Source organism: Sinohyriopsis cumingii, chromosome 5, assembly GCF_028554795.1.
Source record: "Sinohyriopsis cumingii isolate HCF-2022 chromosome 5, ASM2855479v2, whole genome shotgun sequence".
NCBI classification, from domain to species: domain Eukaryota; kingdom Metazoa; phylum Mollusca; class Bivalvia; order Unionida; family Unionidae; genus Sinohyriopsis; species Sinohyriopsis cumingii.
The window spans coordinates 128,716,959-128,789,047 of NC_142965.1; the positions used below are offsets into that span (position 1 = coordinate 128,716,959).

The 72,089-nt window shown below is 37.9% G+C and overlaps 1 long non-coding RNA gene across 1 annotated transcript; it reads right to left on the reverse strand.

Annotated features, from left to right (window-relative positions):
* Positions 1-7,008: 7,008 nt before the first annotated feature.
* On the reverse strand, positions 7,009-26,993 carry LOC149800214 (uncharacterized). Its single transcript, XR_016420945.1, has 2 exons — positions 26,895-26,993; positions 7,009-8,343 (listed from the first exon to the last, which is right to left on the reverse strand). It is a non-coding gene; the product is annotated as an uncharacterized LOC149800214 (long non-coding RNA).
* Between the last annotated feature and the right edge of the window lie 45,096 nt (positions 26,994-72,089).

Here is a 72,089-nt window from a genome sequence, read left to right on the forward strand (position 1 = left end):
CATGTATTGATATGAGTGGGCAGATTACACATCCTACATTAAGATTTCTAAAAAAGGAATACCATTCGTGAACATTTAAATTAACAAGAAGAACAATGGATGGCCGAGGTTGTAAGAAAACTATTAGACATTTAGTTTTTGTTTCTTAAAATTAAGATTCTTTATCAAATTACTATTTTGCTCGTTATATTTACATATGTGTTATATACTATTTACTTCAGTCATCGTCAATACAAATTGCCCACTTTCTTAGTAATTCATTCATAGTATAATTTGCTATATAAATGTAGCTTATTGTAAAGATTCAACATTGAAAACCCCTGAAAATGATTGCCGTTAACATTTCATTGTTCTGCCCAGATCTTGAATTTCAGTAGAGAGAGAGAGAGAGAGAGATTTAGATTTTTAACGTAGCTTTAAAAATATTTCAGTCATAAAGTCTTATGTTACGTGTTTAGGCTCGATTAAACAGTAACAAAAGAAAGCGTGAAAACAACAAGCTTTGAAAAATTTAACAAATAATTTATTTCCCTGGAAAAACACTATCAAAAAAATGAAAAATAAGAACTTATGGTTTTACGAATCAAATCCAAAAATAATTCAAACGAATGCGCAATTTCGGAATCCCAGAATTGCGAAATGGAGGCTGTTTACATATAAAAGATCACGTACCCCCAGAATAACCTTGATTAAAACCAATCATCTTACTCCGAGAATAAAAATATAAAAGTTGTTTATTTCTCTCACTGATTTCTAAATCAAGGTCGGGAAGTATGTCAGCATTAGGTGTTTACAACTGACGAGTCAAGGTCAAACTATTTTCTGAAAAAATATAGAGTTCCTATTAAACAAAACTGCATTATTTTGACATGTATTGAAATTATTTTAAAAAAAACAACAGATTTTTAAAACTTACAAACAATTAAATTAAAATAAATATAAATTAAATTTAATATACATAACAAGAGCTTAATAATTTTTCAGTCATATCGCTATGATGTCTGCAGTGTTGCAGTTTATAGTGATGTTTAGCACCGGGGCATCATATCACAGACATGTGGCATGATTTCCCACCCAGTCACATTATCCTGACACCAGGCAGACCAGTCCTAACACCTACCCCTTAGTGAGCGCATAGGGAGACATATGTTGCTATCATTTTTTAAGTCTTTGGTATGACTCGGTCGGAATGCCATCAAAGAGAGGACCCACCATTCACAGTATACATCATGTGAAATTGATTGCTCATGTAGACTTTCATGAATGAAGATAGTAATAAATACAGATTTCTGAACTTTACATTTGTTTCCATGATATGTCATTTTCCTCCGTTTACAGTCGTTACATTTTTGCATATTCCGAATCAACAGATATAATTCAATCATAACGACCACCACGAACATACCTTAGACTCTTTCCGTCATTTTATATTTGTCAAAGAGCCATATGTTAAAGAGCTATATGTTAGAAGAAGGCTTCTTCAGATATAATTCAGAATGACTGCCATCGCTTAACAGGCTTGAGGAAGCTGCTCTGGACTTTGTGCCGTTTCTCATATCATATGTAATTCTTGATAGTGTTCATCTACATTGGTGGTTTCATCACGCATTGATTGTTCTGTTGTTGTGTGTTTCTTTATTTGCTAGGCTTCTTTGGGGTGGGTGGGGAAAAACTGTTAGATTTCTTAGTCCATTTCAACCACTCATACTACAAACGTCTTTCGCTTCAAACATAACGTCATCACGTTATACTTGCCAGTCCACCATTTATGGTACGATGGACCCACTTTAACTGCACTAAATAGCAAGTCCGTGGCGCTCGATACTACATTGTGCACTAAACGTATCAACCTGGGACTACATTCAACTTTACTTAAAAAGGGAACAGCAGTGAAAACAAGAAACGTTGTCAGGCGATAAGCCAAAGTGTGTGGATCTAACACCCTCCGGTTACTCCATGAAGCCGTTTCCACTCCAATCCTTGGGAGATGGGATTGCTGTCATCGCAAAGAACTCCATAATTCACCGTTTTCAAGACACTACAACTATCAATTTCGAACACACATAGTTTAAACTGGTTCAAACCTCATTCACAATGGAACAAAGTCACTCCATTGTTTTGCCTCGACTACCCTCCTCCTGGTAAAAAGAAAAAACATGACTGAATTTTTGTTTTTGGAGCAGTTTTCTACCTCCTGTAGTATGGAAGTTTGATAGTAGAAACATGATCATTCTTGGACATTTCAACTTTCATTTTGATTGTCCTGGAAATCCATACACGTCAAAATTCCTAGACTGCATACACATTTTCAACCTCAAACAGTCAGTTATGCAGCCTTTTTCATTACAATCGTTATTACCTGATTTGCCACACACTGTTGGCTACAGACAAGTAACACTCTTCGACAAATGAAAATACACTTTCGTAGGTATATAGAGGTTGTTAAACCAGAAAGAATGTCTCTGAGCTAGTCGTTAAATATTTTAAAATTTATCTGTTTTGAAAGTACACTCTTTGCAAAGTTCGTAAATGTAACAGACAAAGCATAACATATCGTTTATGGAATAATACAGAAATAGTCTGTTGAGAACTTTCTGCAAGAATAATTGACATGGGATTATGCTTTAAGGTCTGAAGTAACCTTCCTAAACTGGAGATTAAGTAACATCACCTGTTATAGTTTCAGCTTTTGTGTCTTTTTAGACTATCTATCTATCTATCCATCCATCCATCTATATATATATGTGTTAACAGAGATATTGTAATGAAGGTGGTTAGAGAACTGGATCCTATCGGAGCTAACCTTTGAAGATAATTGCCTTGGTCGTGTTGACTAATCTCTTGGCTCTCCGCATGTATAAAACATAGATGCGATCACGGCAAGTTTTTGGAAAGTCATGGGCAGAGCAAGTCATACCCTTTACCATTGTTTGGTATCATTGCAGGCTATCAGGTATTGCTTTCTGCCAATATTGCAAGAAGAACTGGACTCTTGCTGGAAAGATGGAAAAACCACAATATTTCACGCAGTAGACAAGCAGTCTGTCCCAGTGCCAGACCTATTGTTCTGCCCTTGCTTCCCGAAGAAACTGGTAATTGTTTTAGGCACACAATGATTAACAGTGTTTTGCTGTATTGTATACATGTTGTGTACAGTACAATCCCGACATACCTGTATATTGCGTTCCTGAGAAACCTCGTGTATGTCGAATTCGCACGACTCGATTTGAATTTTTTTCCTCATAGGAAATAATAGAAAAATGAAGGGTTGCGTTGCTTAGACTTACATATATGACACCAAAGGTACCAACAATAAAACCTTTTCAACAAATACTTTATTGCCTCAGTTTGCGCATCTCGTAAGACGTTCGCGTATATGACCAAATGACGTTTAAAATATTGCTTTTGGAATAATACAGAAATACAGAGGTGTATTTTCTGCTGGCGTGTTCACATTAATTCGCGTCAACGCGAAACATGGTTAAATCAACTACGTGTAAGTTGGGAGCTAACTGTATTACAGGTATTTTGGCTATAGTTTATAGGTATTGGCTAACCGTTGTTAGTTAAATGTGGCAAAGCTATTTCAATTCTCACCTTGTGCGTGGTTTGTTCTGAGGTTTATATTTTAAGTTGTCTCTAGAAATAATCCATGCAAGTCAAGGCAGTTAATACAAAATGAATTCATAGCTTGCAAGCGCCTTCGAAAAAAGGAATTTATTTTAGTGTCTCTGATGTGGATGTACATATACATGTCTTATGTGAGAAATATAACGTTATGCTATTTTTTCCCCTTGGTTTATCACATGATCTATGCATTATGATTGCATTGAAGTCCTTATGTAATTCCAGTTATTAATAAATATTGTGCTATAAAAGAAACCATGTAACATGATATTTGATACCATGTATCATTAAAAAGTAGTTGCGCCTTTCTCTAGAAACTCTGAGTATCCGACTTAGATTGAAGAAGTGAAAAGAATTAATAGTGAAAAGTGAAATTCCAAAGGCTCCAGAGGTTTAATAGGTGTCACTGCAAAATACCCGTATACATACACTAGGTTGAAGTTGCTTGCCGTGTTCGTTCATCGTCTTATACGTGCACATGTATGTTGAATGCCGATGTTGAATGTTATTTTTTTTCCCCACACATTGGTGATTATGTGATTATGTATTATGTGATATTTGTATTGGTCCTGCAAAAATGTCAGCGTTTCTTTGATTCATTTCATCGTATTCATTACCAACCTTACACGAAAATAGACATTGGTTTGTAATAAATAACAGATCATAGTGAAAAAGTCTAGGGTGTAAATGTCAGGTTGTTATTCCTATATTGACCACATTGAATGAAGTTCTCTGAAGACAAAAAAATCAGTGAAAGATACCATTTTCGTTTTTGCATGATAAGCTAATAAAATGAAAGCAGGCATACTTATTTAACCAGATATGTACTGACAAATTTATTTTTAACATATGCAGGTTTCACAGATTGCCAAGACGACATAGACTTCGCATTTTTTCAATGTCGAGAACCAAGCAGGAGCGGATCACCAAAATTGACTTGCGTGATCGTAGTGTGTTTCACAGAATTGGCTGGATTGATACGCAGTAATGGAAAGAGGCATTGCAACAGTACTTTAATATCCTGGAAATGAGTCTTTACCAACAATTTCAATGTGTACTTTGAAACGATGAAAACTACTTTCCATCCCTCAGTCCATGCTTTAGAGTATTCAACAGATCAAATGTATTGTCATATACAATCATCTGATTCAATGTTCTTGAAATACAAACAGTCTTAAGAATTACAGCCGCTGTTTTCTTCCTTTGAGATAAACAATGTACAGCTTGTTCAATTTGCTGGAATGGGCATTTCAATTTACATTGCTTGAATTTATGGTCGCAAAACAAGAAGCATGATAAAGATTGTTTTATATATTTTCTTTCTCTTAACGACCTAAGGTAACGTGCAAATCTTCTTGCTACTGTTGCTTGTGTGGTTCATTACTTTAACCATCTGGTCAAGAGGTTTGACACTTTGGTCTTCATTACATATTCTAAAAACTCTTGATTCAGTTTACCTCTTGTTTGGAATGTAGCGTCTCGAGGCATGTCCCCAGAAAGGAGTCATACGTTCAAGAGGTATTCTTTTCACTTTTTAACTAAAGTTCCCGACACTTTTTGACTAATAATGTATTTCACCAGTTGCATATTTGATAATGTTTAGCAAATGTATTCCATTACCGGAATATCACATGATCATATAATTTCCCTCAGTATCGTTCCGTTACTTCGGTTATTCCCATACATGGAGTAGCTGTGCCATGAATTAACCTCAATTGCAAGGTTCATTAAAGGTGCGTTTGTCAGTATGAATAAAGTGGTGCTGAAGTAACTATGACTGTATGATGCGTTCCATTGCTTGTATGGAGTCAACAAGCTAGCTAGGTCGGCAAGCAAGACCTTGTCAGTAGCCAAACGAAAAACTAACTATGAATCAAATCAGCTAAAATTGTAATGAGGTCTCATACAGGCAATATTTTACCGAAAAAAAGCTAATCGCCTGTTAACATTATCATAGTACAGTCGTATGCGTATGCACATTTCGTGAACTTTTAAAGATCCGTATAAAAGTACGAAACTTAAGTATAGAATCATTTGCATAACACACGTACTTGGTGGCAATAACAACGACACAATGCTTATAATATTCAATGATAAATGATAGCATGTTTAGGCTGCAAGCTTAATAAAAGGGTATTTCAACAGCAACGTGATAAGCGCAATTAAAGGTGACATTATTGCTATAAGAAGTCCTTGAAAGTATAAATTATTAGTATGGGTGATACTGGCCGACATATTACAAAAACAAAGTAACTAATTTGTACATGCACAAATTTTGCTAAATCGTGTTAATGCCAGTGTACATCTAAAATTTGAAAAACGTATGCACACATTTTGCTAAAATGCGTATATGACGGGTCTACACATTAAAAAAAATGCCGCGAGCTTTTTAATCACTATCGCATGCAATACAGTTTTTCTTGTTTGTGTTATATAAAAGGAATGAAGTTGCACGAAACCTTCACTTCTGCACTGCAATAACAGAGTTAAATATGGAGTATCAGGACCAGTCAGGGACGTAGATTTCGTCTGTATATTCTCTTGTCCAGATGGTCGAAATTACTCAAAATGGACTGGAAGTGTTTCAGTTGTTCTGTATAATGTTGGTGCCTCGATCGGTAAATAAGTTTCATTTATAGATATATGTATATTGTAATAAAAGCACATAAAAATCCACATATTAGGCATCCGTACAATCGACATTTCTCTCTTTCTCTCTGTGTTCACTGTAGAAGATGTAATGAATATATTCATGCTTTACTCTTTGTAGCTAGCGCTATCACTTTCTCTTCATATGTTCTCATCACGTAGGCACATTTTACTTTTTGACTTGCGTTATAAAAGTATATTGTACCTACATGAGGAACATTCTTCTCAAGCATAGAAAACTATAACATGTATTTCCTGTTTTCAGGATATATATATATATATATATATATATATACACACACACACACACAGACAGAGACAAAGTGGGAGACAGAGATAGTATAATATTGATTATAAAGATCCGGATTATTTGCACGTGAGGATGATAGATCGATGAGTTTGGAACATGTGAAATAATTTGTATTATTAAAAACGTATTAGCGATTGAATATTTAAATATAAATTCACAAATTATGCAATTACTTTCATCCAAAGGATACATATCTTTCCTGACCAGAACTCGTGGACCTGCTACCTATCACTGTTTACGTTATTTAGAAATATATTGTATCATATAATTGGTGTATACGAAACCGGACACGGCATTGCGACGACGAGACACAAACAAAACCCATCTCTCAGCTAACCGAACCGTAAACCTGAATCTCGAATCAGGTTTTAAAAATGAATGAAACGAGAAAAATAGTCGCAGCAAACGTCATGAAGATAAACTACGTGTTATACACATTTATTGCAAGCAGATGTAAGATTAGTCCGAAGAGTCAACCATACCAATCTGTGTTGATACTGATGGACGATGTTGTGGGTCTCATGTCGCCTGTTCATTAAAATGTGCAATTTTGCTGCATGCAAATGATTCCGGAACAAACCTGCGTACACTTTAGACACATTCCGGTAATTGGTAATAGCCATATCAAGCGCGAAATTCAAAATGGCCACAGGGCAGATGGTTGGGCTAGTCCAGGTGGATTTACAAGTCACCAAACATATGATTTTCTCAGGAAATATAATCTACATGACACCATAAGAACCCTTCAGCCGACGGTAGCTGCACAGCCACGAGAAATACCGGCAAGTGTATATGTACACCGATCTGTGCAGCTAAATTTGAATGCAGATAATTGCAGCTTTTAATGAATATGTGATATCAGCCCTTAACCCAGAAATCAATGTCATCACCGGTCAAGGGCTGATTTATCAGTCTAATGTAAGATTGAATACGAAAAACCAGCACGCATTTTTCTAATAAAGGTGCATTTATTTATCACGTCTTACGTTACATAAAACTTTTCAGCCTTTGATATTCTTGTGCAGTTGTCAACTATGCACAGATTACATTAAAATATCACCAGATATATTGGTTGAAATACCCCCACCCCCAGTCCCATTGTATCGCACAGGACCGGAAGCGATGCCAAAGATTCTAAGCTGGTGTATATACAATACACATTTTTGTCTTCGAGATCAATCCTAAGGATCATACTTTAAATGTATGCAGCTACTTCCATTCTGACCACCTCTGTTATATAGAAAACAATGATTGACCGAGAAGTTCCGACTGGAAGGAACTAATTAATTTATGCTACAGACAAACAGAGTGGTAGATGTTGTTGAAGTGGTCTGAATAGATTGTTGTTTATTTGTCTTCTTTGTGGTTGCTTTTTTTTTTGCCGAGAACTTTCCGGCGGAAAGAAATGTACGATTTTCTTCTGTAAATTATTGTGCCGCCATATATCCAAGGCATATTCTTGTATCACAGAAGTAACCGAAGACTCACCAATTGATACAAGACAGTGAGTGAACTATAACAAATATATCATCCTACTCTCATACTCAAGTCCAAAGAAGTAATTCAGAAATGCCATATCAAATAATTTGTAATCAACAATTTCAACAAGTAGTATTAGTTGATTAATCGTTGTGCTTGCGGATGGAAACATCTCTTCGGCAAATTGGATGGTTCGGTTCATGCTGAATTCAAGAAATGGGTTCTCTTTGTTGCGAATTTAAGAATTCTCTCTATTGTGACCTGTCCTCGTCTTCCAGCTGAAAAGACCGATATAGGAACGTAAATAATGATGTTCGCACATGACGTAATATTTGCATGCTTTTACTATGACCCAATATTTCAAATGTCATTATTAATGTCAAGACATATTTACTAATGCGTCGATCTTTCGTCGTAAATGTCAAATGAGCATAACAATGTTGTAAATTATTGACATAAACTTTTTGAGCATTTGTAGTTTCAATATTCTTAGCAGATTTCTTCATGGTGTGTGACTATTATCAGAGTCATATACTTCTGCTAATACGGGCTAATACGTATAGTGGTCTTGTTTTGACTTGAAATATTTGGCACTGTCGAGGTGCTATTAAAATTATAAACAATACATATTCAAATCAACTTGTGAGATTTATTATATACATTTAATTCATGTCATTTATACTGACATTAGTTTTTTTGTTCAGGATTTGTCTTTCAAATGAAGGAAGTTATAAATATAAAAAAGAATAAAGAAGGATTGTTAATTATAACAAAGAACATTTATTACTATTGTGTATATCATTATATGTTGAAATTAAAGTGAGACACCGGGATAATCACATTCGTGAATTGGGCTGCATGATAGGTTCGGTAATTGTCAGTCTGAGATTAATACTGCATTCAAAACATTATACAAATAGTTATCAAGAAGAAACGTCATGCTTGCCAATGTTCAAAAACGTTATCATATAACACTACAACAAAAAGACATTTCATAAGGGTCTGACGCTCTACTAGGCGAAAAGAATTTCCACCAATGACAGGTAAGATAACTCCTTCCTTTTAACGTGTGAGTCAAATTAGCTGCCGTGGTGCACGTATTGGAAATGAGAGTGGCACTGTTTTCATTTAGGATAAAGTACACATCATTAGAAGTGTTTTGGTGAAAACCACATGTCATAATGATTATACCTTTACAGGAAGTAGTGACAACAAGATTTTTTTAAAATAGTCGTCATGGCAGTCCTTTTGGATGTACGAGTGGACGATTCCCGTTTAGGTCCCACTCAGTATAATAATACGTATACTTCTGAAAACCCCTTGCAGATATAACCATTAATTTTGAAGAAGTAGAGATAACAATATTTGTAAGATATGACTTTGCATGAAGGAGTAGTAATAATAAGATTTTCAAGATGGCTACCTTGGCAGTCATATTGGACGCAAAATCAGAACCATTTTAATTTAGGACCCGTTAGACATCATATGAAATCATTTAGTGAAAACACTATGTTGATATAACGATCTATGTACGAGGGGTAGGAGTAAAACAAAATTGTGACTGCGGCAGTAATATTGGTGGTCAGATAGGTACCATTGTCCTTGAAGACCAACTAGACCTGATAAGAAGCCTTTTAGTGAAAACGCAATGCTGATATGACCATCCATTCCGGAGAAATAGCAGTGAGAATACTTTCAAGATGGCTACCATAGTAGCTATAATGCACGGCAGATCGGTACCATTTTAATATAGTCGCGACACCAGCGAAAATTTCATTTTTATGTTACCATCCATGAATGAGAATTAAGAAATAAGAAGACTTTCAACACGGATTTCAGATTGGCATCATTTTCATTTTGGAGCAAGTTAACATTATAAGACGTTTTAGCGAAAATCACGTGTCATAGACTATCCATTCAGGAGGAGTAGGGATAACAAGGTTTTCAAGATGGCTAGATACGGTTGTCTGCAGCAACATTTTCATTTCGATATAAATGTGTATGTAAAGTTTCATGACAATACTCCAGTTAGATTAGGAGTAGCGAATAAAAACTTGTTCAACCATTTATTCAGGAGGAGTAGCAGTATAAAGATTTTCAAGATGGATGTCGTCCATACTAGACGCCAGATTTACACTATTTTCTTATGACACCAACATAAGAAATAATTTTTGTGAAAACCCTTGACGATATCATCAACCATGTAGAAGAAATAACAAAAACAAGATTTTTTAAGACAGCAGCGGCTACATCCATATTAGACATCAGACTGACCACATTTTCATTTGGACCAATTAAACAGCATAGTAAGTTTTTTTTTTGTTTTTATAGCGAAAACCACGTGTTCAAATGACCATCCATTCAGGAATAGGAGTGATAACAATATTTTCAAATTGGCCATTGTAGTGGCCATATTGGGTGTGCACACAGCACGATTTTCATTTAGAGTCATATAAAGTTTCATGGCAATTCTCGCAGTAGTTCAGGAAGGGTAACAATAACAAACTTGTGCCAACGAACGGACGGACAAGGGAAGTCGGACGACGGACGACAGACGACTGACAATGGACAATAGACTATCCCATAAGCTCTTGTGATCTATGGCCAACACCATTTCATTTTGAACCAATTAGAAATCTTAAGAAGTCTTTTAGTGAAGACGCCATTTTCATTCAGGAGAAGTAGCGATAACAAGATCTTCAATATGACTGCCATTGCGGCCATATTATACATAATATCAAAACCACTTTTATTTATTTATTTATTTATTTATTTATGTATTTATTTTATTATGATACATAGACATTTTCACAAGAAGTGTTTCAGTTAAATCCATACGAGGATATGACCATCCATGCAGGAGTAGCAGCGATAAGATGTTCAAGATGGCTACCATGGCACCATCTTCATTTATGACCAGATAGAGGTCATAAACAGCCTTTTAGTAAAAACGCCATGTTGATATGACTATTCACTGAGTAGCGATAACAACAGTTTCAAGATAAATAAGGTGGTGGCCATATTGCATGGGTGACCAGCACCATTGTCATTTTGAACCATGTAGACCATGGGATGAATGTGTACGTAAAGTTTACTGACAATCATCTAAGTAGTGAAGGAGGAGCGGCGATAACAAACATGTGGTAACGGACTGAGGGACGACAGACGGCGGAAAGCAGACCAGTACAAAAGATTTTCTGCTCTATGGCCAGTCAAGTAAATAGAAAAATATTTTGAACCATCTAGCAGCAGGGAGGGCGAACAGACCAAGGTCGTTTTCCATATAAAAAGCTCTACAGAAAATATTGTTCGAAGAAGGGCTGATTTCCCAAAATAAACGCTTCTACGACGATTAAAGTCGTCAAAAAATGTGGAAACGCATATAGGACATGCCCTCCCTGCTGCTGTGGTAGTAATATTAAATTTATACTTAATCTTATTCAGTAATCGCAAATCCAAATATTTTGTAAATTCATGATAAAAAATGTATTATCATTATAAATTAAAATCATTAATATATTAATATTTATGGATATTGGAGAAGCATTTACTACTAGATTGGCACGAGAACGATTGGAAGCAATAAAGAAATATCTTCCAGTAAGAGAATCAGTAAAAAGAAAATTACGAGCGGTTGAAGATGCAAAACAAGGATTCGCTGAGTCAACTGAGTTATTATTTAAACCGATAACTAAAGCAAATACAAAAGCCGCAGAAACAACTGAAAAAAATCCTACTGGGAGATATTGAAGATCCTGATGTGAAAAAGCGGGGTATTCTTCCAATGTTAAAACAAATTGAAGAACAAACTCGACCTCAAGCTGCAGCTGAAGTTATACCTGAAGCTGCACCTGTAGCTGGAAAATCTAAGGATTATTATGGGAAAAAAAAATAGCAATTATGGAATGAATGCGTTATTAAGATTTCCATTTAATACTTCTGATGATTTTGAAAAATTTGGTGCTTTTGCTTATGAAACCTTTTCAGATAGACACAGATATTTAAACCCTAATGTTGTTATTGACAGTCGTGATAAATGGTTTGATTTATTATAAAAAGCAAGACAAGATATTATTCGAATAAGTAAAGATAGTAACAATTATAGATCTTTTATTGCAGGAACAGAACAACAAAGAGAGCAAGAAAAAAGAATTGAGAAAGAAGTAAAACAACAACAAAAAATTTTGCAGAACAAAAACAAAATTAAAGAACAACAAAAAAAAAATTATAAAAAAAACAACCTCCTCAACAATTACCACATGATATATTCACCGACGATGTTCATAACGATTTCAAGGACAGAAATAAATTAATTAATATTGCCATGCACGGTTACGAGAATAAAGAAAAATATTTAAAACCTGAACACGCTGAAAAAATTGAACAAGGTGATTGGATTCCCGCGTTATATTTTGCCTCTACAAGATCACCTATCAATAAAAAACATAAAGAATATCAAAAATTTCTCGTTGATTTCAAAAAAGCAAAAAAAAAAAAACATACAGAAACAAATTCCACAGGAACAAATTCCACAGGAATAAATTTTACAGGAACAAATTCCACAGGAACAAATTATGCAAAAGCAAATTTTACCGCAAGAACAATCAAAAATACAAGGAGAGGTACCTGCAGTGATGTTTAATAAAAAGGCGTTCGAACAACTTAAGAATGAAAAAGAATCAGCTAGTGTTGCTGCATTTGAATACAATGAAAATGGAAAATATCTAAAACCAAGATATTCTAATGATATAACCGAACATGATTTGATTCCCGCGGTATATTTTACTCAGAAAAATAGCAGGGTTGATCTTCATGATCCAGGATATATAAATTTTGAAATTCGTGTAAATCAAATGAGAAAAGAAGCTGGTGTCGAAGAATTACCAGGCGCTACCGGTAGTGGTTATAATTCTATTTGCCCCGATAACGTTGTCAATGATGTGTCGCGGCTAGAGGTTCTATTTGGATGACAACGACCCGGCAATAACTCATCGGAAATAATTAACTAAGCAACTGATATCTGCAGAAGATTATTTCACGGCGGCATCATAGATGTTAGCGTGTACCGAAGTCTCATCGATGAAATCGTTGACGATTACAGCGACTAGTTGTTGAATACAAAATAATTAAATAAAATGATAGTGCATAAAAATTATCACAAATATACCCCTGTCCGCGTGGTAAACTCGCGGTTACCCGTATACGCGATTACTTACGGAAATGGATTAGGTGATACCGTTAAAGGATTTATTACTCGAATAGCTCCTAAAGCGGGACCAATCGCGAAACAATTATCAATGAAGGCAATGGACTTTATTCGGGATAAAGCCACCGCTGCTATCGGTGACGTCGCCGGTAAAGCGTTTAGTGCTGTCAAAGACAGAACACTAAATTTAATACGCAGAAAAAACCTGCCGTAAAATTGCCAAGTACATCAGTGATGCCTAGCGACGTTAGCAAGGTAATAAATGACGCAGCAAATCAAAAATTAGCATCGCTGATAAATCAAGGAAGTGAAATAATAAATACTAGAATGATATCAGGAAGTGGTCTTCGTTTTAGAAGATAATCTTTATAATAAAATGTTCACGCGAATATCCAATGCCGCTTTCGACATGAATGAACAAATAAGTAAAGATGAGTCAGTGCGCGATTATCAATATTTTTCATATAACGCGGTAACACCAGATCAAAGTGGGCGAACTGAGCTTCAGGTTCATGACACTAGCAGATATTTTTTACCTTGTGAGGCGTTTATCGAGGTTGTAGGTGAACTTGTAACATCCGAAGTTGTTAATGGCGTTAATTCACCATATGCAGCCAATTTTAAAGTTGGTTTCGTCAACAATGGTATTATGGCGTTATTCAAGAGTGTCGCGTATATGATCGATGGAAAAGAAATTTAATCAATTAACGACGATGTTGATATTGCTACAACAATTATAGGCCTAGCGAGGTATTCAGATGATTTTTCTTGATCGGCTGGTTCGAGTATGATGTTTGCCAAAGATAATTCTGATCGCGCTGAAAATAATCCGTATATTATAAGACAACCAAAAAATCCTGCTGCTCCTCCTGTTGACGCTAATATTGAGGATGTAGTTGTAGGCGCAAACCCTAATTTTAGTCTAGGATTTGTTACACGTGAAAAAATATTAAAAGGTGCTCGGAAAAGATTTTCATGTGCGATTCCGTTATCGCATATATTTGGATTCTGCAGAGATTTTAGAAAAGTAATTTTTGGAACTAAACACACAATAGTTTTTTTATCGAAAAGGTGATAGCAACGATGCCATCTGGCGAGAAGGTAACGATGATGATCCTGCTAGCGTCGGTAAAGTAATATTATCTAAATTTACGCTATGGATGCCATCAATGACCTCATCACTTAATGAAGAACAAAAATTAATTTCTTTTATGGATCAAGGTGGTAAATCAGTAATGTAGTGGTTAACAACAACTACCGATACCATTAGCAGCAATATTAACGGTAATTTTATTTGGCATTTATCATCACAACAAGGCGTTTACGCACCTAGACATATCTTTGTTGCTCTTCAGCTGGCTACTCGATCAAATAATCAACGAAATAGTCATATGATGTTTGATAATATTGACGCCAGCGAAATATCATTGCGGATAAATGGACACCAAGAACCATCTGAGGAAACCTCGCTAGATTTTGATGGTAATTAAATAGCGCGTGGATATCATCGCCTGTTGAGTTTTATGAGGCGAGATCAAAATATTGATACCGGATTACAAATATCACAATTAGATTTTGGAAATTTATATCCAATCTATTTTTTTTTCACTGGAACATATTGATTTATTAGAATAATCTGTTGTTGATATACATTTTAAAGCCAGAATACTTAATGCAGCCAGTAATAGATTTAAGGCGGTTGCTGTTATGCTCAGCGATAGAAATATGATTTTAGAAGGTATTGGTGGCCGAATGAGAATTGTTGACGCTCCCGTGGAAAAAAATGTGATCGAAATTTAGATCAATCGCGTTATTATAACAATGCCATACGATCACGCTAGTGTAAATCTGACTCCGGGTCAGATGAAAAAACTTCAATTAAACACCTCAAAAGTCTGCGGGGTAAAATTAACATCAAAAAGTAATCAAATCCAAGGCGGTCCAAATAAACTGTCAACAACTAAAACCCAACATAAACTCTTTAGTAAGCTAAATCGGCAAATGTTGGTGTTCAAATTGATCTTTCTCCAAGTGCGGTCAAAGATATGACAAAATCAGGTGGTTTCTTGCCGCTGATAGCGGCGTTACCAGCGTTAATAGCTGCAGCTGCTCCTGCCGTAGCAAAAGCAGCCGCATTAGGTGCTGTTGGAACCGCATCATCAATGGCGGCAAATAAAAACATTAGGAGGAAAATATAGCGCAAAAAAGGACGCGGCCTAAGATTACCAGGAACATCAGCGTCGTGGTACGGAAAAGGCCTTGGACTGCCAGGAACACCAGTGTCGTGGTATCCAAACATTTAACAACAGAAAGTGTTTCGTCGATGTCAAATTTTGATCTTATTAAAGCCGCTGAAAAACTAAAAACTAAAATTCTTCCGTGGTGTATTTATGCGAGATCAACTACCGGCAAGTCCACATTGCAATGAAACAGCAATTATAAATCTCGATGACAGCATCGGTCCTGGCACGCACTGGGTTGCTTACGCTGTTAATCCACGCGAAATTATTTACTTTCACTCGTACGGGTTAGTGCCACCGCGTGCGTTTCTCAATTATGTAAAACAATTAAATACACCGACGTGGTATTCTAATTTACCGACGCAGACGCAAACCGATCCTCCTGGCAGTGAAACAATTAATGTTCTTGCAGCGATATCTAAATCGGCTAAACCGTATCATAAAACCGTCCACGAGTATACTTCTAATAAATTAAATCAATCATTGTTGTAATGGTTGACATTTATGGAAGATCCATTTCATCGCGGATGCTAAAAAAATCTCCCGTTGGTGTAGATTTATCTAAGTACGCAACAAAGGACGACGTTAATAATCTTTTAGCGATATCAGGAATAGATCCCGACGAGGTAGTTATTTTTCAAGATCAACATGGAAAACTAAAAACAAGTAATATTAAATTAGCCGATATAATTCGACGAACCGAATATAATATTCACGTGGATGATTTTAATGCTCTTCAAGAATCTATCAAAGTAACCAATGAAAATACCAGGCGAGTTAATGAAAACGCCGCTGAGGCTGTTAGAAACATCAATGAAGCTATCAAAATAATTAATGAATCAACCACAGAAGCCACCACAAGAACCGACGAAGCTATCAAAAAAATAGATTAAACCGCCACTGAAACAACTAAAAAAATTAATGAAATTAACAAAAAACTCGCCAACATCGAAGTTAGCATAGATACATTCAAGTGAACTGAGTTATTAATTCCTGAAGTTATCGCAAAAACTAGCTTTATTAAAATTCCTCCCACGATAAACCCATCACAGGTCAACAATATGATATCTATCACCGCAACGGGACCGTCAACGTGGACGCCAGAAAATAATACTATCAAATACACCGCTACAGTTACTGGCGTGTACCGATTATATATGTTTTCCAAAATAAGTTTTAGAATTTTAACTAAAGAATATGACTGGCGACATTCCAGCGATAGATTTCTTGGTTTTTTTAAATATTTTCATGAATAAAAACGTCGAAGAAACATTTACATTTGAACCTCCTGAAAAAATACCACCATCAACATTATATTGGTGGTGTATGGAATTTATCACTGAATCACCTCAATTATTTACTGTGTAAATTAATAATGGCATACAAATACAGATACAATCAAGCGCGGGCGTGGCAGTCGTCGCTGAGAAATATCATTGACGTGTACAACACAAAGATAAAAACGTATCAACGGCGATTAGTTATCATTCATCTTGTTGTTTATTCTGTATCAGCGGCCGTTGATGGTGCGGAAATATTTATTATCCGCGATGACAATGATGGCACCGATAACAGTAACTATCTGTGTTAGCTGCGATGCAACGATCGCGGGTGTCCTTAACATGATCGCGAAAAAAGTATCTTCGTGTACCAGTGAAAAATTATCCGATTACGTAACTAAATTAAACACAGCAACGACCGCGTATTCAAATTTATCTTTGTTGCTATCAGAAAGTCTTACCGATGGAAACATATCCGACGCTGAATTTGTATCAATAATGAAAATTTACGAAATGATTAAAGCAACAGATAATAATAATGACCGAATTACATCAGCAGATCGCGACAAACACAACGCTGCAAAAAACAATAATGATTTCGGCGAGCTCGACTAAGCCGGAATATAGCGTTAATTTTTCAACCGCTATTTCCGTTGACAAAATCGCACTAGCACAATTGCGAGTCTACTACAGCTGGCCCAATATTACATCTAAATCGTTTGGTGGATTATTATCAAATAATTCTTTTGTTTTTGCTAATAAAACTAAACCTGATGGTAGTCCAGATTGGATCGTTGTTGGAATACCAACAGGTAGTTATCAAATTGAAGAGATTAATGACGAGTTAACACGTAGAATAAAAAATATAACCGGAGAAGATCCTGGAATAAAAATATCCGCACACGAACATACGCTAACTTCGATCATCGAAGTAAGCTCAGATTACGTTGTTGATGTTTATGCGTGTTCAATAAGAACCGTCTTAGGGTGGCGCCAGCGCCGCCAGAACCTAAAAGATCCGACTATGTCACGTACGGATCATGTCATGAATTTAAATACGACTATGAAGAAAATATCTTTTTGATAAGACAAAGTTTTAGTGATAATTTCATCATCAGAGGAAAAGATGATATGATGTGGATCTTTTATGGTACTAACATTGAAATTGGAAAAAAGATCCTGATTTACATGCTGAACTAAGTGATGTCATTAGGTAGTTTAAAGAAACTAATCAAGATCATAAAAGACATATACAACTACTACGGCAATATTTTCAGGAGTGTATTTTTGATTTATCAAGTTCATGTGATAAAATTATAAAACACATAAATATATTAAATATGTTCGTATACGACATGGAGGGTTTACATCGAAAATTAATTGGGGCAATAATTAATGATAAATCACCCAATAAACAAAAATTTTTAACCGAGTACTCGCTGACAGAAGCAGCACTGATAGATTTTAAATTTCCCGAATATAACGCGAATGAATTAAAAAAATTTGTCAGCGATACCATCGATGAACTATTTCCTAAATTACACGCCGCGTGGAGAAAAACGTTACCGCTGCCAGCTATTTTAATGCGTGATAACGACATTTCCGGGCACGGCTGGCATATTTCACCGGAAGTTGTAAATATAACTAACGTTGTTGCAGTTAATCTTAGTTGCGACATCGTCGAAAACAGCTACAGCGCAGACGCGTCAGTGTCAGATCAAGCCCGGCAAGGATTTATTCTTTATTCGTTTTCACCGAAAGAACCACCAGGGTTTTTAATCGTACAAGAACCAATTAATCCAGTTTACCTGCGATGTCATAATCGCTTATTATCAAGAATGAATGTTTCACTGATAGATCAATCTGGAAATTTGCTTGATCTGCGCGGGAAAATATTAAGCGTTAATTTATTGGTGCGATCATATTTGTATATGAAAAAATAACAACAAAATAGATAAAAACCTGACAAAATATATTTTTTTTTAGTTTTATTAGAAATAATATTATTTTATTGTTTTTTGTTTGATTTTACCGGGTCATGGGTGAAGTGTCAGTAAATAATTTATTATAAGGAAAATGTACACTTCACCCATATCATTTTAAATATAATATGATGAAGAAACTATCAGTAATATTTTTATTATTAGGAAAAGTGATAGTTCCTTCATCATATTAAATTTAAAATGATGAAGGAAGTCGCAGTAATATTTATTATTATAGGAAAACTGCGACCTCCTTCATTATTTTAAATATAATATGAAATAAAATCAGCAGTTTGTTTTCTCGCGATGTTGCAATGAGGGAAGTCGCAGTAATATTTATAATATTAGGATTCCGGGGGTTTCCTCATATCATAATTATAGTTGTACACGTAAAAAAAGAAAATTTTAGATAAAAACCTGAAAAAATATCATTTTTTGTGTTTTATAAAAAATAATATTATTTTATTGTTTTTCCTCGTCGAGCATTTTTGTTAGTTGTTGCACACGAGTACTATTCATTTTTTTTAACCTCGTATTCGTCAGACAATTCCGATCTTTTTTTTTTCAACAGCATTGGCTAGCGCGGTAAAATCCTTTATCGCAGATTCATCATTGTCAGCCAGCTACTGATACATCGCTGATTGAATTTTCTTTACAAATTTATATTCCGCCGATAAAACTTATCTACCTTCGCGCTTATTTTGCGCCAGTAATTCAAAATCTTCAATGATATTTTCCGTTTTTAGCTCGGGTGATAATTTTATTTCTTTAATTTTTTTAACATCTCGATGGATATAATTATATTGTTAATGTTTTCTTCGTTCATGATATATTAATATATTATTTCTAAAAGCAAAAAATAATAATTACTGAAATATGATAATTCTTTTAAAATTATATTTTTAATCATCTAATACTGGAATATAATTAAATGAAATCCAGCTTCCAAATCTATAAAATAATCTTGATTTGTATATTCGCTCCGCAACTCTTCGTACTGAAGCCGGATTAACATCAAAATATTTACTAGCAGCGCTCATTGATAGAAATGTAATCTCCTCGTTGGTCTCTAAATTTACTGATTTAACTGATTTTTTTCCAACACTTTTAAACCTACCAGTATTTCCTGATTTACAGTTTTCGCTTTGCGTAACAGCCCTTAGATTAGATAAGTTCTTATTAAGTTTATTTCCATCTATGTGATCAATTTCAAGGCCGTCTTCGATCGATCCGTGAAAAGATTCGTATACAATTCGATGGTTAAAATAATATTTCCTTCCACCACAGCGCGCAGTAAATCCAAGATAACCAATATTACCAATATTACCAACCTATTGTTTGATTTGCAGTTTCTAACAACACCGTTGCATGATGATGCTTCATAATTGTTGATTGTTGGATGCTTCGTAAAGATATTATCCATATACTAATTATCATTTGTCTAAATCAAAATCTGTTTGAAAACCTATTTAGATAATCGGTAGATTTTTTTATTGTAATATCTTTTTAGTTCTCGATAGCGTTTTCCACCACATTGCGCGAATATTCGTGTTTTTTCTCGAATTCCGACGCTACATTAAACACATCTAGTAGGTCCGGGGCCGATTTTACGAATACACGCTGAATGTTCTCCGCAAAATTCACCTCGGCATGATTTTTCACAACAAGTTAACGAACCAACTATTATCCATTTGCATTGATTCATTCTTATTTAAATATTTGTTTAAAATATAATATGAATTTATTTGACCTTGATGATGCTGAATACGATTTACCTGAAATAAACTGCGCCAAGAAAGAATTTTATGACGATGGAGCAGCTCATATGTGGTCAACGTGGAAAACCAACGGCATTGATAACACAATGAACGATGCACGAGCTAAAAAAATAATTAACGTGTTAGGTGATAAAAAATTTATATTTAGAATAAAATTTATCGTTTACAACGACAACGACGTATGGATTACTCGTGATAAATGCGATCCTGTTATTAGTGGGAAAAAATCTGTTACTGTTAGCGGAAAATCTAAGCCGGGGCTGCTAACTGGCGTTGATAAACCATATTATGTGCGCGCGTATCCTGTTACTGCAGTAGTTTATGGAATTTATCAACTACGCGATAAAAATGATGTTGGCGAGCTTGCGTTGATGAAAATGTCAGTAAAAATAAATTGTGTAGCTGAACGAGTAATAGAACATTTTATTAATGCGAAACGAAGACAAGGTTTAACTGATTTACGACGAGAAAAAATAACAGTGTGAGCGGAATCAGTTGCTGCTGGTGCGTCAGTGGGTGATGTTGCTGCGTTATCGTGTAAATTAAAATTTCCCATGGTGGTAAAACGTTATCGGGGAGATTTTATACTATCCGCGTATAAATCTAAAGGAGCACCAATTGTAATTATTGATCATAACTCACACGCGTGGACTAGCGCGGTAACAATGCTTCTGCGAGATCGTGTTGTTAAAATTTATTCTGAAAATATATTTGATTTTATTTATAAAATAAGTAAATTCGATCCTGTATCAGTTTGGTTATTTTCCAGAGATGAACAATATGATCAGTTTGTGAGACCAAACGGAGACGTGTATAGAAGTGAATTATTACATAATTCAATGAAAGAATTAGCAGAAAAATATTCGATGAATCCCGAGCAGATATTGGTTAATTGTTTTACTGTTCCATCAGTTGTTGCTCACGCGGCTAGGGGAAATAATTCATGGAAGCCGACACGAAGAGAATTTCTCAAAGACATTCAATCGAGTTGTATCGAATACGGACACGGCGGATTATTGAATACTAAATATCATTTCTTCGATATGATATCATTTGACATGATTGCGTGCTATCCTGGAAGTTTTTTTAGGACACGGCGAGTGTGCTAAGTATTTTGAACAATTTGGTCATCCCACCGACGAGATGACGCGTGCATCAATTAATGGTCCGCTGCCAGATTTTCCATTGACGGGATTCGCTCGTGTTATTTCGTTTAAATTTGCCGAAAATTTACATCAACGACATCATTGCAGATTAATCATGAACGATGCTGAATTAGATTTTATAATCGCTGATACCGCCGAGAAAGGTGTATTTTGTAACCGAGAAAGTATTTATTTATCTGACGAAATAAAATTAGGTACCGTAGTTAGTTACATTGATGGAGAATCTCCGCAGGATACTCATTTAAGATCATCGATGTTAGCGTATACGAGTATAAATTTAGTATCAATGATAAACAGATTTCTCTGTGACGCAATTAGAGTAGCTACTGATTCCTTTTACGTCGACAGAAAACATTTATCGGCGCTAACGAATTTAACTGGCGACGGCTCATGGGGCACATGGAGAACCAAAGATGAAAATATCCTTAATTATTGTATACCAGCTGATGTTGCCGTGGAAGATAAATATTATTCTGATAACGTATCAGAAATTTCAACAGAACCATCTGTGTACGATCTCGTCACGAGGTATGAAACAGTCTACGTAAACGGGCAGATCCGGTAAAACAACGAGAATAATAGAATTATTTAAAAACTCCGACATGGTTGTGTTAACGCCAAGACATCGATTACCGCGTGAAATGAAACAACGCGGTGTTAATTCGGGTACGTATCACAGTTATCTTGAATACTGCGGCGGCACATGGAATTGCTCGCGAATGGGAGACAAATACATCAATAAAGTTATTATTTGGGATGAAATCTGTACTGTTTTATTTGATACATTAAAAGTGTTTCTTGATTGGTTATCTGCGAAAAATACCGCAGTAATTATGTGCGGTGATCACGGTCAACCAAATCCTGTTGATGGAGAATCACTTGTAATTCTTCACGAGTAAATCCGCGTTGAGGAGCAAGTGAATCAAGTACATAAATTGCTGGTCTACCTGATGATTTTGCCACGGTAGATATTTTAATCGCTGTTGTACTCCAGATTGGATCTGTTGCTCTTTTACTGCCGCCCTCAGCCTCGCCTGGTTTATATAAATATCGCACAATAATACTACATAGAACCGGCCGCGTGGAGAAATCGCGTCCTTTTATCGGTATATTTTTTTTTGTAATTGCAATTGATGGTTTCATTGGCATTGCTTGTGTTGGTTCATTATTTATTGCTGTTATAACATTTGGTAATCTTGTGACCCATTCTTGTGATCGCTTATCTTGAATAAATTCTTTCGCATATTGATAACCAAATAGTCGTTCAGCAAGTGTTTTATTAAATCGCTCAACAATTGCTTGATCTTTATGATTATTAACTTTTCCGCGTTGTATTTTAACATTATTCTGTTTCATCAACGATGATACTACACCTACAAATTCCCTGCCAGGGTCAATCTGAAGTAGAATTGGCCATTTTAGTGGTCCTCGTTGATACGTTTTTCTAAATGCGTCAGCAACTTCATTGGTTGCTTTTGTAGATAATGGTTCTGCTTCTTTATATCTACTTGCGATATCAACTACCGTTAACACATATTTATACGTGATATCGTCAATGGTGTCATGCGGTAAAAACATAATATCAGCTTGATGAACTTCATTAGGAACAGTAACATCAAAATGTGCATATTCTATTCGTTTAGGAGGCGGTAAATAAATTTGCCACGCGGCCTGTTTAGATAACCACGCTGCGGCCGTAGCAGATTTTACTCGAGCAGCGCTGGCGAGTTTTTTAACTGCCGATTTACCTTTCCTAAATCCAAATGGAGAATAATAAATTGATTCCATAATATTTAATTACCAGCACCTAACTCTAATTTGCCTTTCATTGCTGATTTTACTAACCAACTAGCTAATTTTTCTCTGAATGATTAATTTTTTTTATAGAATTTAACGCGTGAATTAATTTTACATCAGCAAGATGTCGCTGTTGAAGATCATTACTTTGATAAGCTATATCATGGGCTAGACACGCTCGATCAATTGCATTTATTGGATTTTCTCCTGATCGCGGTTGATTATTATTATCAAGCCTAATATCAAGTCGAGTTCCTGGACCACAGTAATTATATCCGGGAAGATGTTTTTCACGTTGATATTTAGCCCAAAATAATCCTGGCAACGCTGTTAATTTTGCGGCAATATCACCGCCTTGCTTTTTTTCGCAACTAATTTTACTCTGACTGGTTTTTTACCAGATGAAATCAATCTAAATTTCTTTGTACCACATTTCGCGCATATACCTGTAGTTGCTGTTTTGTTATTGCGTGTAACAACTGTGGTTAGATTTGTTGTTGGCGTACGTGAACGACATTTAACACAATATAAATCCATGATATAATTATATCATGAATGTAATTGATTTTTTCCTCTACAAAACAACATGAACCAGTAAAACATCATGCGGCGTTACCGAATTATATTAGAATGATAATAATAGGTCCATCTGATAGTGGAAAGGCACTGTTGCTGTTCAATTTGATAATGAGGTGGTTAAAATGGGATAAGTTGTATTTGGTTGCACCATCAGTTGATGATCAGCGATGCTATCAGGTGTTGAAGGATTTTAATGAAAACGCGTCATTGTTGAGCGACGGTGACAATATTATTGAATTTATCACAGATATCGACGAAGCACCATCAGTTGATGATTTATCCGGCGAGATAAATAATTTAGTTGTTTACGACAAGTTAATGTTGGATAAGCAAGCTAATCCAGCCAGGATATTTTCCAGAAGCAGATACAAAAACACTGATGTTATTTATGTAACTCAAAGATATACACAAACACCAAAAGTAATTAGACATAATTGTAATATTTTAGCTGTTTTTAACGGCGTTGACACGCACACGCTGAGAAATATTCATCAAACTTGGTGTAGCGGCGTGATGGATATAAATAAATTTAAAAACTTTTTTAGTAAAGCTCAGTCAGTGCCGCACGGATTTATAACTGTAAATTTACATGATCCTAGAACACGATATCGAATTGGCCTTGACAAAATATTTGGATAAAAAGACAACCTTGGTTTTGTTTGCGATTACTGACTAAGATTAAGTATAAATTTAATATTACTACCACAGCAGCAGGGAGGGCATGTCCTATATGCTTTTCCAGATTTTTTGACGATTTTTAATCGTCGTAGAAGCGTTTATTTTGTGAAATCAGCCCTTCTTCGAACAATATTTTCTGTAGAGCTTTTTATATGGAAAACGACCTTGGTCTGTTCGCCCTCCCTACTGCTACGATCTTTTTGTACCTTACGCTTTCCTAAATTGTACGGGGAAAAGCAGAATACAGAAAATACTAGCAATTTATGAAGGTGTGTGTGTGTGTGTGTGTGATTTAGATTTTTAACGTAGCTTTTAAAAATATTCAGTCATATCGCTACGATATTTGCAGTGTGGCAGTTTATAGTGATGTCTAGCACTGAGGTATCATGCCGCAGACACGTAGCATGATACCCCACCCAGTCACATTATCCTAACACCGGGCCGACCAGTCCTAACACTAACCTCGTAATGCTGAGCGTCAAGTGAGGCAGTTGTTAGTACCATTTTTATAAGTCTTTGGTATGACTCGGCTGTGTATCGAGCAATTTATGAAGGAACTCAATAATAATAATAATAATAACAATCATTATTATTATTATATTTCTGCATTACGACCACCTAAATACAATTTCTTTGTGGATACAGATACAGATTGATTGGTTTCCATTAATTATGCATGCTGCGTATTTTTCTTCCCGTTTATTATGTGACGAGTCCGTGTTTAATACTTTTATAGCTAAAATGATTCAAGCGAACGAATAAATTCCTCACAGGAATTCTGCATTTTTCTTTCTAATTCTTAATTTCTAAAAGAGTATTAAATGATTTCACTTGTGACGTTTCATGAGTATGTAGTCAATAATGGGCGACACTCAGCAACTCAGAGTAAAATACAAGTGCACAAGGACGCGATGGAAATTAATGTATGCAGTTGTTTGTCTTTTTTAAAGTCACTCGATATGCTGTCCTGACGTACGAAAATTTTAGGAAAATGTACATATGTACATTTTAGACAACTTCAGTTTATGAAGCATTGTAATGGTTCAAATAAATATGTATATGGACAAATATGAGATCTTTTGGTATTGTAACATGTCGGTAGATATCTGCTAGCGTAAAACTGCATATTACTCACCAGTGTTGTTGGGGATTCAATCAACATCGGTATCTTCTCTAGTGCTAACCTTCCCTCAGGTAGTCTTTAAACCCATTATTATATTGTATATTTGACCTAAACGGACGAGACATTCCATTTATGTATCCTGAATGTTTTAAAGAGCTGACAACATGATGCAGCATATGGTCATGTATTTATTGATGGGGGTGGGGGGACTCTCGAGAAGGTATTATTGTAAACATATTTTGCTGGTTGTAATGTTACCTAAATATGGCGGCCATGCATGATCGTCGCACGACTTATATGCAATCAAAGGCCATTTATAGACGGAAGAGCCATATAAAATAGCTAAAATCGCTAAAATGGGTAAAATAGATCATAACGATTCTAGAACAGAAAACAAAAAGAGAACGTACAGAGGACTATCGACGAAGCACAAAGGACGTAAGACCAGAATTTAACTTGGCCATCTCATATAGAGGTCACGAAAAATGGTAACAATAGAATATAATATTAGCAAATATCATGTTTAAAGTAGGGACATTGAATGTGCAGGGCTTAAAATTATATTAAGAGAGGTACACAGTCAGTCAATATATATATATATATATATATATATATATATATATATATATATATATATATATATATATATATATATATATATATAATGCAGTAGGTGCAAAAAAAAAAGCAAACAACAGTAGTAATAACCTTAGTATCAATTCGTACAGAATAAAACACGAATCCTTCTATGATATATACTGCTCGAAGTAATATAGAATCTCCAAGCGCGAGGAATAATGACCTTCGCATCTATTACATATATATATATATATATATATATATATATATATATATATATATATATATATATATATATATATATATATATATATATATATATATATATAGTTATAGTTATAGTTTAATAACTGTGTACACATCAACTGTATGTATGTATGTATGTATGTATGTATAGTCAGAGAGAGAGAGGTGTACTCACATGATGACTTCTAACTGAGAGGATCCAACTACATCTTTGTTATAACTGTGATGTAGGTTTCCTTCCGCTTTCTTGCTAACATAGAGACGAACAAATAAATAAGCCGAGAGCTTATCAGAGAGGTGAATTGTTCTTTCTAATTTATTACTGTGCAAGGAATGTTAATTGGTTTTACTTGTGAAGTAATAGAGAGTGAATAATGACCTTCGCATCTATTATCTTTATATATATATATATATATATATATATATATATATATATATATATATATATATATATATATATACATAGTTTTAGAACTATGTACACATCAACAGTATGTATGTATGTATCTATCTATGTATGTATGTATAGTCAGAGAGAGACAGAGACAGGTATACTCACATGATTACTTATAAATGAGATGATCCAACTATATCTTTGTTATAACTGTGATGTAGGTTCCCTCCCGCTTTCTTGCTAACATAGAGACCAACGTAATAGGGTTCAGACGAACAAATAAATAAACCGATAGGTTATCAGAAAGGTGAATTGTTCTTTCTAATTTATTACTGCCAAGGAATGTTAATTGGTTTTACTTGTGAAGTAACAGAGAGTTGTACATGCACACATTTGAGCAAAATGTTTGCATGTACAAATCCCTATTACTTTAATATGTTGATACGTCACGTACACTTTTGAGCAAAATGTGTAGATGTACAAATCTCTATTACTTTAACATGTAGATCTGTCACGTATAAAATGTGTACATGTACAAATTCACGTTACTTTGATGTTGTATTCTGGCGGCCGCTATTGGCCATCGTACCAACGCGTACCACCATGACCGCATCCTACTTATCTGACGTTACCTGCCCAAACACTCAATAATTTTTTACATGGAAAACTTGGGGGGGGGGAGGGGCTCAAATACGAAAAGGCCCGCCTTAGATGAGCCATCTCAAGAGAATCGTAGGTTTGAGCCTCCCACAACTGTAGTAAATCACCGTACAAATCCCGAACTTAAACTCTTCAACAAATATTTCAAAAATTAAATCCAAACTCTTAGGAGAAAAAACAACAACATGCCTCTTCGATAATACAATTCAAAATAACACCGGAATGACACAATAAAATATAAACAGAAATACGTACAGGCACACACAATACAGACTACAACAAGTAGACATATTATTGATTTCCGTTTTCGGTTTAAATCTTTATATATTCCAACATTTTATTTTAGGAATAGATATGGCATCAAGACCATGATTTAACCAAGATAGCGCCAGTCCTCACAATAATACAAACAAAAACGACAAAACATACATAAACTACAATCACAGGACAAAATGACTCTGGCAATGTCATTACGCGTTCTTAACAACCAATAGGAAAATGAATCGAAACCCACGCGTGGCACAAAATGTTCCAAGGGGTGAGGAGTACAGACCAAAGTTCCAAGCCAAGGGAGACCGGAAACAGGCCCAGTGCCAGCTCTTGCCAAGGGAAGGGAGTACGAAATATTCCCAAAGAATGGGATAAAGAAACTAAAACAATATGATGAGCAAAACAAAAAGCATCCCTACAAAATTCAAGTACTATTCATATTATTATTTATCTGAAAAATATAAACACCAAACAATGTATGGGTGGACAGGGAAACATACAAGACACACATATTTAGAAAAACAGGATGTCACTTCTAAGTCCTAAATAGAAAGACATGCTATGAAAGGGCTAAGAGGTGTCAACAAATTTGTATTTCACTACCAGGGCTGTCAGTGTTACAGACTTACTGTACTCGGTTTGGGAGAAGATATTAAAACCAGCAAATCAAACAAATGTGCAAAGTTGTATTTCAGACATTGACAAATCCAAATGAATCACAACCTATTATAACTGTTTCCTAAGTACGATTTCCTGGTGTACAGAGAAGCTCTGTTAATATAGAAAATATTGCGTGCAACTAGTAACCATGAAAGTTAATTGCATCCCATAACTGTATCAAATTTCAACCGAATGTGGGGTGGTGGTGTCAAAATTGTAACAGGCATTTTTAATTACGTTACATACAGTCTTTAACTGAAATGTGTGAAGTCTTTCAACGTACTGAATAAAATCAAATTAGTGACTTAGGGTACGGACTGACACGAGTAATAATGCATACCCTTCCCTCAGCATAGTATTGCGGTGTTATACAAGACAAAATATTTTCAAGCCAGATTGGATATTTCTTGGTTAACCTTAAATCTGAAAATTATTAGGCATGCCTATCTTTAAATGATGAAACATACTGCTGTACCACAGAAAAGTGGCTTTCATAATAATATTTTTACGGGTATGAGACTAATTGGTTACTAATTAGACTTTTACATTTAATAGGATGGAGATTAATACTTTAGAGCACTGATGGAACAATCTTACGTGACTGCTGATTGAAAATAAATGTAACGTAACAAGTTGAACTTTTTAATTTTATTTTATCTTTTGCTACAGATTGTGGGCATAATGTTACAGTTAATAAAATACATATACCATGGCCCTGATGAGCAATGCTTATTTATAATATGTGACAAAATACATACAGCATGGCCCTGATGAGCAATGCTTATTTATAATATGTGATAAAATGCATGCAGCATGGACCTGATGAGCAACGCTTATTTATAATATGTGATAAAATACATACAGCATGGCCCTGATGAGCAACGCTTATTTATAATATGTGATAAAATACATACAGCATGGCCCTGATGAGCAATGCTCATTTATAATATGTGATAAAATACATACAGCATGGCCCTGATGAGCAATGCTTATTTATAATATGTGATAAAATACATACAGCATGGCCCTGATGAGCAACACTTATTTATAATATGTGATAAAATACATACAGCATGGCCCTGATGAGCAACGCTTATTTATAATATGTGATAAAATACATACAGCATGGCCCTGATGAGCAACGCTTATTTATAATATGTGATAAAATACATACAGCATGGCCCTGATGAGCAATGCTCATTTATAATATGTGATAAAATACATACAGCATGGCCCTGATGAGCAATGCTTATTTATAATATGTGATAAAATACATACAGCATGGCCCTGATGACTATTGCTTATTTATAATATGTGATAAAATACATACAGCATGGCCCTGATGAGCAACGCTTATTTATAATATGTGATAAAATACATACAGCATGGCCCTGATGAGCAACGCTTATTTATAATATGTGATAAAATACATACACCATGGCCCTGATGAGCAACGCTTATTTATAATATGTGATAAAATACATACAGCATGGCCCTGATGAGCAACACTTATTTATAATATGTGATAAAATACATACAGCATGACCCTGATGAGCAATGTTTATTTATAATATGTGATAAAATACAAACAAAAATAAAACAATCTGTCAATGATATACATCCTTCACACTAGAAGAGTTCAAGAAATGTAAATATCACAATAGCATTGTCATCTAATACCATAAACCATATATTAAATATTTTTTAAAAGCTACGACTTTCATGTAATACATATATGTAAACTTTATGATGAAACATATCCACATATAGACATGTATGTACGATAATGCTTGCCTTTATGCGCTTTTTAGAATTACCAGTAATATGTGCAATCATCACAATATAATCACGAAATTCCTCCACATCTATTATGTACAAAAAGTCATTGCTTTGATGGATGGATGGATATCAATAATAAAATATACTACTACATCAATGTAATGATTTTCTATGAAGATGCAAATAAAGAACACGATATCTCTCTCTCTCTCTCTCTCTCTCTCTCTGCGTGTGTGTGATTTTAATTTTTAAAATAGCTTTAACAATTTTTCAGTCATTTTGCTAGGATGTCCGCAGTGTGGCAGTTGATAGTGATGTATAGTAGTGTAGCATCATGCCGCAGACATGTAGCATGATGTCACACCCAATCACATTATTCATACCCCAGGCCGACCAGTTCTAACACTAACCCATTAATGCTGAGCACCTAGCCAGGCAGCTGTTAGTAGCATTTTTATAAGTCTTTGGTATGACTGGACCTCCAGTGCGGTATAAGAATGCGATGTACGATACCATTTGAAAACATTATAACTTCATCTTGATAAGAAAATAATAAACTGATCAGTAGAGTGGCGAAAATCCTCGATGAACTCATTTTAACACAGACAGTCTTCCAGTGTGTGGCATAATCAGTGCCGGATTAAACCTTGTGGAGGCACTTAGGCAATCGAAATATTGGCCCCCCCCCCTTGCATATTATCTGCAAATACGTTTTTAATTTTACCAACCATTTAATAAACCAATTTTATTGCGCAAAACAAATATTAACAATTATTAATGTTATTAAGAAAATTAACATTTTGTGTCATTTAACAAAATTTATTAAATATTATTTTGATCTGTTGTCGAGGGGTCCCTAAAAGGCGTGGAGAACATAGGCAGGTGCCTACTCTGCCTATTTGGTAATCGGGCACTGGGCATAGCCAGTTTAATTCTGCCTCACTGACGCATGTTTCCTAAAAAGAGTCATCATAACTGTAAAGTCCAAAACTCTACCATATGTTTATACTGCTAAGAAGAGTGTATTTTGAAGCTTCTTGGAAAGAGTGTAAATGACAAAGTGGATATGTTCCTTATTTGTAGCTAGAGTTCTTCTAAATAAATATTGTTTATCTCTTATTTAATTGTTCCTCTGGCCAGAGTCTGATTAATGTTTTCAAGTTTAGATTTCGACAAGCTGCATATAGAGTCTGGCTTCTTCAATGTTGGTTTTGTACTCGTGAGCATCAGCCATCAAGCGAACATCCGTGATACTTCAATTCATTCTCCAACGTACATCCAATCCATTCAGCAGGTACTTCTCTTACAACTACAGACCCAAGTGTAAACGACCAGTCAATATAAACTGCCATTTTGTTTCATTTTATTTTGCCAGTCGACAACCCTACATTGCAGTCTGGACATTACCGGCAGTCATTGATCTGTCGTTCGACTTGCCCGCGTGGATTGAATTATATCCACCAGGACTTTTTCATCGTCATTACGGTATGTTGCATGCAAACAGCTCCATGTCTGTATTGAATCTCATTTCATCATTGTTAAAAAAACAACAACAGTATAGTAATCAGAAACGGTTATATCTCTGACGGTTTTTCACATCCTTGTCTTTTTCTTTGCATTATCTGTGCAGTGTTAACGGTTTTCTTCGTCTCTTTCTGCCTTTTGCTCATTGCTCAGTTGAGGATGACTCGCTTCAAAGGTGGATTTATCGGTTTCTTGGTGTTTAAAGAACTCTTTTCATGTCTAAATCAATATGTTTTCACTTGCATTCAGATACGCTTGGTTTGTATTACCACTGTATGGATCAACTGTTTCATTTCTTTAAGGCAGCATATTTTAAGGCATGTAATATTTGGTAAAGAAAAGGTTTCAAAACGAGTGTCGCAGTACTCTCGAGCAAGGACAATGTATCTCCAAAACCATTTCCTCGTATTTGATCTATTCACGATTATAACTCATGTTGCGTGTTTGCCATCTCCGTCACAACATGATTGGACAAGAAGAGCGTTATCCGTTTCTTGAAATAAAGCTTGAGTCACAATTACTGATATTGAGGGACTGGGGTTCATTTTCATCCATCCATAGGGTCAAGTAGTACAGTACAGATGTCCTTCTGGAATTGTATTTGCTCACCATTACTGCTCTAGGAGATGACTGGCTATCCATTCTAATATGTTAGCAGACATTTTGGCTAACAAACATTCCAATCCACCCCCTGAATGAAATCACTATCTGTCGAACACTAATGATATTGCCTAATTTCCATCTCCATGTCACATCGTCCCAAATTTAAAGAAGTAGTTTCGCCTTGTGAAATAAGTTCTTATCTAAGCACTTTATATTGCTCCAAATCTTGCGTCGTTTCAATGACGTCTTACCACGGAATTCGGTGCATCACACCATGAAGCAGTAGCGGGATCATGATTATTATACCCATGTATATTTTTGTGCTCGTTATAGTCTTTCTGGAGATTCATATTTCTTATAGTACTCGCATTGCAATAGCTTAAATATACATACTTATTTTTGTCACTTGCGTTTCACTTGAATTCTTACAAAGTAGTGGTAACTGTGTTCTCGTAGATCTAAACGTAGATTACGGATGCGATTTTCTAAATATACCAATGACCGAAGTCACCAGGTAGTGTCTGGATAGACCACGGGAAAACTGTGACATCGAGGAGACCATTTGGCATATTCAAAGTAAGCTATAGCATTTCGTTCCCATTTGCGGATTTGCACGCCACAGCTGCATTACTGTGCCTTGTCTCCTCTTCTGTCGTGTACACAGAAATCGCGCTCTAGCTAAAGCGCTCGGAGAAAATTCTGATAGGTATCGTGGCCATTTTCCTTTTTCTTTAACCGTATTGAGTGAAGTCGCAAAATCATACGAGTCACGCAAACGCACGGGAAACGTGTATTTTTCTCCAAGCCACGATTCTTCTAAAGAACTCGAGTCACAAGTATTACTTCCTGTTCAGTTCCCACGGAAAAGTCCCATACTATTTTTAAAGCATGTTTTCCTCTCTCGATTTTGGTGGTGATACAAGAGTTATACTTAGCTTTGAAGTATAGAGTCTGTTAAGGAGCTGGGTGAACAAATCAAAGACCATTTCCAGAGCCACCAAGTTCTCTTGAAGCTAGATGCTATTCAATATTGCCAATTTTTCTGTGTTTGTTTTTGCTGGTATTTACGCCTGTCTGTCTGAACAATAGTTTTGCTTTCTATTTTTTCGTTCAACATTTTAATTTAAATTTTTTTTATATAATTCTTATTTATTTGAAGATTTTAAATACCTTTTTGAACGAACTTTTTGAAATGCTCATGAGCATGTTTTCTATATAAAAAAAGGTGCGCATAAGTGTAATTTATTTACCTCCTATGTGAAAAAAGAGCATACTGGGATATCTCTAAGGACTACAACCACTGCTAGGACATCATGAGATATTTTTTATTGAATCCGACTTGCTAATCTAACAAAATAAAACTAACATAGACTGAAAATTACGGTGACCATATGGTATTTCATTTAGTCATATCTTGGGGGGGGGGGCACCAGACAGATGCCCCATACCATTTTTAAAAAAAAACAAACTAAAAAGTGTTATTATATGTTTGTGTGTCCCCCAAATGTATGTACGTTTGTATGTTTAATAATATAATTTAGATCGAAAATTTACAAACTTTAGATTTTAATTTTTGATGGGGTATATATATATATATATATATATATATATATATATATATATATATATATATATATATATATATATATATATATATATATATATATCTATCCCTAGTGTGATCTTAAAGGTTGTTAATTCGACTCTCGGTTTAAAACTCCAGCGTCGGAGTTCCTTCCCTTGTTTGTTTCGTGCTCTTTGCCCAGGCTCTCCTAAGTCCCGTATATGATATACGTATTTTTCGTATACTGTGTGTATGCTGTAGATTTTTTGTTGGGACGGCACACGTAGTCCAATTATCTTCTAGTTGTCTTATCATATAGTTATAGTTATTTGGATTTTTTTTAATCCAAATTTTTGAGGTTTGATTTTATTTTGAATAAATGAAAGTTTGAATTTTGTCGAGAAAACGGTGTAATATATGATTTGAAAAGAAACTTATTGTTTTAGTTGAGTGATCATTGTGTGTCGTTTTCTCGTTATATCTTCAGACTGAGAGGCTATATGCGAGTTAGGATCCGCATTGTTCTTTCGTCGTTAATGTTTCTTCTTCTGCAGAATTTAGCCTTCTCCTTTATTTATAAAAAATGTAACATTTACAAAATTGTTTTTTTTTTTTTTGTTGTTGTTGTTGTATTAGTCACTAAGGTTAGTGTGGGTAGCTTTTTATTATTTTATATCTTAATTCCCATTGTTTTTGTTCTGTTTCTCCATTTTCGCCGTCTGTGCAGTAGTAAGGTGGGCCACCCTAGCCTCAATGGGAATTATCATTACAGAGACCCCTGGGCCACTCTAGCCTCAATGGAAAATTAACATGGAGAAAAATCGTGGGCCACTCTAGCCTTAAGGGGAATTTAACATGGGAAATAGTCTTGGGCTACTCTAGCCTCAAGGGGAATTGAACATGGAGAAAAAACCCTGGGCCACTCTAGCCTCAAGGGGAATTGAACATGGGATTTATTTTTTTTAAAATTTTTTTTAAAATTTAAATTTAAATTTAAATTTAAAAAAGGGGTAGGCAATTGAATAAAGTCATTCTCTTTTCGAGAAATATGGCTGGCCCTGAAAAGGGCCTTTGGTTTTTCTTCTTCTGCTTCTAATTTCTTCTTTTTCTCAACCAACTTCTTATTTTCTCTCCTACACTCTTTCTCTTCTTTTCTTTCTTTTTTTCTCCTCTTCTTTCTTCTTCTCTTCCTCCTCTTCTTTCTTCCTCTTCTCATTTTCTTCTTCTTTTTCAATTTTTTCATTCCATTTTCTTATTCTTATCCTTTCCTCTTCATCCTCCTTCTCCTCCTTTATCTCTTTCATGACACCACTTATTATGTCCTTTACTTTTCTTACGTTATTAATTTCCATCTTTACACGATGGGGACTATAGGAATAGTGGTCTTCATTCAGTCTTACTAACATCTGCTCCATCATTCCTAAATTGTCTAAAACCTCTTGTAATTTTTCCATTTTGTCCAGTTGGTTCGAAGCCATCTTCTTTGTAGAATGGTTTGAACGACGAATACTGTCAGTTCTTATACGAAAAGCGCGGACGTGAAGGAAAACATCCCCCTAAAAACATAAAATTGATCGTTCGTTCGTTAGTTGGATTATAGTGGTTTTCGTTCTTTTGAACATGTACCACTTTTTTATTCACGTACTGCGTGATTTTTAATTACTCCTGGGGGAAGGAAAAGGAGCCTCATCCCCCAGGCTTTTATGTACTCAAAGAGTACTTTTTAATTTAGCCACTCAGGTGTTGGACTAACTAGTCCTTAACAACCTGACTGAAAGGCTAATAGACATGAGTGGGAATAGTCACACCACACACTCGTGTTTCTTAGTTGGATTGAAATGCCCCAGGTGTCAAACCAAGCAGTATGTGACTCCCGCTACGATTGGTCGGCAGCGATGACGTCACATTAGGACACCCGGTCTTGTGGCATTGACGAAGTGGCCCGCTTTTTTGATATCATCAATTGCCTTTCCCAGTCCGATATTCCGGTAGACAGAGCCTTCCTTTTTTCCACTCTGTTTAGCTGGTGCAGGTTCATCAGCTTCATCGCCGCTGGATGATGATACTTCCAGGGCCGCTGCCAGCGTGGAAGTTTCAAATTCTTCAGTGTCGTCTGCCAACGTTGCCTGGATTTGGCTGAGTATGTTAGTAGAAATAGCTGTGGAAGCTTGATTTAAAAGTTCAGCCAGATGTTGTTTAAGAGACAAGGAGACGGTTAGGAGTATTTTTTTTTTTTTTTTTTTTTTTTTTTCCTTTCTTTTTTTTTATTCATGAATTCCTTATTTATTTTGATTCCCTATCTTATTGGTTTGGAATGAAAACTTGTTTTATGGTTGTTTGTATGTTATTATGGAGTCCTGTTTTAATTAATTCCTATTTTCCTATTTTAATTTTTTGTGGCCTTAATTGGTTTTTATTATTCGGGCTATGAACGGCTGTGTCAGTTTGTGAACCTACGAGACCTAGCAGGCCGTCATAATTCCCAAACAGTGATTTTGTAATATTCGTCTTTAACTGGTTTTTATTATTCGGGCTATGAACGGCTGTGCCAGTCTCTGAACCCACGAGACCGAGCCGGCCGTCATAATTCCCAAACAGTGATTTGTTATATTTTTAACTGGTCTTTGATTTACTTTCTTAGATTTTTTTGAGTAGATTGGATTCGTGTATAAAACTTATGATATTTTTGAATGTTAGATTAATATTGGGGTTTGTGTTCATCAAGAATTCTGGGTATGTTGTAGGGGATCCAATTTTATGCTGTTTAACTTTAAACTTAGCCCTTTCTTTTTCAAGTGTATGGCAGTTGTTAAAAATATGCTCTATGTCTTCTGGGACCCTGCAGTGGTAGCAGTTAGGGTTATGTGGTTGTGGTCCTATGTACTGTCCGAAGCTGTTAGCCAGCTTGGTTTTGCCCGTGAGTATTCTATTTATGAATTTTTGTTCACTGCCTTTTGTTTTGGGTGGTTTCCTATTTCTACATACTTCTTTAATGATGGTTTTTAGTTTCCTGCCTTGAGTGCTTGTGTTCCATAATTCCTGCCATTTATTATCAATGAGGGTTTTAGATATGCTATTGAGTTCGCATATGCTATAATCTAGGTTGATGTGAGTGGTTTCGTTTAGTTTTTGTTTAGCTGTTATATCTGCCATATCGTTACCTGGTATGTTAATATGGGATGGTATCCACATAAATTCTACTTGTAAGTTATTATTGTTCAGTATTTTTAACAATAAATTGGTTTGCCTAAGATAGTTTTCTCTTGATTTGGTGTTGTTATTAAGTATTGAGTTTATGACGCTTAGCGAGTCACTTATTATTACCGCTTGGGGTATTTTGTTCTCTTTGATCCATTTGAGTGCTTCAAGTATGGCCCAGAATTCAGCTGTGTATATAGAGCAGAGGTTAGGTAGTCTTCGTCCTACTTTAATGTTAAGTTCGGGGATTACGTAAGCTGCTGCTGTTCTGGGTGGTTCTGTAATGTTGGATCCATCAGTGTAAATCTTAATGTAGTTGCAATATTTTGAGTTGATTTCTTCTGTACAGATTGTGTTTAGTTTGAGTCCCTGTTCGTTTTTATTGCCATATTGAGGGTGTTAACTGTGGGGTTGATATTTATCCATGGTTCTTTGTCATAGTGATTTGTAATTTCTGCTTGGAGTTTGTCTATAGGAAGTTGTTCAACTAATTGATGGAGTAATTTCCCTGCTGGTATGTTTTGTGTTAATTTAGTTCTAAAAGGTATGTTGCATGTATTTATAGCTAGCCGGGTGGGGTGTGTGTCGGGGTGTGTTGTTAGCCTGGCTGCATATCTGAGGGTGAGTTTTTGTCTTCTAAGGTGGAGCGGCAGTTCTCCACTTAAGATTTGAAGTTCCACTAGTGATGTGGATGGTAGTGCACCAGTGCAAATAATTAGGGCCTTTCTTTGTATGCTATCTAGTTTTTTGAGGTTATTTTGGGGTGCCGAGTTGTAAATTTGGCATCCGTAATCTAGTTTAGATCTAATTAACGATTTATATAATGCTAGTAAGGTTTCTTGATTGGATCCCCAGGTGGTTCCTTTAAGGGTTGTAAGGAGGTTAAGGTCTTTATTGCACCTTTTGACTAGTTCGTTTATGTGGTGTCCCCAGTTTAGCTTGGAGTCATAATGCATTCCTAAAAATCGTGCTACATTTACGAATTTAATTTCTTGATTTTGGATGGTGAATTTGGGAAACTGATTTTGTAATTTACGTTTGGTGGTGAATAATACTGCTATGGTTTTTTCATGGGATAATTTGAAACCCCATTTATCAGCCCATTTCCCTATTTTGTTTAAACTTGTTTGAATATCGCTGATTACTTTGTGGTTGGAGGGGTTTCCTGCTCTCCATAATCCACTATCATCAGCAAATTGTGAGAGTTCAATTAGTTTTGATGTTAAGTTGGTGTCCAAGTCATTAATCATGATGTTGAAAAGGGTTGGGCTGAGTACGCTCCCTTGTGGTGTACCGTTTTCAAGTGTGTGTGGTTCAGAGTAGGTGTCGCCGACTCTGGTTGATATTTTACGGTCAGCGAGGAAGTTTTCAATGAATTTAAACATTCGACCTGTGATGGCGTAGTGGTTGAGTTTGGCTAATAAGCCTTTGGTCCATACAAGGTCGAATGCCTTTTCGAGGTCAATAAATACTGCAATTAAATTCCTATCAGCTTTGCGTTTGGAGTTGAACGCCAATTTAATTGCGGTTTCTAATCGTATTAGTTGATCCGTGGTGGATCTTTTGTTTCTAAATCCGCATTGATTATCGGAGATTAAATTATTGCTCTCTAGGTGGTGTTTGAGTCGGTTGGTGACTATGGTTTCCATGATCTTACAAATGTTGTTTGTTAGGGAAATGGGTCTGTAGGAGTTAATATCGTTAGGGTCTTTTCCTTGCTTGGGTATTGGAATTACTATTGCGTGTTTCCATTTATCGGGTAGTTTGCCTGAGGTCCATATTTGGTTTAGTAATTTAATAATTGTTTGTTTAGTGTTATTTGGGATATTTTTGTATATTGTGTATCCTATTTGATCTTCCCCTGGGCTAGTTTCGTATTTGGTTTTCAATGCTAGGTCCCATTCGTAAGTTGTAATGTCTTTATTTAGGTTCGAGACTTTGGGACCGAGGTCTTTAAAGAGATTACTATGGGTTCTTTCTACTTTGTCCCTATGTAATTGAAATGCTGGGGTGTGGTTGGTGTTGCTACTCATATCTGAGAAATGCTGAGCTAGTCGGTCAGCCTTTTCTTCATTAGTCATGGCTCCAGCTATTTTTGGAGTGGTGTTAGTTGTCTTTCCTCTAATTGATCTAATCTTATCCCAGACTTGTTTGGTACTAGTTGTGATATTGATATTCGTGCAGTAATTATGCCAAGTTGATTCCTTTGCCTGTTTAATTATGTTTTTAAGGTTTTTCTCCTTTTGTTTATATATAGTGAAATCAATAGAGTTTTTAGTGCGTTTGAATTTATTGAGGGCTTTTTTCTTATCAGTGATGGCTTGTTTGCATTCATCATTCCACAATGGGACTCCTTGTTTATGTGGGTTACCACTAGTTTTGGGTATGTTAGTGGTGGCTGCCTTTAGTATGGTATCAATCAGGTCTTCGTAATATTTATTAATATTATCATTTTCTATGTTTTTGGTGTCTATTTTGCTTAGTGTTTCATTAAATGAGGTCCAATCTGCTTTTGAATATATCCATCTAGGGGTTCTTTTTAGCGAGTTGTATTGGACCGTCATCTGCAGGGTGACTATTACTGGAAAGTGGTCACTGCCCAAGGGGTCAGTTTGATCCACTCTCCAGTCCGCCACCTGGGTTATTGATGGCGAGCAAATGGTGAGGTCGATGGCGGACATGAGACCGTTTTCTGGGTTAAGGCGTGTTTTTGTACCGTCATTTAAAATGGCTAAGTTAGATTCTGCGGTCCATTCTTCAATCAATTTGCCTCTTTTGTCCGTCACACCGCCCCCCAATAGCTCGTTATGGGCATTGAAATCTCCACAGATGACGATCTGATTTACTCGTTTGTGATCATTTATTTGTTTGTAAGTAATTAAGTTAGCTGTGCCTGATGTTTCCCCTGGGTCATAAATATTTAATATTTGTATTTGACCCTTGCCTGTATGAATTATTAAATTGATCTTACCTAGATCATGACCAAACAACGCGCGGACGTGAAGGAAAACATCCCCCTACTTTCTCATTTCATATAATAAAACCCAAACTATACTCTTCACATACGCTAAGAAACAATAAACAAACGCATAATCTACTATTCACACAAACTTACGTGAGCAGTTACAAACACAAACACAAACACAAACACACATACACTCACACTATGAAAAAAGAGTTAGTGTTTATATTCACACTACTCTACCTACACACATTGGCAAATGGATAGTTATTTCTTTTCTAGAGTATTGGGTAGCCCTGAAAAGGGCTGTTGGTTTTTGTTTTTTTGAACTCCAGATGCACCTATCTAATGATGGCACCTTCCTGGCCTGGCGCCACACACGCATCTTCTTCCCCAGTCTCCTTTCACCTTTCTTCTTGGGAGTGCAGAGGCAGGATATGTGGCTTCAGAATCCCAATTTTCGGTTTCTGGGATTCTGAAATTTCTTCTTCTCTCCTTTTCCTCCTCCTCTTCTTTGTTTCTTCTCTCCTCCTCTTCTTTTCTTCTTTTTTCCTCCTCCTCCTCCTCTTTCATTCTTGCTTCTTCGACAATGACCTCCGCGGCCAGTTCATTTAGTATGCGCCTGGCATATTCCAGGTGCATCTGGAGTTCTAGCAGTTTCACAATTCTGGTGTTCATTCTTCTGGTGGTGTTGATCAATCAACTAGGGTAGCTAGATTGCCGAACGAGTTTCAATTTATAGTGAAAGCGCGGACGTGAAGGAAAACATCCCCCTAAAAAACATAAAATTGATCTTACCTAGATCATGACCAAAGAACAAGAACGCGCGGACCTAAAAGAAACACTCACTCACTTTTTTATACTGCTCATCACTATTCTAAAAATTTTTTTCATGAATCACTTCAATAGACTATTCACATACGCAAAGCAATAAAATCAAACCCCCGAATCTACTCTCCCACACCTCAAACACCAAAAAAATCATTTTAATCTACTATCCACATCAACGTACGTGAGCACTTACAAACACACAATCTTATTCACAAACACATACCCTCACATTTTTTAAAAAAGAGTTAGTGTTTATATTTACACTACTCTACCTACACACATTGGCAAATGGATCGTTATTTCTTTTCTAGAGTATTGGGTAGCCCTGAAAAGGGCTGTTTGTTTTGTTTGCTATGGCATTCTTTTTTAGTTTCTAAGAATGCGATGTCCTCTGAGGATAGACTTTCTGGCGATAGGTCTGCTTCTTCGGAAAGAGAAGAAGAACTCTTTGGTGTCGATACGACAATCGACAAAGCCTCTGTCAGCTTCAGGTTGCTGTTGTTGTTGTTGTTGTTGCTGCTGCTGCTGTTGCTGCTGTTGCTGCTGTTGCTGCTGTCTCTGAAGTCTGTACTTCTCTGTCCATTCTTCTTTCTCCCTGTTCATTTCTTCTCTGAAGAACTCTTCTATCAGGTCTTCAGTGACTTTTAACATTCTCACATTCTCTATTTCTTCTGGCTTCGGTATCAGACTGTGTCTGACCCTATGCAAATTCACGTAGGCTTCGTTTAGCTTAGCTAGTTTGGAGCACATCTTCTTAGGAGGATGAGTCGACAATGGATGGTTAGACTGGAAACAACCCCGGTTCTTAAAGTCAAAGCGCGGACGTGAAGGAAAACATCCCCCACACGGTTTTCGAGCCGCAACGTTCAGTGAGTGTCATGAGAGGGATAGTAAGAAATGAAAGAGCATCAATACAACATTCTTATAGCTAAACAAAAGACAAAGGCATTTTTTTTTAAACACAACATTTTTTATTCAAAAATCACTTAAGACTAAACAACAACTATTAAATATTTTTAAAAAGCTGCGACTTTCATGTAATACATATATGTAAACTTTCTGATGAAACATATCCACATAGAGTACATGTATGTACGATAATGCTTGCCTTTATGCGCTTTTTAGAATTACCAGTAATATGTGTAATCATCACAATATAATCACGTAATTCCTCCACATCTATTATGTACAAAAAGTCATTGCTTTGATGGATGGATAGATATCGATAATAAAATATACTACTACATCAATGTAATGATTTTCTATGTAGATGCAAATAAAGAACATGATGTGTGTGTGTGTGTGTGATTTTAATTTTTAAAATAGCTTTAACAATTTTTCAGTCATATTGCTAGGATGTCCGCAGTGTGGCAGTTTATATTGATGTCTAGTAGTGTAGCATCATGCCTCAGACATGTAGCATGATGTCACACCCAGTCACATTATTCATACCCCAGGCATTAACCTATTAATGCTGAGCACCTAGCCAGGCAGCTGTTAGTAGCATTTTTATAAGTCTTTGATATGACTGGACCTCCAGTGCGGTATAAGAATGGGATGTACGATACCATTTGAAAACATTATAACTTCATCCTGATAAGAAAATAATCAACTTATCAGTAGAGTGGCGAAAACCCTCGTTGAACTTTTTTTCACAGTCTTCCAGTGTGTGGCATAACCAGTGCCGGATTAAACCTTGTGGAGGCCCTTAGGCAATCGAAATATTGGCCCACCCCCTTGCATATTATCTGCAAATACGTTTTTAATTTTACCAACCATTTAATAAACCAATTTTATTACGCAAAACAAATACTAACAATTATTAATGTCATTAAGAAAATTAACATTTTGTGTTATTTAACAAAAATTATTAAATATTATTTTGATCTGTTGTCGAGGGGCCCATAAAAGGCGTGGAGAACATAGGCAGGTGCCTACTCTGCCTATTTGGTAATCGGGCACTGGGCATAGCCAGTTTAATTCTGCCTCACTGACGCATGTTTCCTAAAAAGAGTCATCATAACTGTAAAGTCCAAAACTCTACCATATGTTTATACTGCTAAGAAGAGTGTATTTTGAAGCTTCTTGGAAAGAGTGTAAATGACAAAGTGGATATGTTCCTTATTTGTAGCTAGAGTTCTTCTAAATAAATATTGTTTATCTCTTATTTAATTGTTCCTCTGGCCAGAGTCTGATTAATGTTTTCAAGTTTAGATTTCGACAAGCTGCATATAGAGTCTGGCTTCTTCAATGTTGGTTTTGTACTCGTGAGCATCAGCCATCAAGCGAACATCCGTGATACTTCAATTCATTCTCCAACGTACATCCAATCCATTCAGCAGGTACTTCTCTTACAACTACAGACCCAAGTGTAAACGACCAGTCAATATAAACTGCCATTTTGTTTCATTTTATTTTGCCAGTCGACAACCCTACATTGCAGTCTGGACATTACCGGCAGTCATTGATCTGTCGTTCGACTTGCCCGCGTGGATTGAATTATATCCACCAGGACTTTTTCATCGTCATTACGGTATGTTGCATGCAAACAGCTCCATGTCTGTATTGAATCTCATTTCATCATTGTTAAAAAAACAACAACAGTATAGTAATCAGAAACGGTTATATCTCTGACGGTTTTTCACATCCTTGTCTTTTTCTTTGCATTATCTGTGCAGTGTTAACGGTTTTCTTCGTCTCTTTCTGCCTTTTGCTCATTGCTCAGTTGAGGATGACTCGCTTCAAAGGTGGATTTATCGGTTTCTTGGTGTTTAAAGAACTCTTTTCATGTCTAAATCAATATGTTTTCACTTGCATTCAGTTACGCTTGGTTTGTATTACCACTGTATGGATCAACTGTTTCATTTCTTTAAGGCAGCATATTTTAAGGCGTGTAATATTTGGTAAAGAAAAGGTTTCAAAACGAATGTCGCAGTACTCTCGAGCAAGGACAATGTATCTCCAAAACCATTTCCTCGTATTTGATCTATTCACGATTATAACTCATGTTGCGTGTTTGCCATCTCCGTCACAACATGATTGGACAAGAAGAGCGTTATCCGTTTCTTGAAATAAAGCTTGAGTCACAATTACTGATATTGAGGGACTGGGGTTCATTTTCATCCATCCATAGGGTCAAGTAGTACAGTACAGATGTCCTTCTGGAATTGTATTTGCTCACCATTACTGCTCTAGGAGATGACTGGCTATCCATTCTAATATGTTAGCAGACATTTTGGCTAACAAACATTCCAATCCACCCCTTGAATGAAATCACTATCTGTCGAACACTAATGATATTGCCTAATTTCCATCTCCATGTCACATCGTCCCAAATTTAAAGAAGTAGTTTCGCCTTGTGAAATAAGTTCTTATCTAAGCACTTTATATTGCTCCAAATCTTGCGTCGTTTCAATGACGTCTTACCACGGAATTCGGTGCATCACACCATGAAGCAGTAGCGGGATCATGATTATTATACCCATGTATATTTTTGTGCTCGTTATAGTCTTTCTGGAGATTCATATTTCTTATAGTACTCGCATTGCAATAGCTTAAATATACATACTTATTTTTGTCACTTGCGTTTCACTTGAATTCTTACAAAGTAGTGGTAACTGTGTTCTCGTAGATCTAAACGTAGATTACGGATGCGATTTTCTAAATATACCAATGACCGAAGTCACCAGGTAGTGTCTGGATAGACCACGGGAAAACTGTGACATCGAGGAGACCATTTGGCATATACAAAGTAAGCTATAGCATTTCGTTCCCATTTGCGGATTTGCACGCCACAGCTGCATTACTGTGCCTTGTCTCCTCTTCTGTCGTGTACACAGAAATCGCGCTCTAGCTAAAGCGCTCGGAGAAAATTCTGATAGGTATCGTGGCCATTTTCCTTTTTCTTTAACCGTATTGAGTGAAGTCGCAAAATCATACGAGTCACGCAAACGCACGGGAAACGTGTATTTTTCTCCAAGCCACGATTCTTCTAAAGAACTCGAGTCACAAGTATTACTTCCTGTTCAGTTCCCACGGAAAAGTCCCATACTATTTTTAAAGCATGTTTTCCTCTCTCGATTTTGGTGGTGATACAAGAGTTATACTTAGCTTTGAAGTATAGAGTCTGTTAAGGAGCTGGGTGAACAAATCAAAGACCATTTCCAGAGCCACCAAGTTCTCTTGAAGCTAGATGCTATTCAATATTGCCAATTTTTCTGTGTTTGTTTTTGCTGGTATTTACGCCTGTCTGTCTGAACAATAGTTTTGCTTTCTATTTTTTCGTTCAACATTTTAATTTGAACTTTTTTTATAATTCTTTTTTATTTGAAGATTTTAAATACCTTTTTGAGCGAACTTTTTGAAATGCTCATGAGCATGTTAGTAGTATATGGGGATCTTATAGGGTCAATGGGACTTATCATTACAAATACCCTTGGGAACATATAGGGTCTATGTAAATTTAACATGGAGAAAAATCGTGGGAACATATAGGGTCTATGGGAATTAACATGGCCAAAAACCTATGGGACTGTATAGGGTCTATGTATATTTAACATGGCCAAAAACCCTTGGGACTGTATAGGGTCTATGTAAAATTGAAACAGGGAGGGTCTCTATTTTTTTTTTTAAAAAAATAAAAAATAAAATAAAAAAAGGGGTAGGCAATTCAAAGACTATCTCTTTTCGGGAAATATGGCTGGCCCTGAAAAGGGGCTTTGGGTTTTTTTCTTCTTCTTTTTAACTTCTTAACTTCTTCCACCATCCTCTTATTTTGTCCATCATTCCTTTCTTCTTTTTCTTTTCTGTTTCCGGCAGCCAGTCCGGGTGGCCCATGGCCCTGAACTTCTCTTGGATTTTCATCCAGTTTGTGTTCAGTTTTTCAAATTCATCCTTTTTTTTTCTATTTTCTTCTTCTTTTCTTTCTTTATACCATCTCTCTTTAATCTTCTTGACTTCTACCTCCATCACTATTCTCATCAACTCCTCTCCTTTCCTCAGTCTTTCCTGGCCTCTCTCCACATAAGAGCACTCTGTCCCATGTGACATTTTTTCAAGAAAGCACCTGACTTTGCTTGCATTGTCAAGTGCTTCCTTTAGGCTTCCCACTCTGACATAGGTGGGATTTATCATACCTCTCAATCTTTTTTCCTCCTCTTCAATCATTCCTGCTATCACTTCTTTGGCTATGTTTAGACATTTAGCGTAGTCCAGGTACTCTGCTATCTTCCATTCTTTTTCCAGTCTCTCCACTACATAGATACCATCTATTATCCAGTTGTATATATGTACCAAATTGTTGAACAAGTCACTTGCAACCACCATCTTCGTTTTTATTATTCCGTAGAATGGTTCGAACGACGAACGTGGTGGGTTATTATAGTGAAAGCGCGGACGTGATGGAAAACATCCCCCTAAAAACATAAAATGGATCTTACCTAGATCATGACCCAACAACGCGCGAACGTGAAGGAAAACATCCCCACTTTTCTCATTTCATATAATATAACCCAAACTATACTCTCCACATACGCTAAGAAACAATAAAGAAACCCATAATCTACTATTCACACAAACTTACTTTATTAGTTACTAACACACAATCACATACACTTCCACTATTAATAAAGAGTTAGTGTTTATTTTCACACTACTCTACCCACACACATTGGCAAATCGATCGTTATTTCTTTTCTAGAGTATTGGGTAGCCCTGAAAAGGGCTGTTTTGTTTGGAACTTCATGGACACCTGGTTAATGGTGGCACCTTCCAGGCCTGGCGCCACATACACATCTTATCCCCCAGTTACTTTTTACCTTTTGGGGGCAGAGAGCAGAGGCAGGATATGTCGCTTCAGAATCCCAATTTTCGCTCTCTGGGATTTTGAAATTTCTTCTCTCCTTTTCCTCCTCCTCTTCTTTGTTTCTTCTTTCCTCTTTATATCTTCTTTCTTCTTCTTCTTTATATCTTCTCTCCTCCTCTTCTTTGTTTCTTCTTTCCTCCTCTCTTATCCTTCCCTCCTCGACAATGGCTTCCGCGGCCAGTTCATTTAATATGCGCCTGGCATATTCCAGATGCACATGAAGCTCCAACAGTTTCTCAAGTCTCGTGTTCATTCTTCTGGCTGTGTTGATCAATCAACAAGGGTAGCTGGACTGCCGAACGAGTTTCAATTTATACTGAAAGCGCGGACGTGAAGGAAAACATCCCCCTAATAACATAAAATTCATCTTACCTAGATCGTGACCAAAAAAAAACAACAACGCGCGGACCTAAAAGAAACACTCACTCACTTTTTTATGCTACCCATCACTATTTTAAAATTTTTTTATAAATCACTTTAATAGACTATCCACATACTCAAAGCAATTCAATCTAACTCCAAATATACACCTCAAACACTAAGAAAAGATATCATTTTAATCTACTATCCACACCAACTTACTTGAGCTCTTACAAACACAAACACACCAACACATACCCTCACATTTTTAAAAAGAGTTAGTGTTTATTTTCACACTACTCTACCTACACACATTGGCAAATCGATCGTTACTTCTTTTCTAGAGTATTGGGGTAGCCCTGAAAAGGGCTGTTTTTTTGTTTGCTATGACATTCTTTTTTAGTTTCTAAGAATGCGATGTCCTCTGAGGATAGACTTTCTGGCGATAGGTCTGCTTCTTCGGAAAGAGAAGAAGAACTCTTTGGTGTCGATACGGCAATCGACAAAGCCTCTGTCAGCTTCAGGTTGCTGCTGCTGCTGTTGTTGTTGTTGTTGTTGCTGCTGTTTTTGAAGTCTGTACTTCTCTGTCCATTCTTCTTTCTCCCTGTTCACTTCTTCTCTGAAGAGCTCTTCTATCAGGTCTTCAGTGATTTTTAACATTCTCACATTCTCTATTTCTTCTGGCTTCGGTATCAGACTGTGTCTGACCCTATGCAAATTCACGTAGGCTTCGTTGAGCTTAGCTAGTTTGGAGCACATCTTCTTAGGAGGATGAGTCGACAATGGATGGCTAGACTGGGAACAACCCGGTTCTTAAAGTTAAAGCGCGGACGTGAAGGAAAACATCCCACACGGTTTTCGAGCCGCAACGTTCATGAGAGGGATAGTAAGAAATGAAAGAGCATCAATTCAACATTCTTATAGCTAAACAAAAGACAAAAGCATTTTTTCAAAACACAACATTTTTTATTCAAAAATCACTTAACACTAAACAACAACTCTAACATTTTTTAACAATAATCCAACACTATAACATCAAACCATTTTTTTCAAATCACTAACATTTTTTCTCAATGGACAATCTACTTTAAACAAGGCTGACAACGTTGTGAATGAAATTGTGATTTCCACTGTTGGAAATCATTAGGCCATTGATGGACACTACGTTTCCTAGCTTGAGACGAAAGATAAGCATAATGGTCACAAAACCATCGATCTACTTTCACATCGTTTCTAGCAGAAGAACGAGGATCGAAATGAGTCACTAAATGTTCTAAGGAATAGCCCAGGCTGCGATGATGCAGAAAATACACACAATATTGTCCACACACCAAGGAATCTGTGCCTTGTAATTTCACGTTATTGAATCGGGTGGTTTGAGCATTTCTTCTCATAAAGTCGATGATATCGTCTTCCAAAGGGGGCAATCCGTACGAATCGAAATATTCCACACATCCTTCTTGAGGAAAGTAGACGGCTACTCAGTGGGTTCCTGGGAGATGACTGTCGTCCGTGTTGATCACGTAAGCTTGATGGTCTTTAGGTTTGCGATGAGGGAGTTCATCTTTAGCACAGACGACAGGATTCCAAGAAGCCGTATATGAACTGTGGTTCAAAAGGTAATAAAGTTCCCAGGTATCCATTGATTTGTGTTTGTTTTCTTCTTCACAGGTAATAATAAGTCGTCAATTCGATCCTGACTTTTTGCTTGAAAATGTCTGACGAATAAACGGTTATTCGTTCTGTTTCCTCACTCTGATTCAGGAGAGCTTCGATACGATGGATCTCTTGAGTGGTTAATGGTGGACAAGAATGTTCACGCAAGTCTTTATACCACTGGTGCAACACGTCTTTGTTCGAGATGAGACTCCAAGCTTCGTCCAGATACTCGTCCAATTTTTCTTCTTGACTCAACATCAGGCATTTATCGTGCTGAATTTGACTGGGATGATCGTTTTGACATCCATAGCAATTTTTCTTGATCAATTCCGTCATTTTGTCGACCAAGTGTTTGGCAAAACAGGAGACTAAATGGGCTTCTTGTTCTGGCCATCTCGATTTCATCATGATCACTTCTTCTTCCACAGTCTCCTCACATTTCATGTCCCAAGTTTCTTCACTAGGTAAAGAGGGATAACAGTCTTCCATGACTTCTAATAATCTAGAATGACTTCTCTCAAACTGTTGATTTCTATGGTATTATCGAATTCTGCATACAGGATGACGTTCACTGTTGCTGGTAGTTTATCTGCAAACTGAAGTTCCACACGAATCTGACCAGATTTTATAGGGTGGAAATGTCCCTCGTCGCTGCCTTGGTCTGGAGTGAAATCGAAAGCCCACAAAGCATAGCCTCCTGCATATTCGTTGTACTCAATGCCGTGACTGGTGTTGGTTCCTAACTGGCCGGTAGCTTCGTACAGGGACAAGTACGATCTCAAGTAATTGTTCTGGGTAAAGTCAGGTTCGAAAGGTCGGGTACACAAGGTCTTGCCATCACGACTGACTTCGATTTTCTTTACGTTGAAGTGTTGAAAGTTGAAAGGATTTTGAGCGAAGGCTCCGTTGAAGGCTGAATTCGAGACCATACCAAGGATTAAACGTTTGGGTAACTGTCCTTGGAACAGATGATCTTCGGTCATGGAATGCTGTTCAGCAGGAATGGTGAAGGTTTTCACTTCTACGCTTCGTATGGGATACTTGGCGGTCGTTCTGCTCAACGTTTGACTGATGTCGTTACCCACTTTGGGTAACACTTCCACGCGTCGTACGTAGAGTTTGGCCTCTAAAATTGTGCTTTTAGGATTGCCAGTCTTAGTAGCATCAGCATCAGCCAACAAATGGAAAGCGGTACTGCTACGATTCAGTCTCAAGCGAAGATTGACCCCGTTTAGCAAATATTTCTCTTGCAACCACATGTCCAAATGCAAACGATCCATCAGTTCTAAACTCTTTTCTTTTAGGATTTTGCTTCGTCTTGCCTCAAAGCCGTCATTGTCAGTTGCGTCAAACTTGCCCGCTTCGTCATCTACCCACAGCACACAGGCATTGAGATGACTTGTCTTGGCATCTGTTCCATACGTCAAGAGATTTTCCAGGTAGGCACGGTAAGGGTAAGTATCCATGCTGCTGCTGACCAGTTTGTTGTTCAAGTACAAGTCCACTGAGCTGAACAAGGAATGCATGAAATTGTTGACGGGAGCTATATTCTCAGTGTCTGTTACTTCACCATTATCCTTATCTAGAACTTTGACTTTCAAGTACAAGTAACTGCTATTCAGATCGATGTAATCTTCGGGCTGTCCCTTGATTTCAAACTCGATGGGAGCGGAATCGGTCAGTGAGGAGACGGGGTGAAATTCCACCCACTGGGATTCTTGCATGGTCATCATGGTAGGGGGCATGGCAAACAGATCCAGTTCCGTCTTGGAACAAGCGCAAGACTCTCGGTGCATCATTTTGTTCTGTTCTTTCTCAATAATCGAAAACGTCTAAGTCTCGAACGGTTCTTCTTTTCTTGGCTTTTTTCGCTTGAAGTCTGGTGAAAGGGTGTTTTCTTCTTCGTCGTCTCTTTCTACCTTGTCCTTGCTGAATGCCTGACTCGGTAGCGTGCAGGGCATTTATAGGTGTGTCTCGTCGGCCTAAAATGTCTTTGCCCGTTTGCAGCAAGACATTTTTGCCTGCCCTCATGAAGGCTTCTTTAGGGTTTTGTTTGTCGATGATGACATTTTGGAGAAATTCTTTGTCTTGCGTCAGTGCCGCATCTTTCAAGGCGTGCAATCCGCGTGTCACCATCGGTTTCAACACTGGGGCCACCGAACGAAAGGCCGATTTTAACATGTCTCCTAAACCGTGTCCTCGCTGTCGAGCCACCCCTTGGTACACTGGATACATGACTTACTTACGAGTCGTGAGAGAACCGTTTTCGAAAATGGAGTTTCACCGTGACTTTTCCTTTGGTGAATGGAATATTTTGTCCCAGATCTCCTTTTATAGTAATGTTGACCGTGTCCAAATACGACTTGCTGACCGGCAAATAGTGAGGATGGACAAATTCGCGGTGGACGTGGTAAGTGTTTCCACCTTCCTCGTCAGCGTTCGTGGCAGAATCCACTTTGAAAGGAATGACACGCAGTAACGGCACGGAGGTGTGGCCCACCACGTTGTACTCCACCACATCGGAATACACAAAGATCAAATTCAGTCCTTGGTTCAGTTCTACCGGGGTACGAAAATACTGGCCAAAAGTCACGTTGTCAGAAATGATGGGTAATTCGCCTTTCTCTTTTTCTACTTTCTTCCTCATCTCCATGTCCCCGCCCAACATGTCAAACAATTCAGGACAAAATACAATGGACACGATTTTAGGCCGCTCAAATTTCATCAAGAAGCGACGAGCTACTTTGTGGTACTCCATGGTGACACTTTTGTTCTTGACAATCTCAAAAGCTTTCCCAAACACGCCATTAAACCTGGAGGCTATGGCGCTGACCAAATGATGACCACTGAAATAATAGCCTGGGAGAATGGACAAGTGGTAGGTGGTCGTTTTAGTGTTTTGATCATAGTCTTTAATGTCAGATATGGTTCTCTTATCCAACTCCTGTTGCAATTGCTCGTCATGAACTTCCACCTTAAAAGAATTTTGATTGGGAAGGACATTGAGGACTTGGGTCGGGTGAATCATTTCTACTAAAGCCACTTCCCAATGGGCTTCGTGATCTAAGGGGATGGCCTGAGGTAATTTAGCCGTGTAACAGCACAAAGTGTTGTTGGGAAACGCCTCCATGGAACTGTCACTGGGTAAGGTTAAGTAAAATTGGTTTTGGTGACTCATAATTCTAGAGTTCTGTGGCTGTCCGAGGGGTTAGTGGATATCAGAGGCGTGTCTCCGCCCAAAATGGGGTTCTGGTTGTGGTTGTTGGAGTGGTGACTGGCACTGGCACTGGACACAACGTTCCCGTTCGAGGAGAATTTCAGGGAGGGATTGGGAAGCAGGTAACCGATGCAACTGCTCAATAAAATGGTCCACAATTGTTTGTCTCCTTGTTGCAAACTCAAATTGGCGATGGCTGCCCCGATGACACAATACACCACGAAGATTTGGCAGAAAAAGACGATTTGCGTTTTAGGCACACGTTCTCCACACCACACCCACAAGGGTTGTTTTTGTAAATCTTGCACAGAAGAACTGGGTGAAGGAGGAGTGGTCGACGTAGCTGCGTCTGCTGTGTGAAAGGGCATGATGGTCACTTCTTTTTATAGTCGATGACTTGCGAAGCGTCGATCCAAGAATCGAAACTGGGTGGATATCCTTTCCAACGTACTTTGACTTCTTTGACACGTCGTTTGCCCACTTTACGGGTTCTGCGTTCGAGAATGCTTTCGATGTCGTACACGTCGTCTTCCTTTTTGGTGACACGTTGTAACTCGGGCAAATAAAACGTTCCTTTGAGTACTTCTCCGTTCATGTCTTCCAATTTATAGACGGCAGGATGACGGCCATGCACTCGTCCAGTGACGCGAAACAATTCGGTTGTCCAGTTAGGTAAGTAACCTTTGTCGAAAGTGCGTTTGGTTTTGCCAATGCGCACCCAATCTCCTACGGTCAACTCTCCACTTTTCTTGGGGACAGCCCTCGTCGGGGACGTACCGAACAGACGCTCAAACACCAACACTTCATTGTCGGGAGTCACGTCTTGCGGGGCACGTCCGATGCTTCGATGGTAAGATTGGTTGTACGCTTGCACCAGGTGCGGTAAGATGTCGATGTACTTCAGAGTGTGGTGATGCGTAAAATATTTCCACATGCGTTCTTTCAAAGTGCGTTGAAAACGCTCCACGATGCTGGCTTTGGTTTCGGGATTCTCGGTGGTAAAAAAATGAATGTCACGTTTCTTTAATTCTTTTTGGAAAGCTTGGTTCAGAAATTCGGTGCCTTTGTCCGTTTGCCATCGAAGAGGGTGACGGCCACTTTGTTTCAACACTCGTTGCAGGGCTCGCACTAACTCGCTGCTGGATTTGGAAGTCAAGGGCACGACCCAGGCAAATTTGGAAAAGACGTCGATGACACAAAACAGATATTTGTAGCCACGATTGTAGCTGGCCAAATGAGAGACATCGGCTAAATCGGCTTGCCATTGATGATCGATGCCTTCCACTCGGGTGCGACTTCTGGCAAACTTGCGTCGAATGGGTTTGTGCAAAGTGTAGGTAGCTTGTTCTTGTAACCATCGTTGCACTTGAGGTAAACGGAGACTTTTCAGTCGCGTTTTGGCAGCACGATACAATTTTTGAACTCCTGCGTAACCTGCAGGATGCGAGGGATCGTAGTAAATGCTAGCTAAGACTTTTTCCATTTTTTTATGTTGATTGGTGTCTTAATAAGGCACCCACTCTTGGAAGAGGCTACTCTTTTTCTCTTGGGGTATTTTCTTGGATTGCAAGGCTTTGCGTGTGCGACCGGCAATAGGTGTCGAAGAGGAGGATGTCTGAGCAGGGGATATCGGTTCTTGTTTCACTTCTGTCTTCACTTTCGTTTTCTCTTGTGATGAAGAAGGGGTGGCCATCATCTTTTTAATCCATCCAATTCTGGAGGTAGGTGGTGTTGTTAACTTGCGTACTTTTTCTGGTGGAGTTTGAAACCCTTCTTCTTCTTCTTCTTTTCCTTTTTCTGTCTTGACCACTGGTACCGGTACTGGTACTGGTACTGGTGATGGTGCTGGACTTTTCATCAAGGTCTTAAAATCTTTCAAAGTGGGTAGAGCTGTTTCGTCTAAAGCTTTCTGGTGAAAGAGTTGCAGTCGTTGCAAGAGTTGACCGTACTTTTGCGATTTTTCTGTTTCGGACAAATCTTGGCGATCCATCAAGGATTGCAATTCGTGTTGTAACTGGGACATCTCGCTCAAATTGGGATTGGGAGGTAAATGCGGGGTGCGTTGTTCTTGCCACCGATGGTATTCCATCCATCGTTTGTAAGGCACTAAAGCTAGTTTTCGTCCTTCCATGGGGTTGTCAGGGGTCGATTCTGAGATCTTGGAACTTCCGAGGCCTTTTTATCTTGCTCCCACCAGTCCTCCCAACATGGTTCCCAAGACTCCTTTCAGTATGGGGCCTAACAAGAGAGGTAAAATGCCTCCACGTTGGACCGACATCTTCTTTTTTTGACGAATGGGAATTTTCTTTTGAACCATTTGGCGAGGAACGTGACGATGTTTGCCTAAGCATTGTTTCTGGTGTTTGGACAAAGGAATTGTGCCTTTCAAAACGTTCAAACAACATTCGCACACGGTATCGATGACCTCTTTGGAAGCCGTTTGAATGAGGTTTTTTCGTAGGGGTGGAGAAGCTTTGGACAGGACAGATAACAGGTCCCCATGTTTCGCTAAACGTGGTGGCAGTCCTTTCCTTTTCTTTCCTTGGGGTTTTCTGGAGGGTGACATTTTTTGCTTGTGGGTTCCGGGACATGCACCGAACAGACACTAACGTCGATGACTTAACGCACGCCCTTTTATCTTTTTTTTTGGGACTATCGCTTTGTCATAAAGGTGACAATGTTTTTCCCAAAATCACCAAGGAATCCTCCCCTTTGTTGACGCCTCTTTTTCTTGGAACGACTGTGTCTTTTCTTAGGGTAATGTCGATGCTTGGCTAAGCGCTTTGTCGGATGACGCGTCTGCCTTTGTCTCTTTCTTTTGTGGCTTCTTGGAGGTGACATCTTTTTTACAAGTTCACTGATACCCCGACTTGGTCACAGGCTCTTTTTATACTGGAACGCGTCGCCACTGATTGTCTTTACGTTTTATCAGTTTGAGGACAGGCATGACACGTCGTGCAGGGGTACGCAACGGACTAAATCGAGCCAGTTCTTGCTTGGACAAATCCAGTAAACTTTGTAACATGCCCGATCTTTCTTGGACTTTGATTTTGGGAGAAGGTACTTTGTGAGCAGCAGCCACTGCCACTAAATTGGAGGGTCCTGCCACTGGGGAAGTTCTTTTGGGGGTCATCAACGGAGATGTTCTTGGTGTGATCAACGTCTCCAAGTACTCTTCAGTTCTGGGTGTCATCAACGGAGAAGTGGATGAACGTGAGGATGCCGGAGACGCAGTCACTGCCGTGGCAGGTCGTGGTTTGCGAGTGTAAGGTTGCGTCCTGGCCGAAGTGCCTCTCTTGCGACTAGTTTTCTTCTGTGGACTTTTCTTTTTCTGAGGACTTTTTCTCTGTTTCTTTTTCTGGGGGCTTCTTTTCTTTTTCCGGGGTGGTGGTGTCTGGTAAGAGGAGGGTCCTGCCACTGGAGAAGTTATTCTTCTTGGGGACCTGGTCTTTTTCTTTTTCTTCTTGGGGCTTCGTTGGACTTTTGTCTTGGGGATAACTTTGGGGGCATTAGGATCCGATCTTAAGAGTGAGCGAATGATGACCCCTCCTAGAGTACCGCTCCCTCCAGGTTTCAAAATGATTTGTTTTTTGGTTTGAGTGTCAATGCGGGGATCGGCCAGTTGGACCAAAGCGACTTTGTTTCGATCGAAAAAGCGTTGGGTTTGATGAGGAATCTGAATGATTCCTTGGAGTAATTGACGTGCCGTCACCGTGAACCATCGTAAGACTTCTTTGAGACTAGCTTCTAAGACACGAGATCGTGTTTGTGGATCTTTTTCTCGACTGATGCCATACAAGGCACGAATCAATTTGACGGGAAGATGCGACTGAAGGGACGTCATGTTCACACTGTGTGAGACAGACGAAAAAGGGTCTGAGGTTTTTATAGATTTTTTGATGGGGAGTGAAATGAAGTCGAGGACGGAGACGTGTACAGGACAGGCCCTCCGTCTTGGCACCAGTGGTGAAACAAGTGGGTACGAAATCGCAAATCCTCGGGGGTCGTAGGTTTCAAATCGACGAGTAAATAGGCGTGTGACGTTTGAGTGGCATCGTCGTACGCCTGAGTCAACCAAGGCGTTCCTAACTGTTTGGCTAAGACTTGCACTTGCGATTTATCTCGAGGGCTTTTAAACAAGACCACGTAATGCGCATTGAGACTGATGGTGCGATGGGCTTTACTTTGTTGAAACAAATTTTGGGTGATGTAAATGACACTGGCATTACGGTGATGCCCTTTGCGCGTGAACCACAATTTAATTTCTTCTTCGTCTTCTCCTAACATGTCGTCGAAAATGACCAAATGGGTTTGACGGGAGTCAGAGACGATGCCGTCGTCTTCTTTAGGAATGCCTTCCACAAACACGATGGAATCGCCTTGACTTTCTCGCAAGAGGCTGTACGCCGATTGCCACTCTTTGTAACACCACACGATCCGTTGAGGGGGTCGATCGATCAAATGATGTTTATGTTCGATCAAACGTTTGACGAATTCGGTTTTGCCTGAACCGCTAGGTCCAGCAATGAGCATGTTAAAGGGATGGCGAAGATACAAAGCCTCCCAACTGGCACGATCTAAGTGTTCGTCGATGACTTTGACAGTAGAGGAAGAGGGAGCAGAGACAGCAGAGGTAGCCATGGTGTGAGAAATGACACTTGTGACACGAAAACAAACAAGACAAGAGTTTATATACTTTTTCAGAACACGTTTATTGAATGTTTTTTTTCAAACATGAATACGAAAGACAAAAATACATAAAAGCCAAAGGCTTAAGTACAAGGATAAAAGGCACATGATAACGATGAACGTGGAATAAACACAAGTGTCTGTACAACAATCACATCTTTTGGGTAATGTTCTAACCAGTTCAACAGGGGGTAAGGTCACACAAGTGTCCTCCCGAAAGGGTCTTTCAGGTCTGTCCACGACAGTCCTGTCCTGGGTGACGGGTTCTTCTGGCACCGTCACTAACACGGGTTGAAAAGTAACTTTTTTCCTTGAACAACTCTCGTGCATACTGGGCCACTTCTTGGGTCCAAGCCTCAAAATCCCATTCTTTCCAGGCACGGACATCTGTCCAATGGGGATGTAAGTCACAAGCTACACACACATCGTCATACACGTCTTGGGTAGCTAAAAGTTGACGAATCTTTTTTTCCCGTAGAGGTCGAGAAGTATCCAGATGAAAACGCAAGGCTTTGAGCAAAAGGAGTTTTTCGTGACCATTTAAGGCCATGGACGTGGTAAGTACTGATCGTAAAGAGTCCACAAAGAATCGGCTGGTAAACGAAATCCCAAAAAACAAGTCACTAAGACACACACCACTTGTCGTCCCAAATTGAATGGATACAGTTCTTGTAATAATCGATGGTAATGATCCACGGTTTGAATATGGTCATTGAGTTCCTTCCACGGAATCTGTTGGATGACATGTGACATAAGTCGTGGCATGGCAGCCTGTTTTTATAGTCTCTTTGTTTCGGAAACAATACACGTACTTTCTAGCCAGAGATCTTCGTTCTCCAGTAGGGAATCTAAATCTTGCATACTGTAACCGAAACTTCAGAGTTCGTTTAGAAGTTTCCTCTTCCTCTAAGTAGATTCCACGTAAAATATGTTGATAATCCTTTAACTTGTCTTCCTCAATGTATTGCTGTAGGTGAATCTCGAAGTAACCAAAATAATGAACATTTCGATCATTCACTAACTCAAAGTGTTGAACAAGGTCTGACCACTGAAACAATTTCTGACGAATCAGTTCTCTTATACCATTCAGGTACCAGTGGTTAAAGATCTGGTGACGTAACGGATGCAATTGTTCTTTACGTTTGACTTGTATTTTCACCAGCTCTCGGTAAATGCGTTCTCTCAACTCCACAGGCAAAGCACGAATGTTCTCTAGCAAAGTATCCATGAATAGGTCATACTAAATCCTCTTTGGTCTGACACAAGAAATGTACTCTTTGCACAAACATGGTTTCACTTCAGTGTCAAATTTAAATCGTTGAGTCACTAATCTACACATTACAATTCGTTCAGAAGTTTCCTCTTTCACTAAGTTGACATTGTGTTCAAGATGTTGGTAATTCGTTAACTCTTCCTCTGGAATTCGATGCAGTACGTTTACAATGATGTAGGTAGAATCGTCCATACCAAACCAATCCTTTTTAAAACTAGAGGATCGTTGATCAATGTCTGTCCGATGGAACACTTTCAATTGAATCAATCCTTGTATAGCCTTCAGGTACCAGTGGTTCAAACACCGGTGACGTAACGGATGCAATTGTTCTTTACGTTTCACTTGTATTTTGACCAGCTCTCGGTAAATGCGTTCTCTCAACTCCACAGGCAAAGCACGAATGTTCTCTTGTAAAGTATCCATGAACAGATTATTATGGTAAGAAGTTACTTCAATGTCTCGGTCCCACTAAAGGTAAGTAATGACAATTCGGTGACCATCGAGCATGTTCAACGTAGGCCGAATCTTGCGGTTCCCAGTGGTGAAGTGACACACCGCAACTGAAGCACTTGACTTTATCTCCTTCGCCCAAGTAGAAAAATCCGGCTCTGGCTAATTCTTCGGGGGTCGGTCCTCCCAGATACTTTGGCCATTTTCCTTTGAACGATTGAAGACGATTTTCAAAGTCGCAGTATTCCGACAAACGCACAGGAAACGAATATTCGTTTTTCACAGGTTCGTTTCGATGAGGGTTGAGTGACATGGGCAGGAGTTTGCTCAGGGCTGGATGACATCCGTAGGGAGGTAGACGTGAAGGTCGACATTCCCCTTTAAAACGAAACCCAGTAAAATGTCCAAGAGGACGAGCAGCATCGCTTTCGCATCCCACAGGTTTGACACGCACAGCATCACTTTCCATGATAGGGGTAGGGGCACTAAAGTTCCCATGATGCTTTACGGCATCGCTCAGGTCACAAGGTACAGCATCGTATCCATCGCAAGGCTCACAATCGCACTCGTCTGCAAACTCCGTTACGCAATTACAGTGGTAACCACATGGACAATCGCAGTTTCCTTCCGGACATTTTCCGTCGCAATGCCTGGGTCTTATCCATCCAGTATTAGTCACACTAGAGGAAGATACAACTTTTTTACAATCCCCAAACTGGAACGATGTCTCTTTCAAAGTATTCATCTTGTTCGCTCGGTCTTGGTAGTCACAATGAACTATCGATCTTGCCTAGGGTTCCTTTTTATATACAGACCAATACCGACGTGACCGTACGGCAACGTAAAGTGATTGGGAAGTCGCACTCGCTTCTGGTATACAATTTGATAGACTTTTTCCAAGGGTCGACTGACGATGTGGTGAGTGGGTAAACGTACAATCTTGTTCGGTTGATAGGTGGTCACTTTAAAGTTTCCATCCTCTCCCGATTGCAAGGCTTCTTTCAATACCCCAAAGTTGACCACTCGACTGGTACGATAATTCAGAGTCAGTCCTTTCACTTTGCACGTCGTGTGCACTTCTCCTTGTCTGTCCCGGTATTCGTAGCCGTAATTTTTGGGACCGCCACTGACGAAACTTAGAATCTTGTCGTCGGGATGCTCGTCTGTCCAGGCTCCTAAACGGTCTCCTTCGATGTCAGGGTGATGTTGAATCGGGTGATGGATGTAAATGCAACTGTCCGTGTCAAAGTACAGGACGCGTTCTTCTAACAGTTCTAAAGCTTCGTACAATTTTAAGCGAGCATGGGCTGTCACGTAAGCCGCAATGATGACATTTCCAAAGGGGTCGTCTTGTACAAAGTCCAGATCTTCTTCGTAATTGACTAAGATCAAATCCTCGCGAACGACGTCCACGTGTTTCATGAATTTGGTTTTGTCGTGAATCATCTGAAAGTAGCGGGAAGGTTCTGTCAAATATTCCGTCTTGGGTAAACACGGGCGTTGTGCCATTTTACCCCACAAGCAATTTAACATCACTTTGGCAAACGATCGCCTGCCTTCGTTTTTCTCGATGTGGTCTAAAGTGATGCCTTCTTGTTCGTAGTATTTCTCTTTGAATTGTATTTGGTCTTCGGGAGTGTGACACCAGGAAGGATAGCCACTGGCTTCTTGCTTCAGTTTCAAAAAGGCATCCACGTAGTCTGCGAAAATGCCTTTCTGAGTGGGGTCACCCTTGTGGTATTGTTGTGTCTTGGGAAAGTGGCAAATTTCGTACACTTCTAACAGTTGGTATCCCATGTCCATAGCTTTGAACAATTCTACGCTGACCCAGGTTCCCGTCAAGGCCCGTTCTTCCTGGCTGTGATGACAAGGCTGGTCTTGGTTGCACGTTTCGGCACAAGTACGGCACAAGGGAAACATCAGTTTGCCTTGACAATGGTGAGGTAAGACGGGATGGTATAGGTTCGTGGGAGGCAAAACTTTACACTTGATCAAGCCTTCGTATTGTCGAATGTTGACCAGGTCGATGTGTTCCGTGAACAATTGCGGGTGCCCTACAGGAAAGCGACAATATTTGCACACGTAGGGATACAGCGAACACACGTCCAAGTATTTGATTTCTTCTCCGTTCTCTTCGTCGGCTTGGTACAGCAAACAGGTGGCATTGGTCCTTCCTCCGTACAAACTATCCCTCGGGTTCAGCGGGTCCATGAACTGGTAACTTTCCACGAGGCGTTTAAACTCGGGATCGGTTTTCATACGGTGATCGTACTCGTGTTCCCACATTTCCACCACTTGGTATCCTTGCTGTTCTAACTTTAGGCGTCGCTGACAAGTGTCCTGGTACAAGTCTTCCATGGTTCGTTGCAAAAACTGATTTTTAGTGCCACGGTCAGGATAACAAACGGGACATCCGTGAAATAAGCAACCGTTAAACTCGTACACGATCTTGGGGTTTTCTAAGTCCCAGCCATCGACCGAATACGTTCCGATGGTCTTTTCGCCCCCTCCGTTGCGGGCATGCTGAATCCACTTGTCTTCCTTGTCGCACAAGTAATGTAACCAACGTAGGGCTTTGACCGAGTATTGACGCTTGACATAGTGGGTCGTTTGAGGACTGATGACAGCCACGGTGTTTTCAAGCATGAATCGTTGGCGGTACACTAAGGAACACGCTTTGGCAATGGTGCAAGCTTCTTTCAAAGGATCGACCCCTCCGTGTTCCATGAACAGTTCTCGAAATTTTCCACAGCAACGCCGTAAAATGTCCACGTCGGAACGACAATACTTTAGCATTTCTTCCTGAAAGTCGAAGGGGTCAGAGGCATGAGCCTGGTACCAAGCGTAGAAAGCTTCTCGTTGTTCGGTACGCATGTTGTCGGGGTCGTAATAGTGAGCCTCAGGCAAATGGGGTAGAACGGCATGTTGATTGGCTTCCGTATTGAAAAAGTGTGGAAAGTACCCTTTAGCCATTTCTGTCATTCCAAACGTTTTAGGCATTCGACTCAAAGGCATGGCCAAATAGCTCATCGAATCTTTAAACTGTACTTGTCCCACTTGCATGAAAATGATTTTGGCTCCGTTCAAAGTCACTTTAGGACGTTCGGTGCCATGTTCCGTATAGTATCTGAGAAGAAACTGTCCATCGTATCCGGAGAAATTGTGAGCCATCACCGTGGCATGACGATGACAATCTCCGTAACGTTCGATGTCCTCTTGGCTCCACGTCTTGTCGATGGGGTCTAAGACCCATTTGGCAAAATCGTCTAGCGTCTTTGGTCCTCGAAAGATTTTTTCACGCCCTCCAGGAATCTTGCTGCAGTGAGGGCAATGACTGAAGATAGGTTCTTGAATACACTTCTCGCACGCTCGATGAGCCACGCAGAAATTAGGAATGTGAATGCCAGTCTCTTGCATGCATTCGAAATCGAAAAAGATGAAATTGCCTTTCTTCTTCTTCTTCTTGTGACCGTCATCTTCCTCTGGTGGGGGTTGGTATTTTTGCATGTAACATTGATGTTTCAAGTCCACGATGTGGTGACAAATGTGACATTTTTTCTTTCCTGAACATACGTGTGCCTTGGCACTGTTGGTACGTATGCCTTGTCCACACGTAGGGCACAATCTCAGGAGTTGACAAGCACATTTCTGCTGTGAACCTTGCGTTTTCAGATGTTGTTGGTAACAGGTAGGGCTGACAAACGTGCGCAGACAAGTTGAACAAGGCACTGGTTCTTCGCTCAGACAGGGTGAAGAGGCCAAACATCCTGAGCATTTCGATCCACAATGCTTGTGTTGCTCTCGATTATTATAACCATGGTCACATTTCTCACAGTAATAACAGTATCCCAGGAATCCGGTGATACTGGTAATGGTATCGAAATGGTCATCGTGATGATAAACGTGAATGTATTTTCCGTCCTTAAAATCTTGCCCTCGAAACAACAGAGACCCGCGCACTTCTTGAGGGTACACTTTCAAGGTGTATCGTGGAGCTAGGGCATCTTGCAATTTTTGCATCTCAGGAATGCCACAGGGTGTGTCTTTGGACATGCCAGCTTGTCGTAACAGGAGTTCTGCTTCACTTCGTTGTTTGGCTCGGTCCGATTGTCGAATGTTCTCCCAGTCTCTTTTCCATTCTACCGTGTCGTTCTTGTTGGCATAGGTTCGTCCCACCACGATGGCACGGGCTAAACACATCTGGTCATGAGGATTGTGAATTTGGACAAGGCTACGCTTAATGCTGCGAAGGTCGTTCACCAATAACATCTTTTTGCGTCCGGTCCCTTGAGGAGGAGAGACGTGGGTCATGTCCAATGTGGCTTTTCCATCGGTGATGTCAAACTGGTCATTAGATTGTTGCACGTGTTGAATCTTGTCCATGACTTTGGAAGCGGTCAATTCTGCAGGGGTGCTAAACTCGATCCAAACAGGGGATTTCAAACCGTCGTGTTGTATGGAAAGTCTCAAGCGATCGTCTTCTTTGGGTTGACATTGTCGCTTAAGTGCAGTGAGCAGAGAATCCCACACTCCGGTGATGAACCCTTCTGCTTTCTCTAACGGTACTTCGGACTTGAAATCTTTAAACTTCACCGTGTATTTGTAAGCCGTGGTTCTAAATTTTCTAGAGGAGCGCTTTTCCGTCTCTCGAATGGAATAGTATTTTTCAGGGTTGACTAAGGGTGGTAAACTTGGTTTAGAGGTTTCAAATTCTGGTTCACTCATGTCCTCTTCAAAATCACTGGCATGAATTTGTGCCAATATTTCAGCCCTGGTTCGAGGCGATAGATCACGTTTCTGCCTCTTACTTTCTTCTTTCTTCTCGAATGAATGGGATCGTTTCATCTTGAAAGCAAAAAGTCAAATGACTCAAGTTCAAACACCATGAGCTACTTTATAGTCATAGCAGACCAGCGTATATAAAAGGGTGTGTGTCTTATCCTTTCACTATTCATTTCACTCTCAAGCCGAGCACAACGATGGAAGAGACTAACCAGATGGAACGTTTCGTCAGAGCTTTGCGAGGGGTCATTAGAAAATTCTCTTCAGACCAGTCTATGGACTACTCTCCTTCCTTTCGAGATAAAAGTCAAGATACTTGCTATATCTGTCAGAAGAAAGGGCATTGGTCTTCAGAGTGTCCAGACCGTCAAAAAACAGGAGCTAAAAAAGACAAAAGTAAAGATACCTGTTATTATTGTAAAGAAAAAGGACATTGGTCTCCAGATTGCCCAAAAAAGAAACAAGAGGAGTCAGAAGAAAAGAAGGATTCTTCAGAAGAAGAGAGGAATTCTTCAGAGGAAGAGAGGGATTCTTCTGAGGAAGAAAGAAGACAGGTGAAGAAAAAGAAACAGGAGAAAAAAAGAAGAAGTGAAGAAAGCGAAGAGGAAGAAGAAGAAAAGAGTGTGACGGTGAAGAAATTCAAAAAACAGAGAGACTAAACAAGGAGAAAAGAAGAAATCAATGAACTTTTTATTAAAGTGTTGTGTTGTGAATTGTGAATTGGATTGTAAAAAATGGAGAAAAGAATAAATGAATGATATAAGGTAAGAGTCTTTGAGTTTTCATTTTAAAATAAGAAGCTACACTCACGCACTCATACACAGACACGTACTATAAGGGTAAAATGGGTGGGGTTTATTTTTGAGTTATTGGCAAATTGAAATTGTATTTCTTTTCGAGAAATGTGGGTGGCCCTGAAAAGGGCCTTTTTTCTTTACGATGTAGGGGTGAGTTTAAGCAATCAATTTTAACTGCCTTAAGCCTTTGCCACGGCCAAGGCCTACTTCTGGACTGCGTAATGATGATAATGATTGGGTTGAAATCACTAAGGGTGGTACGGTAGGCTTAGTCACAGGGTTGACGTGTTTAGCTCGGGAAGGTCGTATTCTCTTCGGTCGTGATAAAGAAGTCTGATACATTTGTTTCAGACTTCTTAACTCCGCTAAAATGTCCAACAGTACCGTGACCGTTTGATTTTCACCCTCTTGTTTCTTTGCTGCTACTTCTTCTTGCTGTTGTTTTTTTCTTACCTCTTCTTCTTGTTGCTGTTGCTGTAAGAGAAAAGCCTGTTCCGCTTCCTTTTGTCGTTGTATAAATTTCTCCAATTCTTCTTTCTGTCTCTGTCTAAAATTCTCCACTTGCGGTAATGAAGAAGGTAACGAAGGTTCCGGAACAAATTCTTGCGAGGAGAGAAAATCGACAAAATCCCAATTCACCTCTTCTGAAAGTAAGTCCGGGTTCCCTTGGGCGGTCTCCCCTGCTGGTGCACCCCATTGGATCGTTTTCTGAGTTTCCGTCATGTTGAATCACTGTCGCATAGATTGACTGCACACAAGCGCTAGCGAATCTATATAGACTACGTGACGTCACAGACTGCTCTCTTCGGATTGGATGCGGGCTGACTGAATTCTGTAACGCGTGTTCGGATTGGTGAATGAACTCAATCCGTTTCAATCCTTTCTGTCCCTATAAATAAGCGCAGTTCACTGCATTGATTCACCTATTGTAGGAGCCTCAACATGTGGACCGACGTTGAATCTTCAACCCTTGTGTCAACAATGATGTTCAGGACGGACATGCTCATGTATGTCCGATCCAAGTGGACCGTTGTCCACAGGACCAGCAGCAGCCTGTGGATAAGAAGAGTCTATATAGAGAGACAAGGTTGCCTCAAGAGGACTCTGATGTATGGCCCTGCTGTAAGACGAAGTTTGAGGACAAGAAGATGTCGCAAATGCCCTTTATGTTAAGGGCATATTAACATAAACCAAAGGCCCTTTTCAGGGTCAGCCATATTTCTCGAAAAGAGATAGTCTTTGAATTGCCTACCCCTTTTTTTATTTTATTTTTTATTTTTTTTTAAAAAAAATAGAGACCCTCCCTGTTTCAATTTTACATAGACCCTATACAGTCCCAAGGGTTTTTGGCCATGTTAAATATACATAGACCCTATACAGTCCCATAGGTTTTTGGCCATGTTAATTCCCATAGACCCTATATGTTCCCACGATTTTTCTCCATGTTAAATTTACATAGACCCTATATGTTCCCAAGGGTATTTGTAATGATAAGTCCCATTGACCCTATAAGATCCCCATATACTACTCATGTTTTCTATATAAAAAAAAGGTGCGCATAAGTGTAATTTATTTACCTCCTATGTGAAAAAAGAGCATACTGGGATATCTCTAAGGACTACAACCACTGCTAGGACATCATGAGATATTTTTTATTGAATCCGACTTGCTAATCTAACAAAATAAAACTAACATAGACTGAAAATTACGGTGACCATATGGTATTTCATTTAGTCATATCTTGGGGGGGGGGGGGCACCAGACAGATGCCCCATACCATTTTTAAAAAAAAACAAACTAAAAAGTGTTATTATATGTTTGTGTGTCCCCCAAATGTATGTACGTTTGTATGTTTAATAATATAATTTAGATCGAAAATTTACAAAGTTTAGATTTTAATTTTTGATGGGATATATATATATATATATATATATATATATATATATATATATATATATATATATATATATATATATATATATATATATATATATATATATATATCCCTAGTGTGATCTTAAAGGTTGTTAATTCGACTCTCGGTTTAAAACTCCAGCGTCGGAGTTCCTTCCCTTGTTTGTTTCGTGCTCTTTGCCCAGGCTCTCCTAAGTCCCGTGTATGATATACGTATTTTTGGTATACTGTGTGCATGCTATAGATATTTTGTTGGGACGGTACACGTAGTCCAATTATCTTCCAGTTGTCTTATCATATAGTTATAGTTATTTGGATTTTTTAATCCAAATTTTTGAGGTTTGATTTTATTTTGAATAAATGAAAGTTTGAATTTTGTCGAGAAAACGGTGTAATTTATGATTTGAAAAGAAACTTATTGTTTTAGTTGAGTGATCATTGTGCGCCGTTTTCTCGTTATATCTTCAGACTGAGAGGCTATATCCGAGTTAGGATCCGCATTGTTCTTTCGTCGTTAATGTTTCTCCTTCTGCAGAATTTAGCCTTCTCCTTTATTTATAAAAAATGTAACATTTACAAAATTGTTTTTTTGTTGTTGTTGTTGTATTAGTCACTAAGATTAGTGTGGGTAGCTTTTTATTATTTTATATTTTAATTCCCATTGTTTTTGTTCTGTTTCTCCATTTTCGCCGTCTGTGCAACTTACTTCACACATATGGAGGTTCCCTGCTACCCTTATATTTATGTTATTTAGTGAGGGGAATGTTTTTTTTTTTTTTAGTGTAGCGCTACCGACATATGATTTCATTGTTGGTTACTGAATTTCATATATTAATAATGTGGGATGAGATATGGGGGCGGGGCTCCAGCCGGTACATTAACAGTACGCGTCCCTATGCGGAGGGTAAACCGAAGTCCTCCTCCATCTCCCATCCCCCCGATCAAGACAAAAAACAACAACCTCTCTTTCTTTTATTTAAAAATAAAATAAAGTATTATAAATTTCTTTGACAAGTAGAAAGAAAAAGTAGTTATTATTTTCAAAGATATATTGGTAATGTGAGGTGAGAGGTCGGGGTGGGGCTCACGCCCGCGCACAGGCGGTATCCGCCTCCAAGTGCACTGGAAACCGGAGCCACTCTCCATTCTCCGACCTTCACATACATCTCTAAATTTTTACAGTCATTGAAACCCAAAAATGACGTATTGGTTTTATATTTTAACAGGCATTGAAAATAATTTGTGTAATACCATTTATTATTTAATAATTTTTATCACCTGGCCACAGGAAAGCATTGTTGTTGTTATGTAGTCCATTATTTTTAAAACCACTTTATTTTTCATAATCCACATTTATATATAATATATTGTTTCTATGATATTTATATTTTTGTTTACGAATTTCCATAATTGCAATATCATATTATTTATTGTTTTATCACATTGGGCAATCATATGTAATTTGGTGAAATTTGCCATTTTACATAGGGGGCATTTCGGAATTATCCTAATCATACGATGTCTGACAGCTTCTTCGCCTGTAAGCCAGGCGTTGTGTAGATATTAAAAAATAATACCTTGTGTTCTTACAGATCTTATTTTCTCCCAGTCTTTCCAAGTTTTTCTCCCAGTTTATCACACACCCCCACCCCCAGTTGTGTTGTTCTACTCTGCATCTTATTCTTTTCGTCAAATTCTCTCTAATCCAATCATAACTATTACTTAAATCTAATTGCCATGACTCTATATTATCCATATATTTTAAAAGTATTTTTTATATATATCTATATATACGTGGCAGTTCAAGGTTTTTCGTGATTTTGTTATTTCGGTATATCTCGTCGGTCTATCATTGTGAAACCGAACCAGCACATATACAGTGCCTCCCACGCTGTAACAGGTTCGGGTTGCATTTTTTTCAATCTATTGATTATGTTAGTTAGTTTTCATAGTAGGGGGCTTGGCAAACCCAATCCCCCTATATTTTTTGCTCTATAAAGAGTCTCTTTTTAATATAGTGTGTTTTTAGTTTCATACGTAATCTATAATGTCGTTATCGAGCTTGTTTAAGATTTCATTATCCATATCAATAGATGTAATAATATAGATAATGTTTGAATATACGTATGTTTTGGCCACTTGGGCCCGCTCCATGATGCATAGTGGCGTTATGGCCCAGATTTTCGCATTTTCTTTTATTTTGTTGATTATATGTTTGTAGTTTTTTATAGTTTCTTTTTTTTTCTTCTCCAAAATAAATCCCTAGAGCTTTCATCGTATCTCTAAGTAGGTGAGGGGATAAACCAGGATGGTTATCTATCCAGTTGGATATTTTAAGAATTTCAGTCTTGTGGTTTATTTTTTAACTCAACGCTTTCCCAAATTTGTCAAATTCTTCTTCTAGATGTTTATAGGATCTTCCCTCTCTTGTAAAGTTTGTGCAATCGTCTGCTTGTTGGAGCATTTAAATTTTTTTTTTTAAGTTTGGTATTTGTATGCCTTGTATTTCTGGGTTATTTCTTATCTTATGACTTAGAATTTCAATTGCCATTACGTACAATGGCATTGATAGTGGGCACCCTTGCCTCATTGATCGTTGTATATCAAATTCTTTCGTGTATTTTCCATTTTCATGAACACGTGAGGTTATTCCTGTGTATAGGATTTCAGTCCATACTCGGAAGATCGGAACGAAACCAAATTTTTCAAGTACGTTCTGTAAATAGTTCTGTTCTAATCGGTCCAATGCTTTTTCTTGATCGAAGAGTACCATAGCACCCTTCGTACCTGTTTCATTAATGTAGTCTATTTGGTTTTAATATTTAAAATATTGCTTTGAATATCCCTACCCTTCCTCCTCCCCCCCCCCCTCCGTTTGATTTGCAATAATTACTTTGCTTATCCCTCCTTTTACCCTATTTGTTAATATCCTACTTAAAGTTGTATAATCCGTATTCTGAATTGATATCAGTCTCCAGTTTTGTATGTCATCCCCTTTATAGATAATGGTAATAACCCTTCCCTCATAGATTTTCACATTTGTTTCTTGCTTAAAAAGATATTATTGTAACCAGCGTTCAAGATCGGCGTTTATTCGCCGCGGAATGTTTGGTAGAATTCCACGGTGAGTCCATGGCGATTTTTTTTTTCGTGAGTGTAGCTGTTCTTTGTAATTTCTTCATCTGAGACGACATCGTCACACTGGTCTCTATGTTCTGCTGATATCATCTCACAATCAACATTGTTTAAATAGTTGTCGATTGTATTGGGATCTATATTTTGTGTGGTGTATAGCTTTGTAATGTAGTAAAAAGCTATTAAACATTTCTTTTGCCGTATAAGTTAATTGCATTTTTTTTATATTTTATTTAATATTGTCTCACCCCCTTTCCTGAATTTTTCCCATTTATATAATATATTCGCCTTTTTGTAGATCGCTGTGAACTTTCCCGCTCTAATTATTCTGCGCTGATTTTCATCTTCTTCAATGTTTTTTTTTTTTAAAATCTTAATTATAAGTTGCTTTTTTCTTCGTCATCAGTTGTCTTACTTAAAGTTTGAGTATTCAATTGATTTCCTTTTTAATATATCCTTTAACACAGCCATTTATTTATTATGTTTATAGTTCCTTCATTTTTAAAAGCATCAATTTCGTTTTTTATTATATCTATATAGTTCTGATCATTTAGGATTTTATTGTTCAATTTCCATTTCCCTGGACCCCATTTATCTCTTCTTTAATTTTTTATTCCAAAGTAACCATTTTGTGATCGGATAATTTTACATCGGTTATAGCTGCATTTTTATAAATTAGGGGATCATAAAAATTTCCATAAAATCTATCAATTTTCTACTTAGTATGTTGAGTTTTTTTTTTCTCTCTCTCTCTCTCTCTCTCTCTCTCTCTCTCTCTCTCTATATATATATATATATATATATATAGTTTATGTTTATTTATTCAATTTATCATTGCAGTCTTATATATCTTGTTGTTAGATCAGTCGTTCTGTCAATTTCATCTCCCACCCAGTTAAAATCGCATCCTAAAATTAGGTTTTCCAGTGAATATCCTTGTAGGTAATTCAATAAGTTATCAATTTAAAAAAAATTCTACTTCTGTTGGCTGGCATATATACATTTATTATATGCCAGTTTAGCATTTTTACGTGTAACAGACGTACCTTAAACACACTCCCTCATCAAACCTTTCCCAACTTATCCCACCTTTATTTTTTATAATTGTTGCAACACCCCCACCCCCCAGTATCATCATTTACAAAATCATTACATATAACTTTTGCGTTTCATTTATCCTCTATTATTAAATATTTAATTTCTGGCGTAATGCCGTTATGTGTTTCTTGTACCAAAATAACGTCAAAGTTTGTTTCTTTGGTAATTTTGTCCGCTTTCGTTTTATCTATTCCAATACTGTTGATGGTAGCGACTCGGAAATTTATTCCTTCAATTTTTGAGCTTCACTGTCCGCGTGCCGCATCACTTTTATTTAAAATATCCTTTTTGTCATGATTGCTGACTTTACAGGCGGGATTACTGTTTGTAGGGCTTGATTCGGTCCTTGGTCGTCAACTCCTCTTCGGTGGAGAAGCTGTATGATGACGTCCCGTGTTTCCATTTCTGTGCCTGTGTTGACGTCTTGGGTCTAATCCCCAAAAGGTATAATAATAATAATAATAATAATAATAATAATAATAATAATAATAATAATAATGACTTTGTATAACGCCTAATCTTTAGAAGCTCTAAGCGCTTTACAACATTAAACAACACATATAAGATAAAGAAAACCATATATAATGATATGATTACAAACACAAACACCATGAAATTAGAAAACATAAAAACCATGCTGCGAATATTTAAGGTAGGACACATTATTAGGTCTTTAAGTTTGTTCTTGCAGTCGAAATAAGTGAGTTTTGAGAGCACTCTTGATAGGGATCATTGCGTCTTTGTGTCTAAGTTCAGTGGGCAATTCATTCCACGTTGCTGGGCCCTGGTATTGTCCATATGACCTTGTTTTCATAGTGAGAATAATGAGTATACGATTATCAGAAGAGGAGCGTAAGTCTCTTGCTGGTTTGTACACTTGGGTGAGGTCGGATAGGTATGTTGGACTAGAGTCCGTCAGTGAAACGTAGGACAGAGAACAAAGTTTATGTTTGATTCTGTATCGAATGGATAGCCAGTGTAGGGTACAGAGCAGCGGGGAGGTGTGCTCTGGTCGTGGTACTCTAAGTATGATCGAGCAACTGTGTTTTGAGCCTTTTGAAGTTTTTGGAGTAGATATTGAGATGAACCAGACAGAATTGAGTTACAATAGTCCAGTATTGAAAGTACTAATTAACACACAAGTGTTTTAGTGGCATCAGCTGAAAGATATTTGCGAATTGAGCTGATGCGTTTCAGCTCAATATATGCAGCCTTGCATGTGTTCATGACATGTTGGTGCAATGTGAGAGTACTGTCCAGAGTAACGCCTAGGTTTCGTACTGATTGTGTGAATTTAATGTTAATTTGCTGATATTTATTGTTTGTGGTAAAGGATATGAATGAGAAAGTCTTTGTGTTGTAATCAGAATGGCCTCGGTTTTATCATCATTCATCTGCAGCTTGTTACATGTCATCCATGATTTCACATCAGAAATGCACCTCTCTACACCTTGGATCGCAGCATCGACTTCAGTTGGGTGGCTAGATTTGTATATTTGGGTGTCATCAGCGTACAACTGTTGAGACACTGAATGATGATCTATGACACTTGAGAGCGACTGAGTGTACAGAATGAAGAGAACAGGTTCAACAACAGACCCCTGTGGAACGCCACAACATAGATCAATTGGGCTGGAGTGTATTCCATTTGCAGATACAATTTGTGTCCTGTTGACCAAGTAGGACTT